Raw genomic sequence first — 72,089 nt, 5'->3', positions numbered from 1 at the left:
AAATGGAATTCCAGTATTGAAATCTCAGCTGTCTCCTGTCTGCAGTCTCAGGGGCCTGACCTCAGAGATGTTAGTGCGTCTCTCCTCTGATAGGATTATCTCCTCCATTATTGAGAGAGAACAGAGCCTCGCGACGCAGTGGGTGGCTCTCTTTCATGCATTGTTCCTATCTATAATTGCTTCCTTTTTCATGAATTTCGCGGGCAAGAGTTTGGCTAGTTGGTAAATGCTAAAGGTGTTGCTCCTTTTCCCACCGATAGGTTATCAGCTGAATACAAGTGGAAGAGATTTGAATACCGGCCATGGAAATGTACAATTTCCATCTCCAGTAGGCAATTTCCAACTCTGGTCTAGCCTGCTTTGTGTACGTTAGCGTTGGGGAGGGGTGTGACCAGCAGCAAAGGTCGTCGGGATCGGGATTCTCGAAAATCCTATTCTCCATGAAGTCACAACTATGTGGTACTATTAGGCGTACTGTATTTTAAGCTTGTATTTCTCTACTATTTGCACTGGTATGGTATAGGGCAGGCAAATGTTTTGCCTATCCGTAGACACCGTTCTTCTTTGGAGCCCCATTCTTACATCTGACAAAAGCTGACAAGTTACTTAAACGAGTAGTTTAACCCAAAACATTACTTATGTACACACACCCATGAAGCCTTGAATTCATGGAGTTTTCTTATTTTTTGTCACATCCCTGAGCCAATCATTTGATATCCATGTCATTAGTCAGTAGGAGACTTCTGTATCTTGTGCCACCGCTTAACCCTTATCCCTAAACTTATTTGCCATGTTTTGCTATTTTGAGAAACCTTTTAAAATTGTTCAATCAGCCGATCTTAGCCCAGTTTGAGTCTCCTGACCTACCAGACTCATCGAATCATTGGCTAAGGAATGCGACAAAAACACACAAATATCTTGACAGAAATATGACGAATAGCAAAAAAACACATCGCAACACAATTCATCATTGCAGCGTGTTGTGAGCTTGTAGTTCAGCAATGTTTTGCTATGGTGTAACATTTTGCGCTACCACCAAACAGACAAGGCGTCACAGTGGCCTATAGGCTTACTGTCATGCCCAAAACATGTACACCAGGTTGAAATTGGTTAAGCGGTGTACCCCAGCTGCATTTCCACTTTGTTCTTTGTTGTGACCCCGTGACAAACTTTGCACGTCACAACCCACCAGTTGGGAAACGTGCCCCACAGGAAACATGTTCAGTTAATTACTTGGTTCCAGAAGTATTCAATAATTTTGACTTGTGGGCATTGCTGATTCACGGAATGCTCCTTGAAATGCGAGCGAGATCTTTTACATAGAAATTCCTTGTTCTCAGGCGGTGCTGGCAGATGCTCTGTAAAATGGATTAGAGTGGGCGATATGTGAACCCCTCCCTGTTTTAATTAACCGATACCTTTGATAAATATTTAAAACCTTGGCAATAATGACATTGCCACAGGACAGAGGTATACCCATGGGCAGATAAAAGCTGGGGGTTTAATATTACTTTTAACCCATTCTGACCGGGCACCCATTTTGGTGTTATAGCATCATGTTATGCTTTAGCCATTGAAAAATAGCAGATCTACAAGCTCATAGCGCGCCACCGAGTGGCGCGCTACGAGCTTGTAGGTCTGCTATTTTAGAAAAATCGAAGAGCGACTGACATTTTTAGAATCTGATCTCGGGTCAGAATGGGTTAATCAGACCAGTGTGTGTCCCAGTGGAAACCTCGTATGAATCTGATCTCAGGTCAGAATGGGTTAAACTACAGCACCGCTTGCTAAGATAATGGGGAACTTAAACAGTCTGAGGCTTGCGATTTTCCGAAGACTTGAGCTAGGGCTGGAACTCTTTGATGTTTTAATGCAAAAGCAACACAGAACAGCATGCTATCCAACGTGGCTAGTGGGGGAAATTTCCCCATAGATGTTTAGCCAATAAGAAAAACACACATGGAATGTTTCAAATGTGCGTTGCATTTATTTAAATTTTTTGCAACCAAATCTTATTTTAATTATGTTTGGGAGAAACACCTTACTGAGGTTTTTGGTGTTTTTAGTATTTCAAAGTGTCCATGATGTCATGGACACTTCCTACCCATGCTTTGGTGCACTGCTCCTTGTGCATAGGCTGTCTTACAGAGACAGCATGTAGTCCAGGAAGGAAGTGAGCCCAGTGTCCATGACATCATGGAGCCCATGGACACTTTTTTCTTTTTTTATGATCAGTACTTTATTTTAAATGTGCGTTGCATTTCAAAGAAAAAGTTCTCTTACTTTGTGACAGTCAAGAAGAAATGTAACTTGAATCTTGCATGGTATCTGAGCAGCACTTTACTGCCAAGCGGTGGTTATTTGCAGAGAGCATGGCTCTGGGAAAGCAAACAACCTTCTAAAATCATCCTGTTCATGTCCCAACATCTATATTCAATACTAAATCACTGATTAGTGTTGTTTGAAGGGTTAAATGAGGCTTGCCGCGCGATGCACGCTCCACCACCTGCCAACTGTCTCATCTCTTTACTGTGCTAGCAACAGAGGAGAGCCGGGACCGCACGTATCTTGGGCACCTGGATCGCTACCGGCTGTGTGCTCACCAGATTTGTAGCTTTTTGCTGCCTGATGGAACCTGTTAAGTGCTTGCTTCGTGTGCTTTTAAAAAAAAAGGCTGCCTGCTTCAATTCAAAACCGTGTAGCCTACATGAGAGATTCAAGGTGGTAGACACAGACAGACAGACAGACAGACACTGTATGGATGGATGGATGAATGGATGCATATATTGTTCTTATTAATAGGTTGCACTGTTGTTCCTTACTTGTAGCCACCTGCCCGAGGCCACATACCATTTTCCCAAAATAATTTAAAGCAAGGGAGGTGTGCCCTTAATTTATCAGAGAAAGTAAACTGTTTATTTTGGCTTAGAGTCTGACTGAACAATTCTCCTCTGCCATTCATTCTCACTGGCAATTTCCTCTGGGCAGATGAGGAAAGTATAGCCTGATTGAATTCCTAATAAAACATTAAAAGACAAGTGCTGAGCGAAATTAATGGGCAGACTGCTTGCACTGATAGGCCGGAGGTTGCTGCAGCCGTCCCTGGTATTACACTCTGAGTGCACAGGTGTGCACTCAGAGTGTAATACCAGGGACGGCTGCAAACTGCAACCCAACATACAGCAGTGTTTCCACTAGCTTGTCAGATGTTTGGATGCAAGGTCTTATTTTGATTTGAATCCCTAGAATGCTACTGTACTAAGACTTTGAATAAAGCAAGTCATTCGATTGAAAGTTTCACTGAGCTGTATTTAACATGAAATAACTGTCCTGCAGATCTGCTATTACCCCGAAGACAAATCCAAACTCATTAACCAAATTAATTTGGGGAAACTTCCTCAAAGTATTAAGATATGAAGGACTAAATAAATCTTCTGTGTTTTCCAATGAAATCTAATGTTTGTCCTTTAATGTTGATTCACTAGTGGTGGAAGAAGTACTCACATTTGTTAATTATCGTAAGTAAAAGTAACAATATCCTACTACAATGTAGAAATACTCTGCTACAAGTAAAAGTCCTGCAATCAAAAGTCTCAAGTAAAAGAACAAATGTATTGGTATCAAATACAAAAGTAACAGTTTTCAAATCAAACTTGTAAAGTTGCTATTTAAGTGTTTTTTTATAATAATCAAATTTTATCTAAAAGTAAATTGTAACTAATGTTTTCAAATAATTGTAGTAAAATATAAAGTATTGAATTGTGGACACAATCTTTCTGATAAATAATGTGCTAGCCATCTCCGCTCTCGAAGACAAAGTGTTCACTGGAAGGAGGAATCCGTCTTTAGCCCGTGGCGAGGACCAATATAAATTCACCAGCCAATCTATTCCCTTATCACGCTGACAGATGAGAGAGGGCCCCAATCAGTTTGGGGGAAAAGTGAGACATTTATCAGTTTAAGTACAGGGGTCATCCAAGCATTCTGAATGTATTAATTTAGAGGAAGGCAAGCGCCACCACTAGATAACATCATCCGGTTTCCAATCTGAATTCTGAATGTTACAAGAGCTTTCATCTTGTACTTGAAAATATATTTACAAATTATGTTTTCCTTTTTATTCTCCCAGTTTAGCCGTTATGCCAATTCCCAATTTACCACATACACCTTCTTACCTGTGACACATTCTGAGACCAAATCTACAAGCTTACAGTGTATAGGCTTACATACGGTATACTATTTACACATTTTTTATAGTTTTTAAAGTAGGAGTAGGCAACCTTTAGCACCGGATACCAACATTGGCCCAAAGGTGGGTGATCACCGACACACTGGCATAAGTGTGAGAGAGATACTTTTTTTATTTTAAAATAAACTCCCTCACATTTGTATGTAAATTTCATCCTGCACATAATTCTGAATTCATTAAAACTCTGAACTCTTGACTGCGGAGCGAGTCTGGGGGATAGGTGGATTATTGCTCTGAGTCTAATGATCATTATATAACAATGTGAAAGAATATATTTAAAAAGCAGGGAAAAGGTTATCGAGAAGGTCAAATATGTTGGAATGTGGTTTCATTGAAATGAATGTTGTAATGGCACACTGACTTTATCTAGGGAAAAAAACAATGTGCTTCATTTCAAAAAGGTTGCCGGAAAAGTATTAAAAATATATAGCTGCAAACAGCGGTAATACTAGCCCTGGTCCAGGGCTTAGAGAGACTCGCTGTAAGCCCTGGACCAGGGCTACGATAATACCGGACCAAGCAATTAGAAATATCACACCCGTGTGAAGTGAACTGAGCAGTGCAGGCTGCTCAACGACAAAGCTGGCTGGCTGTATAGTTATAGTGCTCAGTGTGTGCTCAATAGTGCCACTTTAGGTCACCCAGCGGTATTGCCGCATACAGACAGACGAGTCATGACTTATGCCTGTTCAAAGTGCCTGTTATCAATGCATGAAGCTATATTTTTGAGCGGTGCCTACACTACCATTACGCAGCTATGTGTGTCCATGTGTCTGTCCCTGTGTCCAAGCACAGAAGGCTGCAACACGGTTAACTCGACCGTTTGGGATGCGGGATGGCTCGCATGGCCCCCCCCCCCCCCTGGGAGTGTTCCTGGTGGTAGAAAAATTATCAAAGTACAGTACAGAGCACAGTACAATACAGTTCAGTTCAGAGCACAGTACAGTATACAATACATCTATAGTTGCACTGCTCAGTTCACACATGTGTGATTTTTGTACAAATTTTCACATCTTCTCTTCTACTGTGATTTCAGATAATGGTCCATAGATTGTGTGTACAAAAATGTGTTTTGCAAAAATCCGCCTGTTGGTAGTGCTATAACCAATGTGATAAGGGTGAGATATATTCCTCAGTCTAAGTAGGAAAGTCTGTGAAAGATTTCACGTAAATTGGACGCTACGCTGCGTTCATGATTTGAGGCGTTTTGTTCAAAACGGGCCAATCCTGCAAACTTTGAAAGCCGATGTTGGAACGTTAATTCAGCATCTTGACACAGAGTATGCCCGACAGAGACACTGCATGCTGTAGTCGTGGCTGCCTGTATAGCTCAGGAGGTAGAGCAGGTCGTCCAATGATCCATGGGTCGGTGGTTCGAATCCCGGCTTCTCCTGTCCACTTGTCAAATTGTCCCTGGGCAAGACACTGAACCCCGCCTTGTGAATGTGGGAAGTGAGGACAATGGCGTTGACTGTGTGCCGCTTCACCTCCCAATGTATGAATGAGTGGACCGTTGTAAATCACTTTGAGTAAGCACGTATAGTGCACACAAATGTAATCCATTGTCATTATTAATAATGCTGTCTGCTGGCCTGGCTCTGTTTTGCCGTGGGGATCCGCATGTGATCAGGCTATAGCCAATCATAGCTCTGTTTGTCGTGTGGAATTCTGTAGGTTAGTATATATTATGTGGTGTGGCCGAAGTAGCTGTTGAGAACATGATGGCGATACATTGATCTGTGTCTCACCCAATATATGCATTTCACTGTGACACACGTGATCGACGGCTCGATGGTGATGCTATAGGAGTTGATTGTTTGTTTTCAACATGAATGAAAAGGCATCATGTTTTGTCGTATAATTAAATAAGTTGAGTCATAAGTATAGCCGAATCAATGAGGTATTTTCCTGTAGGTGTGTGAGTGAACTACAATGCAGACTAGAGGGGCGTTGCTGACGTTCTACCGGGGCGGAGGGGGGGCTCTGATCGGTGAACCAATATTCCCTAGCGGTTACTCCAAGTACGCCCGCCCGCCCCTCTAGACCAGAAAGCACAGTGGCCAGGCCAGGGTAGTCCGACCTACGTGGCCGGTTAAGACTGAGGTTAGGGTTTAGCGACCTGTACATGGCTGGTTAAGACTGAGGCATGGTCGGTTAAGACTGAGGTGAGGTTAAAGTTAGCGACCTACGTGGACGGTTAAGACTGAGGTTAGGGACGGGTTTGGGATAGAGTTAGTAATCAGTCGGATATGGACACGTTACCATATTGGCTGCTTGTTAAATGCTGAGAAATGAAGTTTATTTCGTCAGTCCGGATGAGAACATATGCTAATTGCGTAACATTTAAATGACAGTAGCTCAGAACCCAGCAGTGTGCTGCCAGGTGTGTATAAATCTCGGTTTTTATTGAAGCTCATTAATCTGCTGCTCTCAAACTCAAATTACCCTGACCCTCTCTGTGAAGTTAAGTTTTTATACTTTGGCTATTTGAAGATTTCAGATCTACAAGCTCACAATATGTGCCACGATGAAATCGTGAAAGACCATTTATTCTGCATAATGAGTACTTTTGATATAAACGTATATGTACTTTTACTCACGTAAAATGTGTAATTCACATGTGTTACTTACAGTACTTGTACTTGTGGTATTGATACCTTTACTTAAGTAGAACGACATTAGAGTACTTCTTCCACCACTGCAAAACGGATATGGATGGAGCTGGTAGTCACTTCAGGCCTATATATGCTCCAGTAAGATTGTAAAGTAATGAGCACTGCTCATTACTTCTGCTCATTGAGCAAAACGTGTAACCAGAGGCATAGCAGAACTTAATAGGCCTAGAACTACATTTCTTGTTCAGCAAGTGAGGAGGAATTCTTATGCGATGAAATGCCTTCTTTGTCTGCCATGACAGGAGTGACATCTCGGCATTCTCAAATCTGCCCTTAAATTTGAGGCAAATGGTCATCAAAACCGTAAAACGGCATTTTTGCTCATTTGGACACTTTTAATCTGTAAGATATCATACAGAGCAAAGTATAGATATACGGTTCAATTAATATCAGATAATGATAGCTATAGGTAGTATAAGATAGACATAGTTTTTTGTTTTTACTCAAGTACTACTGACACTTTTTCTTTTTTTTTTTTTTATCCCCTTTCAAATCAAGATCACCTCCAGGCACTTTGCCCGGTGTTTAATGGTAGCTTTGTGTATTGGTGTACCATAGGCGGAGCTGTGGGATGATTCATGTGAGCTGTGTTGATTTTGTCTAAAACTAAGACAATTTTTTTTTTCGTCGACTACCCTTTTTCACTGAGGTATGCATGACTAAAACTAGACTAAAATCTACTGACAATTTAGTCAACAAATAAAAAAACTAGACTAAAATGTTAGGGAGGGTAGAGACCCAGTTTCATGTTGGTTGGTTGAAAATAGCAGATCTACAAGCTCACAGCGCGTCACAGCGCATGACTCGTGAGCTTCTAGATCGCACGTGTAAAGTCAGCCATTACCACGCCATCAAGGCCCGCCAAAATACATTTCAGTCGATTAAATAAACAGTAGATTTAGACGACTAAAATCACACTACATCTAGTTGACTAAAACTAGACTGACACTAAAACATTCCAGGTGACTAAAATATGACTACAGTATATATAACTATTCAAAAGACTATCACTAAAAATGTGCTGTCAAAATCAACACTGTGTGTGTCCACGCTATGTGAGATAGTTTCCACAAAGCTAAATTGCACAAAGCTTATTTTAGTGAGTTCTGATTTGAGAGGTCACACAGCCTTCACAACACAACAACGAGCATGTCATAACGTTAAGTTTTAATTGTCTCAAAAAGACACCAGTGGGGGGGGGGGGGGGAGAGAAGACAAGCTAGCTGTTAAAGGGTCACATACTAGCTGTCATGCCTTTGATGTGCAATTAACTGAAACGCTCATTTAGCACCTCTAGGCCCATGGCTAATCAAATTATCCAGAAGCATGTTTTCTTTTCTTTTTTAACGATATATTTATTGCGTTTTTCTTTTTTTTAACAAACAGACAATACAACAAAACAATACATAATACATCAGACAATACAATTACTTCAAATGAAAAACAAACAAACAAAAAGCAAAACAAGAACATACAGTACATACCTACAGTATATTAAAATAAAATAAGGGCAACAACAGAGTCATTAACCGTAATATATTGGATAAACCGTCCCCCAGAAGCATGTTTTAGTTTATTTCTCATATCAACGAATCAACGCGAAAATATTCGGATAGATTTATAATAATTGACTAAAACAGTTCTAGTCTCTAGACTCAAAAAGCATTTATTTTAAGATCTGTAAGCCTTGAACAAAGCCAACTCGGATCATGAAAAATCATGACAACAGATAATTAGAAAGAAGAAAAAAAACACTTTTTTTTTGTTTTTCTTCTTTGTAATTTTTTGTTTCAACCTCCGGGTCTTCATCAGGAATGAGTATACAACAAAGTAGGCGTGTCTTATATACAGGTTGACAAGCTGTCTTTACAATGAAGGTAATCAAAGTAGTCACATGACACCCCGCCCCGCCCCCCCCCACACACACACACACACACACACACACACACATCTACTGACATACAGTATAAGCTAACATACAACATTTTGAATTATTTCTTGGGCCTGTCGTCATGAAAGGGGGCGGGACTGCGACGCTCTATACTCTATACTCCTTTCATGTGCTCACTTTATTTGCATGTGGTCGACTCTCTGTCTCTCTCTGTCTCTTTCCTGGCACCCTCCCTCCTCTCCTTGTTTTGTCTGTTTCTGTCTATGTTATGTCTGCGTAGAGCAGCCGTACCACCCTCTCCACTGCTGACTCTCCTTTTATCTTTACCAATCTGCTTTCTCTCGGTGACACGCCCTGCACTCTCTCTTTTCTCTACATCTCTCTGCCAACACTGTCACTCTGCCTCTCGCTCTGTTTTGTCTCCCTCGCTGCAATCCATCATTTTATTTGCTTCGTTTTCATGCTGGAGATCTTTCCACGGCTTCACACATTAATTCCCTGCCCAAGAGGAGTTGTGGCCATACTTTTTAATAAACTTGCAATCTAGTCCCTACTAAGCTGATGTCCGTTGGGAACGATGCCCGTGGGGAACACGTGCCTCCCTGTGTTGTACAAGTTGTGAAACAGTGAAAGTACCCATTGTACTCGCACCCGTCTGTCTGCCCGTGTCCCTTTCATCACCACGTTCCATGTCGGCACAAACTAGTCCAGGCCAGTCTATGACGTCAATACTGTGAGATCGCATTGACTTCCGATGTCGTGTTTGAAGCCGGTTAGTTGGCCTGTTCTCGAGATAATTGAGGGACAGACAGACGGATTGACACGCATGCGGATTCCGTGCATTTATAGATAGTTACATATATACATTGTTTTGTGAATTAAAGAAACATCGCAGTTATTGTGCAGCTATATTATCTATTCTTTTCGTCTTTAGGTAGACATTTAATTTTCAACATTCTCTGAGTTACAGAGCCATACATGATCCGCTTGGACCGTCCTTGGGTCCCTGGACCAGACGTTGAGGACCAGCGTGTTCATACTCTGCTATATAGCGTGTATAGGAGTAGGAGTCACACTGCATGGCAGGTGTGTAACCGTGGCTTGATGGATGCTGTTGTTGAATTCAAAAAGCGCCTCCCAGCACTTTCCCTTCTAAAGGTGGCTGCGGTTTAAATGGCTCCCTGCCCATGCTCCACCTACAGTATTGAGTTGCATGGGGGGGGGGGGGTGACTTTACTTCCCCGACCTCTACAGGTGCCACTGCTGCCGCGCTACAAAGGCAACGGGAAAAACCCTGAAGCCCCGTTTATATACTCAAGTGGTGGAAAGTAACTTAAGTGAATATTTACTCGAATAACTGTACTATTTTGGTACTTTTTGAGTATGTGTAGCTAGGTCGGGAGTGGCTTATTGTTGGTATCAAGTATATTTTGACGCCAATACTTATGTACCTTTACTTAAGTAAAAGGTTGCATACAGGCCTGATTACGTAACTGTTTTCAGTGCCCAGGGTCCACCGTTTGAATTATACACAGGGAAAGGAAATTAATGTGGCCAGTGCCATGGAGCTATAGAGTACACAATCTAAGCCACAAACAGTGCCCTTGTTAAAGGGTAAATCCACACTGGATCACACGGCTGTTGTTGAGAAAGAGAGAGAGAGAGAGAGAGAGAGAGATAGATGTGTAGAGCAAAATAGGAGCGGACCAAGTGTAGAGCCCCCCCAGTCAGGGGGACACGTGCTGTTAAGCGGGTAACAAGATAAGACGGCCAGTTTAACCAAACTAGTGAAAAGGCATGTAAGAAAGGGAAGGCTGAAAATTCGGATGAAAATACAAAACTAAGAAATTACGTTCCAAGCCCTGTTATATAACATTTTGGACGGTATCATATGAGTGACTGACTGTCGTGCAGAGACAGCTTGTTTATTTTTGGACCACAATGCTTATACAGTATGAAACGATTCTAAGATGACCCCATGTTACTCTCCATGGAGAAATTACGTCCGTGAACCAGGCAGAAACCTAGGGGATGAGCGAGTGACGTCAGCACTTCGACGCTCTATACCCCTATAACCAGACTCAGGGCCGATGCACGTCGGGAAAGATGCAATATGCAATCCCGTTGCACTCATGTCATCTTAAACTGCTTAAGTCGTGATGATGACACGCGTTGATGGCTAAATATAGGCCTACAGACACATACAGCAAGATGTGTACTGTGGCACTGTAGACGAATAGACCGAGTTCTAATGTGGATGGCATTGGTACCACTCATTTATTATTGGTGCACTGGCACACACACACACACACTTACTTTCTGGAATGTATAGATATAGATGATTTTGTAGCGATGAATAATGGGCATCGCTTCCTGTAGTTAGTCGTTTCTGACAGAAATCATAAAGGTGTCGTAGTGATGTCCATAATTGATAGGGATAGTGTGACGATTGTGGTTTTAAAAAAGATGTACAGGTTGTTGTGCCACGATGTCCGGGTATAATGAGAAAGCAAAGAGTCCCTTGCATCACATCGAGTCTCTGTCGGGTGGAAACCTCATATTTCAAAATCACACTCGTGTGAAGTGAGGGGCTCTCACGTTTCATACATCGTCACATTCCGTGCTCAGCCAATCAAATCATCACATTCCGTGCTACGCGGACACACAGACAAGCTGTGCATATAGCAGGGGGCTATAGCTGCCCTCAACAAGTATCAGAAATAGTAGATCTAGGTCAAAACAAACATTTAGATCTGTCAGATCCGCTATTGTCATTACTTTGTACTTAAAATGGTAGCAACGATATCTGTTCTAGTGAAGTAAAAAAACCTAATTCACCCAAGACCCAACAAATTGACATTGTTGGGTTTTGTGGTGGGTTCACCTAAAAAGGGGTTGGCCATATATCTTCCACTGCCCGGTTGGCTTTGTGGGATTTACGAGACTGGAGATATGGCAAGGGGTCGAGAGGAAATCATGAGAGAAATGTCTTTTGACTTGCAGAGAAGCTCCTATTTGTTTGTTTTTTTCGGTGAAAAAGTTGCAAATGAAGAAAAATAACGGCTTGGCCCACCAGTGGTTTAATACAGGCTTTCAAGTACTATTCTTCCTATATTAGCTAGGCCAGTGGTTCTCAAAGTGGGGTCAGCTGAACCCCACAGGTCCACTGAATTATTGATAGTTGGGTGTTATATGCTCATACCCAGGAATTAATGTAGGGTCCAAAATGCAGGAAAACAGCCACAGGGAACAAGGAATGAACTTAATTAGTCTTTACTTAGAAATAATACACATCCAAGTCCACGATCTGCAGCTCAGGTGGAACCAGTCTCTCAATCAGGCCACACATGGGGAGGGGAGGAGGAGAACAGTTAGGAACCAACATGGACCCTTATGGATATTGAATAAGAGGCTTCTAAAGGGGTTGGTGGTTCGGTGGTGTGGAAATGGAGGGCAGAGTGGAAGCCATCCCAATTCAGCCAAACGCCAAAGCCCGTATCTGAGGGCGATTTCGACAGAGGACGGAGCGGACGTCGGCCGAGAACCTCAGCGAGTCCAGCGTCGGCAGCAGGTTAAGAAGCGCCGTGTCGCCGGCCTCGCCGACCCAGGACTTGATGGGTATGGCGTTGTCCGGCTGGCTGCGATATGCCCTGGGCGAGTTGTCCAGGATGACAATGCTGGAGAGGTCGTCGTGCACTATGGACAGGTCTTTGACGTAGCTACCTCGGTCCAGCGTGCAATGCTGCCTGTAGTACCGGCGCCTCAGAATGTCCCTGTTGTTGTCGAGCCGGTCCGCCACCGCCGACCCGTAGACCTCCATGCTGGCCGTGAACACGACCAGCTCGTACCAGCGGCTCACCACCTCCAGAAAGAAGTCGACGTGCGGCCGCTTGTGCACGCAGAACCGAACCGGGTGCTTGCTGTCGGTGACGAACTGGAGGATGAAGTCCGGCAGCCGCGGCCTCGCCTTGGGCTGGGCGGCGACGACTCCCTCGGGGTAGGAGTGGATGAGCGTCTCGTCCAGGTCCAGGACGAGGATCTTCCTCCTCTTGGCCGCGTCGAGTCCGTCGTCTCCTCCGGACGCGGGCGACGGGTCGTGCCGCCGCGGCCCATAGCGGAACATGGACGTCCGCATGAGGTGCTTCTTGAGCATGTACAGGACGAAGCCCCATATCGTGGATGTTATGCCTATTATGCCGAGCAGCGTGCAAGTCTTCAGCATGACCCGAGCGGGTATTCGACCCTTGTGCGCTTTGCTAACTCGGTCCCTCTTCGGGGGACGAGGCAAAACCCTTGTGTGTTCCTCTCGTGTGAAGATTCGGATGAGGAGGCCAGTCGGACGTGTGCAAAGCTCGCCACTGCTCTGCACGCTTGTGCCCTCTCATGTCGCAACTTCTTACCACATCCAGTCAGTGATGTCATGGCTCTGACCACACCCATTCAGTGATGTCACGGCTCGGACCTGCAGCCAATCAGTGATGTGAAATTGATGTGAAGCTTGCTGACACCTGTTGTGTGTGCATGTGCGTGTGTGCGCGTGAGTAAGTGCGCACGTGTGTGGCATTATTTTTTGCTGTGGAAGTTTAAAAGAAAATCAGAGAGGGTATATACCTTTTAAAATGATGGACAACACCCACCCATTCCACTCCCCGCGCTCACACACCTTCTCTAAACGACAGCTCCCGTCACCTGTGGCAATCACACTTTTATTATTACTGCCCCGTTTCGTTTGTGTGCTCAAACCGTTTTAATTAGCTCAGAGTTAATTGGGGCGCAGAGGGATCGTCACGGAGCGGGGGACCTGTGGGCAAGTTTAGGCACTTTTCTGACAGTTTACAAATCGTGCTCACGTCAGACGGCGGGGTGGGGAGGTTATAGCCTACGGCAGACAAACCAAACGGCACGTTGCAAGTGGGTGGTTTTGGAAACACACGGTGGCGGAAGACGTATACTCACATGTTTTACTTTAGGTAAAAGTACCAATACCACAATGTAGAAAGACTGTTGCAAGTAAAAGTTTCGTATTCAAAGTTTACTTGAGCAAAAGTACAAAAGTAGTGCAGGTGTCAAAATGTAATTAAAGTACCAAAAGTAAAAGAATTATGCAGAATGTCCCACGTCAAGTTTTCAAAATGTTATAAAAATATTTTGAAAATAGCAGGTGCAAGCTAATGTGTCGCCATGTGAGCTTATACCAAAGTAAAAAAATATCAAAATCTGCAAAATAATTAACTAAAGATTTCAATTAAAATTGGGGGCGTAAAACTACAATGTCAGCCTCTGAGATGTAGTGGAGTAGAAGTAAAAATATTGACAATACATACAGTATATAGTTACTTTAAACGCTCTGTTCCAATGCAATCTGAGAATCCCATCGTCAAATATTCGGGAAAACAGCGCCTCCGGAGGCAACAGTCTGTCTTGAGAGACTAGTTCCAATGTGACGTTGCAATGGGTGCAGGTGGTATAGTCTATGCAGAGACTATTATGTTTCAGGAAATATAGCTATAAAAGGACAGTGTTCCAATGGATCCATGCAATAGTTATTATTTAGTCAAAAGCTCTTAGCTTAATATTTGGTTGGTTGGTTGGTTGGTTGGTTCAAAACCCCACAAAGACAAACCCTAGAAAATAGGACATGAACTTAAAAAGACAAACAAACACAAACAAACAAAAAAAACATTGGGAGTTTAGACACAAGATTCTGCCCGACAGTGACAACAAGCGCCTGTCTTGTCTCTTTTCCTTTTTCTTTTTATTATTCTCCTCTCTCAAAACCATGTTGCTTGCTCTCTCTCTCTCTCTCTCTCTCTCTGACAGGCAAGCCTGTCATTTCTCCTATATGTGCCATGTGTATGTCAGCCAGTTAAAGGAGTGCAGGAGGGTTCGCGCAGGGGTTCGGTTCAGAGAGGGGGATGCGGCGGGGTTGGGGGGGGGGGGGGGGGTGGATAGATTCAGATTTTCACCCCTGACAGTTTCACGAAGACAAGTTATTTGTGAGCGTTTTATCAGCGCCTGTCACATTGGACGCACGGCGCGGTTTATCTGCAAGCGGTCACATATCTAGAGAAGTGTGACAGGGACGAGTCTGTCAGATGGACACACACACACACACACACACACACACACACACACACTCTGACACAGTGCCACGCATAGATGCCAAATGCAGAGTATAAATGCAGGCATACATATAACCCTATAACCGAGAAATCTAACATGAATGTCTAACTTTTAACCCAATCGTATACGACCACGATGCCTACTTCTCGTTCTACTATTCTTGTGGGAGACATTTGGACCTCGCAAGTATAGTAACACAAGCACACGCACACACACACACACACACACACACACACACGTCCAGCCCATCACAAGCGCGCACACTCATCAATCCTATTGAACGGCCGGCCTGCATCCCTGCCAACATTATGTAGAGATGAGAGATGATGGATCTTCGGTGGCTGAATATAAACAGAGCTCAGCGTTAATATTCTCTCTGGGGTCCCTTAGGTTTTATTCACTGCACTCACTCCCTTTATAGTGCCCGCCGTCGGTCCACCCCCATCGCTCGTAAAAAAAAAGGTTCCGAGGCTGGAACATTTGAACAGAACACAGGCCATAGTAAAAAAATATATACAGTATATATATATACTGTAATAAAGTTATTACGAAGGTGTTTCAACTTCCCTGGACCATTGGTTCTCAAAGGACCCCCAGAATTATCCGTATTTGGCCACGGACCCCTAACTGAAAATGTGTTGTTCGTGGGACCCCAGAAACAATGATTTGACTTAAAAAAACATTCGCTGTGAAAGCATAATGTTATATTCAAAGATTTGCGCCACATTTTCACTTAAAATAAAATAATAGCAGACATCTCCCCAGAAAAGTTTGCGTGTCGGGAGCGATGCGGTACAAAGTCACAAATGACATCCGAACTTTGTATGGCTGAAGATCCACCAAGGATTCCGACTTATGGAGGTTTGAAAATCCTCCTTTGAACCGAGGTAAATGTGAGAAGTTGTAAAGATCCCATAGCTGGTGGTGACGGAGGCGTTGCATAGCAACCGGATCAATGTTAAAAGCTATACCGTGGGGCTCAACCCTGCATGTACAATTATAATTTAGTATAGGCTATAGTAGGGGGGGGGATTAATTTCTCCCAAAAAACGAAACCTAAGGTGTGGGAAAACCGACCTTTCCAGCTCCCAAGAACCGCCGCCCAAAATGTACTTTTCGATCTTTTCTTTATTCTCTTCAGGATTGGGTTACAAAATCTCCACGATCGAGTGGAGCAGTGTTGTTTCCGTCGACTAAAACTAAGACGAAAAATGTCGACTACCTTTTTTCACTGACTAAAACTAAATAAAAACTAATCTATGATGACTAAAACTAAGACTAAATATACTGACAATTTCGTCAACAAATAAAAACTAGACTAAAATGTTAGGAAGGGACTAGTGGACAGGAGATCCAGTTTTATGCTGGGTTGCATGCTGAAAATAGCAGATATACAATCTCACAACGCGTCGCAGCGTGAGATTGTATATCTGCTATTTTCACCATGCAACCAAAGTGTAAAATATGTCATTACAATTACATCAAGGCCTGTCAAAACACATTTTAGTCGACTAAATCAACTGTAGATTTAGTCGACTAAAATCGTATGACAAACTAGACTAAACACTAGAACATTCCAGGTGACTAAAATGTGACTAAAACTAAGTGAAAACTATTCAAAAGACTATGACTAAAACAAAAATAGAAATTTGCTGCCAAAAACAACACTGGAGTGGAGGACTGATTTGAACAACAAAACCAAACTATACAGGGAAAGGGAATTCCTGCCTACACCCAAATTAAAAACTAAATACAATTGCTATCGTCCCTTAGCAGAAAACAAAGCCCCCCTCCCTTTAGCTGAGAGCCCTATTCAATAGCGGAAACACTTGGCGTGAGTTAGAGTCGGACTGTTATCTTTACCTACATGATTGATTGCAGTGATCTACAAGCTCACAATGTGCATTATCGCACCACGTTGTTGATCTGCTTTTTTCTCTGCTTTTGTGCAATAGCCTACTCCAGTACAGTATAATTAAGTAGTAGGTATAGGTCCTTTTTAATGATATCAAACGGCTATCAAATCGCTCTTTTCTTTATGCCATTCTTTCTTCGGCGATGCGCGCTGCCGCTCACTTCCTTGTTTGCGGCCCGATTAAACTGTCTTTTTACTCTAAATCTATATGGCGTTCCATGGTTTTGATCAAAATGGCAATGTTCTGTCTTCATTTCTGACTTAACCTATATAATAGCAAATCATTTGGAATATAAAGGCTTCCAGAGAGACTTTAGATGTGACAGCGCGAGGTAGTAGCGGAAGGTTATGCCTCCCGGACCGTCCCGGTTTTGGGGGGTACCGGAAGGCGGGTCTTTTCAGAATAAAATCTGCCTCATCTGCTTTAGTCTAGGACCTGACTAAGGTATGTATGCACTTCATTTAGGAGAGAATATCTGAACTGTTCTTGACTAATATGACCCCCACGAACAACCTGGGAACTGTGAACAAATCTCTATCCGGGGCGAAATACCCGAAAATGACCACGCCCTTTTCGAAATGACCACAATCTGACCACTACTTCAAACGTAGCTATATTTTCTAAACCGTTTGTGCGACAGATTTCCTGAGGTGCTCAAAATGTTCAGAATACTTATGTCTAGAGGTACATATAAATGTGTAAAATTTCTAAATTGACTTTTTATGAGAAATCGGCCAAAATAGCAAAAAACTGTCCACTTTCTATATAAAACGACCTACATACAGCAACTGCTATATAGTTATGAACATAAACTTTACATATATATAATAAATGTATTCCTTTATGTAATGCACTGTACATTAACTGATCATTTGGATTTTTTTGATTTTTATTCACAGTTTGTATAAAAGGTTCAAAGAGTTCAAACAAAAGTACAGGTCAATTAAAAAAAAGCTGCTACGAGGATAAAACGAGAAAACTGGTTTACATCAGGGTCCTCCATTTCTTTTACACACAAAGACCTTTACCGCTCAAAAGTAAAAGTGGAAGATAAATTGCACAACAGACACATAGTAATAAAACTGTAACCACCATATAAATTGTCTTTAATGTCACAAACATCTATTTGTTCATAGTGTTTTTGCAACAATCACCTCCTTTGCATTTGCAGTACACGCAACAAGGCATCCCAGCTACCCGACACGGACACCCATTCTTGCGTGCACACTTGCCACATGTGCATGGATCTGGCAGGCCTTCAGGTTTTGAGGTCACCATCTCGGGGACTAATACGCTGTCCCTTCTCATAAATCCATAAGACTCCGCATTGAGTATGCTGGTAGCATCTCTAAATGGTGCATGTACCCACAACTGTTGCTGATAATATGCCCTTAGTATGTGTTTCCTTGCATTATTTGAGGTGCAAGGAGTTCTTTCAAAGTCCATTTTGAGTGCACTGCTCGCAAATGCGTCGAAACGCAGGTCATCAAATTTCTCCAAGTCTCCTTTCTTCAGGCACTTGACCAAAAATGTTTCTGCCATCTCTATAGATCTTTCTTCGAGTTGTGGGCAGTCAAAATCTTCGATCAAGGCTGAATAGTCTGCTTTGCGGACAGTGTTGAGGGCGGCAAGTTTGGTGGATACCTTGCTTGTAGTATCACACCCAGTCAGTGCATGGAGTGCTGGGAGACACTGTGAGCTTATCTCCCAGCGCTTTGCATATAGCATGGAGTGGCAGTACTGACCTTTTCACCCCTGTGTTGCGGATCAGCCAGAGCTCTTGTAGACCAAGTTTTCTCCAGTTCACTGTGATATGATACAGCAGACAAAAAAAGACATCTGTGTCACCTGATGACAGTGTCAGGGATGTAGGTCCTGTCCGGTGGCTAACAATGTCCTGCACATGGAACATCATTCGGTCATCAGCTTCCTCGTGTGTGCAGTTGAGCCGAGGGAATGGAGAAGCACACCCCTCCGACACAATCCATGCCTGTGGTGATATACCAAGGTACAGAGGTTTGGTGTCTTGGTAATTGATGGTCAGCCACTCAACATAGAATGCCTGGAATGCACGTTTGCTGATTGAAGACGACCAAAACCTCTCCAATACCACCGGCACATTGTGATTTGGGGCGATCACATCAATGACAATCATGTCTTTTGACTTTGCTCTTCGCTCCCTCTCTCCATTCTTGATGCTATCCTCTCTGTAATTGTCAAAAACAATGTGGATCTCATTACAGTTGGAGCCAGCTTTGGTGACCATAGACGTTAAGGCAAGAGCAAAGTCATGGAAGGTCTTGACGGGTGGATTGAGCTTCCTTAAAGCGGGGATGTCACGCCCCTCGGGAAGCTATTAAGGCTATTAGCGCTAGCATCTAGATTGTGACGTAAAGTCGGGCCAGCTCAATTTGACCAATGAAATTGATCTTGTATCTGGTCTAAATGTCAGAGCGGCTCTGGGTTCTGCGAGTTAGCGTTCCTGGTGGCTATCAACTCATGCTAGTGGTTTTGAGGCCACCTTCAGCCTCATAGCTGGGTAAAAGTTTGGTGGAAAAATTACTTTTTTGCTACAAAAAACTCGCCAGAATGACACCGAGTTGACGTCCAAGTTTTAGGGAAAACTGTTGCATAATCGCAATTCCGCGCGACGGGCTCCATCGTACCTATCTTGTCTATCTGTCTCCCCCCGCTGACACGCCCTCAGCCGGCTAAATGCTGAACAGGGCTCACGGAGCCCTGGAGCTTCACGTAACGTTACCAGTACACTGCCTGTGACTACTCTAGCGGCCGGCCTAACCTGTGTCCGCCCCTCTCTCTCTCTCTCTCTCTCTCTCTCTCTCTCTCTCACACACACACACACACACACACACACACTCTCTCTCTCTCTCTCTCTCTCTCTCTCTCTCTCTCACACACACACACACACACCGATATAGGGGCGGTCTCTCTCTCTCTCTCTCTCTCTCTCACACACACACACACCAAGTTGATTCTATCGGTATGTTTTAGCCTGTGTGTATAGCTGTTGTGAACGCGAAGAGTTGTGTTTATTATTTACCAAGAAGAGCATCGGCTCTATCCGTCATCCATTGCAACTGCAAGACGGCGAGACGCGGTGTGTGTGTGTGAGAGAGAGAGAGAGAGAGAGAGAGAGACTATAGCTGGCCTGCTGCAGGGCAGGCAGTGAAGGTTCCTTCCTTCCTTGTGTTTGCAACATGGGGCTGCATGAATGAATGAGTGACAGCTCGTTACGTCTAATGCTCTACTGAATGAAGTGGAGGCTTTCCCAGCTATAGCCCTACCAAGCAGTTTTAGAGAAAATATTTTTATTTTTAAGACTGTGACCGCGGGTGACTATACCATTAAAAAACAACCGCTGTTCTGGTACGGCAGACTAGCCTGCTAGCCCCATAATGCGCCCTCTCCCTCTGCTACAGAATGAGCGGAGGGAGAGGGCACATATGGGACATATGCATACCTGCATGAATGGGACATGGGGATCCGTAATCATCATGAATTGGGGCCGACACGGTTACTTACAGTGACTCATAATACCCAATTACGGATTACCCATACAATGTTTTTCACTCGTGAATTCTGTAGACAGTCTTGCCTACGTCAATTCCAAGGACAGGGCAGAGAGCGATCGGCTCGACTATAATGAATAAATTGGACAGAGCAGCAGTAATTGGAATAAATAAATGCATGTTGTCTTGTGTTCTTATCTTCTCGGGGCTATTGTTAATGCATGTTCAAAATCAATCAGCAATTTGACCTAAATATTCCCATTTCATATTTATATTATGGCGACGAGTAGTCACTCATGACGGACAATCTGACATAATATAGGCAATGAAACGGTCAGTAAAGTGGAATGAATCACAGCATTATATCGCCCCTTGCTGCAGAACAAAGCAGACATTTTAATACTGTATTGAATAGTTTTTGTGCTTGTTACAGTTCTACAAAGTACAAACTATTAATTTAATACAGTTTTCGGACTCGGTGAGTTGTCTCCCTCTGAGACCCTAAAGAGAGAGAGAGAGAGAGAGATATACGGAGGGAGAAAAAAAAAAAAAAACCACCCCCACCTCCTCTCGCAATCTCCCCGTTCTGAAGTGCCTTGTGTCCCGGCCAGAGTTCAAGGCTTACCGCGGCCCGCGATTCTCATGAATTCATTATGCATAAACAAACATTTCACATGTTCAAACAATGTTGTGTGTGTGTGTGTGTGTGTGTGTGTGTGTGTGTGTGTCTGCGTGTGTGTGTGTGTGTGTGTGTGTGTGTGTGTGTGAGAGAGAGAGAGAGAGAGAGAGAGGCGTCCCCCGTGTGTGCTTGTGCAGCCTGCACGAACAGAAGTCGAGGCGCTGTGCCCCCACTGCCCCGGCGGTGAGAGCCTGAGAGGGGGCTCAGACGGACTAGTCACGCGAAATTGCGATTATGTAACAGTTTACCCTAAAACGTACACGTCAACTCAATGTCATTGTAAGGAATAAATAAAAGCAATAAAATAATTTTTTAATGATATTTTCACCTAGTATGACGCAAAAGGTTACCTCAAAACCACTAGCCTTTACTGCGCTAGCCACTCAGCTCGGCTAGATGCTAGGTCACGTCAGAGCCTGAGATATAGTCACGTGTCGTTTGAAACTGTTTTCATTCAGACCACGTGATGTACCTTATCAGCAATGTTAATCTCGGGCTTTGACACTCCCCCTTTAAGGGGATCTTTCTCACTAAGGCCATGAAGTCTATGATGACTGCATGGCTTTGTGGGGAGGTTTCTGGCCCTTTAGGATCAATTAATGGGCACAACTTCAGCAACTCAGTCCCCAGTTGCGATTTGGCACTCTTTCTCAAATAACCATCTTTGTCAACCAAGAAAAATGGTGAGTTGGTGATCTCATGCTGGAGTAGCTCCTCAACAGTAAACCCCCGGTGACAGCCATACTCGATAAACCTGACAGCTTTGATTGTCTCATCTTTGATGTCTGATTTGGAAGGCACATTCAAGGTGGGCTTAGGGGACGTAAGCTTGATTTTACTTATTGTTGAGTGTATTGATGTTGATCTATTTATCAGTCGATCATGGACAAATTTAGCATGCGCAGCACTGCTGAAGAATATTAGGATCCCATAATTATACAGTGTTGCAAGGCCTATGGCTGCTGCGTGCACATTTCTCCTCTGTATGGTATATTATATACATCACTGCCCTCCTTCAAACAGCACAACAACTTGTCTGCGTTGGTCACAATTTCTCCAGTGAGAACATTCTTCAGTGCTACCTGGTCTTGTAGAGGACTGCATACCTTGAGGAGATATTCTTTGATATCTTGCACCATCATAACGACCTTCGTTGCAGTACTCGGGTTGAAGTCATGGTGAAGTGAGAGTTCTCCCTCATCATCCTTCATCTTCAGGAGGTCAACATACTGGTCTTTTTTATGCTTGATAATTCCCCACAGAGCTACTGCTTCCTTCTTCCTGGTAACCCCAATTATGCCCCCACTCACTTTGGCAGGCCGGTTGTAGCACTGCTCTAGTGCCTGGTCAAAGGGCACTCCACTCCCTTTCTTGGTGGTGTTCATCACAAAGCCACCCTTCATATAGGAGTCGTAGAGGAGTGGGAACTTCTCCTTAAGTTGATTGCAGTCCTGCAGGAATAATGGTGTCCATCGACTGTAGTTTGTTCTCCCAAAAAAGAAGAACAATGAAGTTGCCCTTTCTATAGCACTGAGGTACAGATTCCAGTCTCCAGCGCGCAGAGAATTGGTCAGATCCCTGAGTATTGGGAACAGGTCGGAAACATATGTGTTCCAATAATCAAAGGACTGGGACTGTGATGCCATATCCTTAAGGTAGACTTGAAAGGCTGATTGGATGGTGTTAGCACGCTCCTTTGTGGTGTTCCATTCTTCGCCCATGAACTCTTTAGACTGACAGTTGACCTGCAGTGCCTCTAGTTCAGTTTTTGATCAGTTTTTTCAAATTTGATCAAATGCTCGGTTTCTTTATATAAAAAACCTCTAATATGTTTCAAATTCCAAATTACCATTCATGATGTATAGAAGACATAAAGGAATACATTTATTCTATATATGTAAAGTTTATGTTCATAACTATATAGCAGTTGCTGTATGTAGGTCGTTTTATATAGAAAGTGGACAGTTTTTTGCTATTTTGGCCGATTTCTCATAAAAAGTCAATTTAGAAATTTTACACATTTATATGTACCTCTAGACATAAGTATTCTGAACATTTTGAGCACCTCAGGAAATCTGTCGCACAAACGGTTTAGAAAATATAGCTACGTTTGAAGTAGTGGTCAGATTGTGGTCATTTCGAAAAGGGCGTGGTCATTTTCAGGTATTTCGCCCCGGATAGAGATTTGTTCACAGTTCCCAGGTTGTTCGCACGGGTCATATTAGTCAAGAACAGTTGAGATATTCTCTCCTAAATGAAGTGCATACATATCTTAGTCAGGTCCTATACTACTTGGCACTATAGCGCCATCATTTGGGAAAATGAGTGAAAAATCAGAGTTATTTTTCCACCACTGCTTTCTCCCAGGCCCTACGGCAGCGTTGGCAATGTTTGCCCACAGAGGTCGCTCAACTGTCAAGAGGGTTGAGCTGCATGTGAGTTTGACCTCTCCCTTGGTGCCACCAGCTCTCTGTATGCCAATTACCGGGGCAGGCGTAGCAAATTGAACTAATCATCTTTGATTAAGTACGGACTCCGGGGGCTGGCGATGTGGCAACAACCAAAGGTCATTCTTCGTAATGCGAATTGACGTCGCGTCGAGGCAGAGGCAAATGGGGACAGTCACTGTGTGTCATTCATCCAGATATGACCGACTCAGTGGCGGTAGTTAGCCATGCGCGGTCAGCGCACGCCTCTGAACAAGCGGCATATCCTGTCTGTGAAAAGCTTATAGAAAGATGTGAAAAGCTTTTATTTTATTTTGTATTTATTTTTTGCTGACATGCACTTCTATGATAAAGCCTTTCTGCCGTGCATTTCTAAAGGTGCGCTGGAGCGTTCCTTTTTCCAGATCCTCCTGGCTCTGTCTGACATCACGGGCGGGCGCACACACACACACACACACACACACACACACACACACACACACACACACACACACACACCAGCAGTACTCTTGTCTAAAGTGACTGGTGTCTTTCTCATTTCTCTCCCAAAGCCCTTGAATATGATAGGATATTATTAAGGATTAGGACTAGTCATTATTTCACACATCAATATTCATACTGTATGTATTGAATATTCATACATTGGGAGGTTAGTTGATTCTATAAAAAAGAAGCAGTATAGCTTAACTGATTCATGCATAATAATTCTGTCCCCCACGCCACCTCTCCGCCCCTGCCAGCTGCCATCGAGGTGAGGTGTGTGTGTGTGTGTGTGTGTGTGTGTGTGTGTGTGTGTGTGTGTGTGTGTGTGAAGGGGTGAAGACCTTGCACTCGGCTCGGCAGTCCAACGTCAAACAGATGCTGGTGGAATCCTAAGCAGACGGCGGACTGCATGGAAATGCGCTGCTTATCAATATGCCATGCATTACTTTCTTTGGCTGCTTTGGCGGAAGGGGTTTCTGTTGAGATGGAAAGAGCAGTGGATTCTCTCCCCCCCCTCCCCTCCCTTTACTGTGCCTCATTAAAAACGGCTGGGTGATGCCGCCTCGTTTCATCATCCGGCGAAACGCTGGGGAATTGCCATGTCCACTTCGATTACTATACCTGACTTTAGCCATGTTGTCTTCTGTATAATGTTGCTCGTAAATATTCTTGGCATATAGTTGCAGGTTGCAGTTTTTGGCGGACTTGTTTCAAAATTGTATATTGCTTATTTGGACTTCTTCGCAATTTTTTTTTCTTCATGTCATGAATTTGGTATACCCCAAATTAACAAATGTAGGCTACTTGTTCTTAACCCCCCGATCTGAAAAATATTTTGTGCCAGGGAGCCCAGGGATACCAGATTTGTGGTGTTAGAATGTTTCAAAAATCTGTATTCAACATATTTTTTTTTGAAGATGCTTTGATGAGCTATATTCAAAGAGCCGAACGCAGTAGGCTATATGTTGTAATAATAATAATAATAATAATAATAGTCGCTGCTTTTGGCCTTGTTTTCATAGACCTGGTTGCTTATTTCCAGTGGTGAAAAGTACAGTACATTTTGAGGTATTTGAGGTACAGTATTGTTACTTATACTGTAAAAAATGTTCTTTGTTGGCTCTGAGACGCATCACGACGCATTGTGAGCTTGTAGATCTGCTTTTTTTTCTGAAATGGGATATTCTGCAATACTTTTACTTTTAGTACTCGTACATTGATACTGAAACTCTTTCTAATATTATATTATCAATCTTTAACTCAATTTGAGAGGTTTTTTTTTCTTCAGATAAGGTGATAATTTATTTAAATCAAACCATATTTTCAATTTGTCCAGTTCAGTTGTGACCACCTCTAAAAGCAGCTGGGTGTTCTTTCCAGAGCAGAAGATATTAGTGTTGTCAGCAAATATGACAAATTTCCTTACATATATCATTAATGTATAATATGAATAATTTTGGCCCTAATAAGACCCCTGTTAACAAGTTAGTTAACAACCACTCTAGCGAATCATAGGGCTATTTATGAAACTATTTAATACTTGCAGAAACTTTACTAAGCATTATGTAATTCTTTAGCTATTGAAAAATAGCAGATCTACAAGCTCATAGCGCGCCACCGAGTGGCGCACTACGAGCTTGTAGGTCTGCTATTTTTGAAAAATCGTGAAAATGTGGCACAAATCTTTGAATATATATTCTTTCAGAATACTTTTTTATTTATTTCGACGTCAGGCATAATATTCTACTCAAATACACACTTAACACAATAACATTACTAACATACCATACCATACCATACCATACCATACCATACCATACCATACCACATTTATTTATATAGCACATTTAAATAACAACAAAAGTCCTTTACAATAAAACCTAAAAAAACAACATCACACTATTTTATTTAAAAACATACAACATACACAGTGCCACTTTAGATATAAAAAACAACTCATGCTGTGCTTGGAAATGTCAAAGATAAAACTTGAGGCGTGATTTAAACACCTGAAGGGTGGGGGCTTGTCTTATGTGCAGCAGAGGCAGCTCATTCCAGAGCTTGAGAGCTGCCACTGCAAAAGCCTGGTTCCCTCTGAGCTTCAGCCTGGTTTATTATATTTATACACGAAATGAACAGGAGATTTTGAGTGAATGTTTACTGTGGATTTTCGGCCTGTGTAGTGTGTAGTGTGTAGTGTGTAGTGCTGTTGCTCAGGCTCGGAGAGGGATCGTTTGGAGATCTTACGTCTAACGACTGAAAATACCAATTTGCTGCACCACAGTCAAAGTGAAGTTCAGTATTTACTGCTAAATTGCCCTGGCTGGACCCAAGAGAAATATTTGGATTCATAGGTTTTCCTTTCTAAATCTGATGGGAGAAAGTTGGTGGAAGACATATTCATATTTGTTATGTAAAAGTACCTATACATTTAAGTCTTTTCATTAAGGCAAAGAAACAGTATTATCATCAAATTAAGCAAAAGTAAAACTACTCATTATGCCGAATTGCCCCATTTCAGAATCGTATCATTTTATTTGATTATATATTGATTGATCAACCACTTGAGCACTGTTTTTTTTACTTCTACTATCTGAACATAGCAGACTACAAACTCACAATATACAGTATGTAGGGATTGTAATCAAGTAAATTTGAACTACTCAAGTAAAGTAGAAGCACTTTGTAATTGTAATTAAATACAGTACTTGAGTAAATGCTCTTGGTAGCTTTCCGCATTTGTCGCACGGTACCGCATGTCACTTTCACTTACCACGACAAGACCGTTCAATTAAGTCAATAATATCAGACTGTCGGAACAATTACCCGGTTTGTTCTTCACATTATTGTCGAACGCACCCTTAATCCATTTATATCTTTGGCCATTAATTTCTCGCAAACAACAATAAGCTCATTCAGGCATCAATGTGTGTGCTTCCGTTCCGGGACCCAAATGTTTGCAAAGCTACTTACCAAACACTTCAGGGAACGCCGATCCCTCCGTGTTTGTATAGTAAAAGACGAGGGTGTAGGGCAGAAATAAGATTTGAATAAGCATTGAATCTGTGGAAAGATGATCCAGGGAACTGTGCTGATTCTACATGCAATTTCAGGACACTGTCTCCTTGCTATGATGGGACACTGTGATTATCACTTTTACAAATGTGTCATCAAACAAGGATGGAGCGCTCGGGTGACGCAAGTACTGTACCTGCCCACCACCACCACCGGAGCCTAGGGCTCTATTTCCCTCCATGCTAAACCCCTTATCCCTTTCTATTTTGATTTTTTTTTTTTAATAGTTAAAATAGCCAATATACAAGCTCACAACGTGTCAATGTAGATTGGCTATTTTAACTATTCAAAATGATTTTCAAAATAGTAAAAAAGGCAAAGTAGTTACGGATAAGGGGTTTAGCATGGGGCGGAAATAGAGCCGTGTGAATCTGGGAATTGAAGGTCACACAGAAGAACTAAATGAACTGCAGATGGCGCTATTTCCCCTCCTGCTGCCTGCAAAAGCATTTACATTCCATTCAAATGAATGAGGTTTTGGCCAGACTTTCCACTTCATTTCCACTTGATTTTGACTTAAATCTTTATCCCGCGATTTTGTAACCTAATTTTTCACCCGGTGCCAATGCCTAAGCTAAGCTGTCATCCGGTGCTACTACTCTCCCTCTGCCAACCTGGGGAGAGCCCTGAACTGAGCTCATGAGTGAGTAGGTGCTTCTTATCACCTGACCAGGGGAGGCAGTATCTAGACCAGGATTACCTACCCTGGGGGACACGGGGAGAACATGCAAAGTCCACAGATGTAGAAAGCCCCCCCCCCCCCGGGGGGAAGAATCAATTAAATGTCATAGCGACAAGACGGGGTCCCCAGACTTTACTCATCGGATGCACTGTGTGCTACTGTATTGACAGGACTTACCACAACTTGTTGTCACTGTAATTCTTCAAACTTGGCACGGGACATAAACACTGTCTCTCCCAAAGACGGTGCGCACAGCCGCGAGATGCCTGTTTTGTTCATTAGCTCGCAATGTTTTGACAGCCTGCGGTGACAAATTGCTGGAAAAGGCTGACTCATGCAGATGTGGTGCTGTATACCTGCCTAATTACTTGAGACAAGAGACTGTTCAAATGCACCCACAATTGTGTCATTGAGCTATCAAGTTCACTCGTGCTGCAATGGATAAACAAAAAATAATTATGTATTTGCACACGCACACAAAATGGCACTGCTGTGCTAAAACCTCTGGTGAAGCAGAGATGAAAGTCAATGCAGGGCGCATGTATGTTGTTGTTGTTTTTTTCACTGAATGATATCTACTAAATATACCGACCTATATGGATAAGCTGTTGGATGGATAGATGGTTCATGTATGAATAAATGTGAATGTATTTTCACCTATAAATGCCCAGAATAGGCACACTATCGTGTTCCCTTAAAGGGACACTTCACCCTTTTTGCAAAAAAAATATATGTTAATGACGTTTAGGAGCTTTAGAACACTTTCCTGGGGGTCTTTATGTGTTTAATATAATATGTGGTTTTAGATATTTTAGATTGTAGCAGTGAGCCTGTTGTCTCTGATGTCATGGACACTGGGCTCACTTCCTTCCCGGACTACATGTTGTCTCAGTAAGACAGCTCTCCCCCCTATCCACAAGGAGGAGCAGTGCACCAAAGAATTATGGGAATTGTAGTCCAGGAAGGTAGTGAGACCAGTGTCCATGACATCAGAGACAACAGGCTCACTGCTACAATCTAAAATATCTAAAACCACATATTACACACATAGGAAAGTGATCTAAAGCTTCTAAACGTCATTAACATATATTTTTTTTGCAAAAAGGGTGAAGTGTCCCTTTAAAGAAAAACTCGGTCAAAAGTTATTCACTGTCGCTAACATAGGCCAACGTGGCACCATGGACACAGTATATTGTTCTGCTCATAGCCAATAATATGCCAAATAGCTGGAGGCCAATTATGTCTGTTTGCAATGACTAATACGCGTTGCAACATCACCCATCTGCAGAATGCACCACAGTATGGGCTATTTTTACTCTAATGGCACCTAAAGGATGTATCGTACTGTATATTACCGGTATGTCCATAAGTGTTACTCTTCAGGAAATGAATAATAGATCAAAACGTTGCTTTCAATTGATCCACATCTAGTAATGCTCTTTATTTTGTCAAAAGGTTTATTAAACCCACAATACAAAACACAATACGAGCTCAGAACGTTTCGCATCGCTCGTATAGCCATTTTTGTTATTATTTTTTCTTTGACACTTGTACAACAAAGTAAGGCATCAATTTCCTAAAATGAAATAAACCAAAAGAAACAACTATGATATTATTACTTCCACCCGGCAGGTTTCTGTAGATCCGACTCCATCACCCCCCGCCCACATCCACCCACATCCCGAATCTTCTATCATCTATACACGCTCCTTCGATGCTGCATGAGGAAATACACTAAGGAAAGAGTGGCTAGTGGTTAAAGCGTGCGTGCATCCATGCGTGCGTGCGTGCGTGCAGGGGCTATTAAGCACGGCAAGTAGGCCCTATATACTTCTAAGCTGCAGCTTTCAAAGTGGCTGTGTAGTGTGGAGCACAGATTCTCTACAAGGTTGAACATAATAAATGTTGAGAGAGAACAGACCGGGTCCGTGATAGTCTTCCCAGACTTTATTCTCTGCCATAACAGCCGGGGGGGGGTGTGAGGGGATAAAGGACTTGTTTAATAGGCTGTTCTGTCAGAAATGAGCCATTGAAGCAGGACATGCAAAAGGTTCCTTGACACTGGATAAAAAAAAAAGTCTTCAGATAGCTCTGGATCTGGAGCTTCACAAACTTTTCAGCACGAGATCCAAAAGATACACATTTGAAAATTGATGTCAAACGTAGAAAAAACTTAAAAAAAAAAAAAAAAAACATGAATTTATCACTTGAGCGGTGGGCCAGTCTTTTAAAGATTTTGTAAATAGATCAGTTCAAAATGCTGGATTCTGGGATTTGAACACTTTCAACATGGTGTCCCTATTTGTCCATATCATTTTCATTCTATATTAAGATTGGCTATAGAGTTATTATAGGGGCATTGTGGCACAGTCGGTAGTGCTGTCGCTTCACAGCTAGAAGGTACTGGGTTCGATTCCCGCTGGGGGCGCTGTGGGTGCTGGGGTGGCGTGTTCCTTCCTCTGCGTCATCAGGGGTATAGGTACCCTCACAAAAAAACATGCCGTCATAGGCGGCGGGTGCGTTTTACCTTTGGGTAGGCTATAGAATTGCGTTGGGGGGGGGGACTCTCGCGGCCGAGCGAAGCGAGTCCGCCGCCGCGGATTTATTTATTTATTTATTTCCCAGATGGTCTAAAAATGAGTTATTTAGCATACTTTTACCAATGAATTAGCCTATACACAGACAACGACTTTTGGACGTCTTTTTCTCAAGTCTCGAGTCAGTCAGTGTAGATTATCCGGCGGTGTTGCTGCCCCTCCGGGAGTCGCGGCTCATGGCTCTTCACAGACGGCACAGAGACAGCAGTCACTCCGCTGAACGTGTCAGTGTTGCTGCAGTGGTGTGAACTGTGAACCGTGCGGGCACTGAGTTCTGACAGCCGACTCACAGCTTCTTCTTCTGAATTAGGCTACTTTATCTTTGCCTTGAAAAATACATTTTGCGTTTTGCTGTTTCCCAAAACAGACCAGCGCGCGCTACTCTTTGCTACAAAGCGACTGGAAGGACGAGGTTTACAGACACCAATAGTAGTCATTCAATCATATGCTGATTAGGCCAGTTGCCGATCAGCGATCACCAGGGGGCAGCGACAACACACACACACACACACACACACACACACACACACACACAATAGCCTTCTATAATGCTGCGCACATATATTATATATATTTAAAAAAATACCCAGCATAATTTTTGGGAAGGCTATGCCTTCCCTAGCCTTATGCACCCGCCGCCTATGCATGCCGTAATCCTGGTCTCTAAACTACGGTACCTCCACTTGGTCAGCCGGGTCTGAAAGAATGGGTTGCAAAATCGTGGGATATCTTTTTTTTTTATTTTTTATTTTTAGATTGGCTATAGAGTTATAGGACCGGCATGGTAGACCTCTGAAATCACACTCATAATTATAAGCAGTTGTTGTCAGTGGCGGAACAACTCGGTACCGGGCCAGGGAGATGATGACCACATGATCAGCCCCCCCCCCCTGACCCAACCGCCGTAGAGTTTCCACCATAATGCTTAACATAATTCCAAAGTGTGTACATTGTCGTGTCTTGTGTGTTGGTGTGTTGTACTTTACTCATTTATTTGAGAGGAACAGCATATTAATGAACAATGCAGAGGTTTCAGAGGAGTCGCCCCAAAAAGACAAAAGTGAAATAATTATATAACTGCAGGTAGTTCTTCTGCCCAAACAATTGGTTGAAAATGGCTATCCAGCCGTCCTGAAATGAGCATGACGGGCGGCACACCTAGCCGTTAATTGATAGATTTGAGAACGGATTAATCGCATTAGAAATAATATCATCAGTTGTGCTGATTAGTGATTAGACAGAGTTTTGTCAGAGCAAACAGCATTTATTGGCTTAGGAACGGAAGAAAAAAGGGCAGGTATATATACTCTCCTGTATTTTAACACCAGTTATTATGGTGGTACTTGGAAGGAGAGCCACATATTGTGGTGGCACTTCAGTATAAAAAGGTTGGGACACAATGCAATAGAGCACCGAAGTCTAGATGTCAATATCGGTAGAGGGCGCAAATCCACAGGTTCATGTGCTTTTTATTTGCATTGTAATCCCCATAGGGGGATTTTAGACCGCCTCATATAAGAACTGTGTCATCACGGCCGTTACACTCATATGGATAGTAAGAATCAACTGACTGAGAGAAAACGCCATTGTTACTGCTGCTGAATTAGTTACATTTTCACTAGAAACGGACTGTGTCATATTTGAGTGTCTGACTGTCGCAAACGATACAGAGACGCCTCTCCCTGACAATAACAGCAGAGACGGCTTGTTTATTTTTGGACCACAATGCTTAAATGAAACGATTTTAAGACGACCCCATGTTTTTCCCCCATAGAGAAATTACACTTCCGTGAACCATGCAGAACCAGGGGACGAGCGAGTGACGTCACTTCCGTGAACCAGGCAGAACCAGTAAGTACAACAAAAAAAACAAGTACAAGAAAGTTTAATTAACATAAATTAAACTTTAATTAGACTCCTCTGTTTTAAGAACAGATTAAAATATTGCAGCATTTAAATAATGCTAATGCAATGCTAATTGCGAGTGGTTGCAGGATTGATGTGTATGTGTGTGTGTGTGCGTAAGTCCATCCGTGCACGCGCAAAACCAGCTAATTATGTCAAAGTCCCCCCCTGGCTCGACGCTGGACTGTGTGCTCTCAGATTGATAAGCCTCGCCGCCGCTGGTGGCTGTTCCTCGCTGTGTGGTGCCTCTTCACAATGACTGTTTCTCTTTTCATTTCCTTTCTTTGTTTAATTTTCTTTTTTTTTCTCCCCAAGGTTATGTGTTAATTAGCTTGGACCTTCCAGTGGTGGAAAAAGTATATACTCAAGTAAAATTCTAGCCTATGTATACATATAAAGTACAACGTACATTTTCTGTGCATGAATGCATTGCTGCGTTGACACGTAGAACATGTACGTGCACAGTCACCAAAACTACAATTATAATCTGAAATCCACCCCCCCACAAAAGGGTATAGATTCCAAGTTCAAAATCCCAAGAGACCCTTCGTAGTAATATAGTGAAATATGCCTAATGCATATTATTTTTGCTGAAGAGAAATCAGCAACCGGTTACAGTATAGCCTAGGGAATGAAGTTGGTAGTATACAGTAGGCAACATGACCACTTTAAACCTATACCTGATATTTAAAAAAAAAAGTGAGATATTTGGAATATTTTTCTAAACATTCTATGGGATTGGGGCTCAACAACATGGTTTCAGATTGCAATCAATCAATGAACTTTATATGCATATAGACTGCAGGCGTCCAACAACCTAAGAAGTTCTCCAGCATGTGTATACTTAAAATAGCAGGGTGTTTTTTTCCAAACATTCAACGGTATACGATATAGTTGCATGCACAATTGTACATCCTCTCTTGCTCTCTCCCTTCCTCATTCACACATCAGGGTTCGTCTGGATGTATATTATAGCCAGGGATGTTCGCTCGCATGTATCTTGACAGGCCGGGGGTGCAGTCAGTGGGGGTGGCGGGTGGGGGGGGGGGGGGGGGTTCAGCGTGGGTCAAGGGGTCGTGACAGGCCTGCTACATCGCTGTCAGCGATCTGACTGCGTCAATCCCCTTGACGATGTTATCAGGGCTACCAGGGGCCAGTGGAAGACCCACCATGAGTCCACTCGTGTGTGGGCGTGCAGCCCGCGCATCCACCCTTCCTTCCGTGCTTGCGTGAGTGCAACTGATTGTTGGCACACTAACGGTTGGAGTGCTCCAATAATCATTCAATATTAAAATGCTGGGTGCGTGTGTGCTGATATTTTGGATGGATGACATGGTGATAATAAGGTCATGACATTCAATATAGTGCACGGTTCCACCACCACCACCGCACAAGCCTGTTTTTAGGCAGGCCCCGGTGCATTTCGGTGAACAGGACTGGTAGCGGGTAGAAGGAATGCACTTTGGAGCAGACTCGGACACGTATAGCCTTTGCTTTTGCAGGGCGCAAGTCAAAACGAAGCGTTTTGATGTATCTGTAATATCTTCATCAGGGCAGGCGTGACATGACACACACACACACACACACACACACACACACACACACACACACACACACACACACACACACACACCATTCTTAAGAATGCCCTGGTGGTACATTAGGTACGTACAAGGGAGAGGTTTCCACTGAACACCTTCTGCCAGGAAAGTAAACGTGCGGCCACGTTCTTCCTTGTGTCCGACTATCTTTCACTTTTTCACTTTTGCAACTTTGCCAAACGAACAGTCCGAAGTACAGTATATCGAAATGAAAACGGCAACATTGACTTTGTATCGTGTATCGTATCGTTTTGCAATGCAAATAATCGGTATTGAATCGTTTTGCCATGCAAATTATCGATTGTATCAATACTACATTTTTGTGCGTGCTATTTGTGTGCGTGGTAGCAATTTTTAGAAGAAAAAAGAAAAAGAGGGCTTTAAGTACTTAGTTTAAAATGATGTCAATGTATTTTAAATAGTTACTGTATCGATTTCAAATCATTGGATCGTATTGGATCGCCATAATTAACCAATATCGTCCATGTATCGTGTCGTCAACCATGTATCGTGATACGTATCGTATCTCTGTTAAAATGTATCGTTACACCCCTACTAAGAACCCTAACCGCGAACACGACGCGATGCATGTTGGACCAACGCATGCAGGAGCAACGGGTGCTTTGCACATGTCGGTCCTTTGATGTGTGGGATAAGCGTGCGCACCCCACAACGGCAATGCCTAACCCTAACCTGAACCCTAACCTTAACCTCACAAAAATGAACCCCTAAACGTAACCTTATACCCCTCACAAACTAAATGATATGCCTAACCTTAACCTCACGGTTAAAGGTGGAACAAGGATGCTGTTCCAACATTGTTTTGGATATTACTTGGATGAGAGACTAGCAAAAAAACGCCCTCAGGAGAATCTTCTCCCTCCTGCAGGTATGCTTCCCAACAACAAACTGAAAACCCCCCTGACAGGCTTGAGTGACAGATACGTGTGCGGAAGCAAGTGACTTGGCAGACACTCTGCCGAGTGACAGCGATGGGGAGTTCTACAACAATGCAATTAAAGTCTACATGATTGGGTGGGTGGTGTGTGGGGGGGTGAGGGGGCTGATTGTCTGTTAACCCATTCTGACCTGAGATCAGATTCATACGAGGTTTTTTCACTGGACATACACTGGTCTGATCAACCCATTCTGACCTGAGATCAGATTCTAAAAATGTCGATTTTTCAAAAATAGCAGACCTACAAGCTCGTAGCGCGCCACTCGGTGGCACGCTATGAGCTTGTAGATCTGCTATTTTCCAATAGCTAAAGCATAACATGATGCGAACACCAAAATGGGTTCCCGTTCAGAATGGGTTAAGCTGTCAAAGGACTGAAGGATTTATAACAGTGGTTCTCAAAGTAGGGTCTGGGGAATGCGCCATGGGTCCTTGAGGGGCTTCCAGGTGGACGCTGCTGCATGCAGCAAATATACTTTATTATATCCGTAAGCATTGTAAGTTGTAGTTTGTTCTTTATCATCAGGACGAGAATGAGTGAATGAATGTTTCGTCCCTGAGCTATTGAGCCCGGAAGAGCGGAATCTGTTGCGAATCTGTGAATCTCTTTCCATCTTTACTCAAGTTGAAAACGTTGGAAGACGGAAGCATTAAGCAAAAAGCAATAACGCCCGGCCACCGTTTATGAGAGTTACCTCTGCTTAGTTCACAACCCGGGCCCACCACCTTTATGCATATTGGGAAATGCATTAACCCATTCTGAACGGGAACCCATTTTGGTGTTAGCATCATGTTGTGCTTTAGCTATCGATAAACAGCAGATCTACAAGCTCATAGCGCGCCACCGAGTGGCGCGCTACGAGCTTGTAGGTCTGCTATTTTTGAAAAATCGAAGAGCGACTGACATTTTTAGAATCTGATCTCAGGTCAGAATGGGTTAATCAGACCAGTGTGTGTCCAGTGGAAACCTGGTATGAATCTGATCTCAGGTCAGAATGGGTTAATTCGGGCTGTGCACTCCGGCAACCCCCGGCTTTCATGACCATCTTTAACAACTGTCCGTGACATGTTTACAAGGGCTCTCATTTGGGAACAAGGCTGATGGCTCTTCCATCCTCTTAACCCAGTGATGCTCCACTGATGCTGCTGGGTGCAGGGCACCGAGCAAGAGGAACTCCTGCCCCCTTGTGGACGATGGCGGTACCGCACCCCAGGGCTGGTTCAACAGCACCGGTATTGATGTTCATATATATTATAATATATATATATACCAGTAAGACGCTTTAAGAGCGAGAAGCGACCGCAGGTTGCGGGGAAACAACATACTTTAAAAAAAATAGTCAATGTAAATCTGGCAATGTACACACACAGACAACAAGTTTCAGCTGTGCTGGACATCAATTGAGCTGATGTACCATAACTGAACTGGCTTAACACTAAGTGTGTGTGTGTGTGTGTGTGTGTGTGTGTGTGTGTGTGTGTGTGTGTGTGTGTGTGTGTGTGTGTGTGTGTGTGTGTGTGTGTGTGTGTGTGTGTGTGTGTGTGTGTGTGTGTGTGTGTGTGTGTGTGTGTGTGTGTGTGTGTGTGTGTGTGTGTGTGTGTGTGTGTGTGTGTGTGTGTGTGTGTGTGTGTGTGTGTGTGTGTGTGTGTGTGTGTGTGTGTGTGTGTGTGTGCGCGCGCGCGCGCGCGCGCGTGTGCGTGCGTGTGAGACCTGCAGTCGCAATGAACAACAACAACAACACGGGTGCTGTTGAACCGTGCAACCAAACATGGTGGCGAAACCCCCAGAGATTTCCCTATACATAACGTGTATGTAAATATCTCTATATTATGGAGATATTATTTCCCTGTTACTGTTTTCATGGTGATCACCATATAGGAAACCAAGTCTTATAATTATGCACATCTGATCAGCTCAGAGATCACCACGTAATCAGAGACGGGGGCATTTGTATACCTACTGTATAATGTGTTCATTTGAAATATCGATATTTCAAATGAACACACAGAGGAGACTGCAGTATATCCCCCCCAATGGTGCACTCTTGGAATCTTTTTTTTTTTTTTTTTTTTAATAAATTAAAACTACATATATTTGGTCTCACATATGAAGACATTTGTGTATGTAGTGTATCTACATGACCTTTGACACAGACCCGTTTCTGGGTTTGACACAAATCTTGACCTTCAGGTCTGCTCCCCAGAGCAAGCACTAGTGCAGGCATGGGCTCTATTAGCTCAGTAGTTAAAATGTCAGCACTTGTGCATGGAATGGGGCATGGGGCTGAGACTTCTAAAAAAGGACGAAAATACCAGAAGTATAGTTTCACAACGCGTTGTGATGCTTGTTGATATCGGCCAGGGACGTGCACACATAGACATCAAAGGGGGCTTCAGCCACTCCCCTTTTACCCGTCTGTAAAACAACTGCCCTTTCCAGACCACGAGCATTTATTTACTACGGTGAAAGAAATGCAAAATGCCAAACTCCTTTCCGTGCCATGCCGGAATAAGGCAGCATTCAGGAGAATTCCTTTTTTTCCCCGAAGTCTCCTGGACTTGAACACAGTATTTTTTGCGTTATGAACTAATTTGTTTAGAAATCCATGCCGTACACTAGCATCTCCACTATAACTAAAGAGTGCTGGGCTGCGCCCCGAACATAGCTGATCTTATACAAGCTCTCAACACGTCGCAGACTCGCAGCGCGCCGCGTTGTGAGCACGTAGATCTGCTATGTTCACTATCCCATTCTGACCTGAGATCAGATTCATATGAGGTTTCCACTGGACACACACTGGGTCTGATTAACTCATTCTGACCTGAGATCAGATTCTTAAAATGTCAGTCGTTCTTCGATTTTTCAAAAATAGCAGACCTACAAGCTCGTAGCGCGCCACTCGGTGGCGCGCTATGAGCTTGTAGATCTGCTATTTTTCAATAGCTAAAGCATAACATGATGCTAACACCAAAATGGGTTCCCGTTCAGAATGGGTTAAGGTATTTCAGCCCCTCTAACACTCTCCGCACATCTCTGAGATCGGCTATTTTCTGTGCGTGCACACTGTACTCAACTGATATAATCAAAACCTTACTGGAGATGCGGTGTTTATATACGGCATGGATTTATAGAGGGCAGCTGCTCTTTCAACATATAAATGCTGCATTCGAGTTCCTGCAGAGTTCAGAAGAAGAGGCAATTCTCGCCGATTGCATTCATTTCAACCATGTAAATGCACTTTTTACAGGTAAAAAGGGCACCTTTAAGAGGTATAAAGAGACCGGTGCTGAAGCCCCCTCTGACGTCAATGTGTGCCGGCCTGCATGTGTGCAGCTAGGAGACCCGAGTTGAGATCAGGGGTAACAGGAAATTGACATTAACCCCAGCTTTAACCCCTCGGCCACCGGTGTTTGCCTGACAAGCGCCTTAATTGTGTGGAATTGAGCTGCAGGGCTTAAAGGACTATTAATTACACTCTCACTCTCCTTGAATTCACAGATTCTTTCGCATTTTCAAGACAATAATTGAATGACCTTCAAAGCGTCATTGGGCCTGGGTTTTTCATGGACCCACTGCAAAAATCACACCCATGTGAAGTGAGCGGCGCTCTTATACTTCACCATGAGTCTCCTATTGACCGACAACCCGATATGAAATTACTGGCTCAGGAATGCGACAAAAACGGAAGAATCTCCATGAATTCAAGGCTCCATGGGGCGTGTAATGGATATAAAAGTCATTTTGCGGGTGAAATCCTTCTAATACTTCTAATATTGATTGTGTATTCTGATCATACATTATGCACAGTGTTTTCACATGATCCAGAGAGCATCCGTCATGTTTCTATATAGGACGTATACCACATAGACCAGTGTTTCCCAACCCGCGGTCCGGGCACCTGTTTGGGGTCACCATAGATCAATTCACAGGGCATGAGGACCATAGACTGTAAAAAATATGGACAAAGCGTTCCCCGGGTCTAACATGAACGTAAAATGAAGCCTGTCAGTCCTTGCAATGGAAGTCGCCATCTTTCTAGATCATGCTGGCCCAGACAACGAGGCGGGACTTCCCCCCTTCTTCTCCGTTGGTTTTTATTTTGACTCGAGTGGGTGGGGAATCGCCATCATAGACTGTAACGGTAGCCACGCCCCTCAGAACATACGTGACTTTATGGTTATTTTTTAAATTAATGGGACCATAATTTTCCAAAAAGAATATTATGACATTAGAAATGAGACTTTAAACTAGTGACTGGAAGAAGAAAGTATTCATGACCATGTTTATTAAGGTAATACAGTCTAGGTGAAGTTGGGCCCAAATACATGGACTTCTATGGGGCTATGGGTTTTTCTGGGTCCAATGACAGCGCCACAACAGGCCATTATATGAACTTTCATTTCCTTAGTGGCTTCACAAAATATCTGTCTGACTGCCCCCCTGATGAGGACTTGTCTGTTGATGTTATCCCATTCAGGACGGGAACCCCTTTTGGTGTTTTAAGGAGCATTATGTTATACTTTAGCTATTGAAAAATAGCAGATCTACAAGCTTGTAGCAATTTTTGGGAATTCTTTTGAAAATGTGGCGCAAATTTTGGAATATATAGTCTTTCAGAGCTAACGTTTTTTTTTAAACTCAAATCTTTGCCTATTTTCAGATGGGGGTCGGCGGCCAATTACATATATTTTTGGGAGTCCTTGACATGAAATTGTTTGAGAACGACTGACATGGAAACATAGGTTTTTCAGGATTCTTTTCTATTTAGAAGACATTTTGTTTAGAATCGGCCTCAGGTCTAAATGGGTTTGTAAAGGGTGTTTCCAGCAGTACTCTGATTATTGAGTGAAAGCAGCAACGCCACATGTTACTTGAGAAAAAAAATACTGGCAGTGGGCATTCAAATATAGTCAAAGTACCAAACGTAGAAGTAACAAATTTGTCTTTGTTTTTTTAATTAAAAAGAATAAGCTACTACCCACCACTGCATGAGAGAGGCAGCCATAGGGCTTGTTGAGGCCTACTGTTGAACAGATGCGTTCGAAAACCTTCTCAAAGACCTTTCAAACGCTCCACCCCACCATACCCCCCCCCCCCCCCCCCCCCCCATGCGCACGCTGATCAGGGAGTACAGCTTTTTGGTAAATATTTGATAGGGTGGCCTGCTGTCTTGTCGACGCAGAGGAGATCCTCAATGAGTTGTTTATAGGTCAAACCCATGTTGCTCATCTCTCTCTCTCTCTCTCTCTCTCTCTCTCTCTCTCTCTCTCTGGTGTAAGAATGTCTGGTATGGAGCAGTGTTGATTTCGTCGACTAATACTATGACGGATACTTTTTTTCACAGACGAAAACCAACTGGAAACTAAATAAAAAACTAAGCTATGATGACTAAAACTATAAGACTAATATATTGGCAATTTCATCAACAAATAAAAAACTATAGACTAAAATGTTAGGAAGGGACTATAGTGGACAAGAGATCCAGTATGAATTAAAAGACAATCATTTTACACTTGGATGCATGCTGAAAATAGCAGATCTACAAGCTCACAACCATAGACTGTAAAAAATATGGACAAAGCGTTCCCCGGGTCTAACATGAATGTAAAATGAAGCCTGAAATCCCTTGCACTGTAAGTCGCCATCTTTCAAGATCCGTTTGAGCCCAGTTTGGCCATTGGCTGGCCCAGACAACGAGGCGGGACTTTCCCCCTTCTTCTTCGTTGGTTTTTATTTTGACTCGAGTGGGTGGGGGATCCCTATCATAGACTGTAACGGTAGCCACGCCCCTCAGAACATGCGCGACTTTATGGTATTTTTTTTTATAAATGGGGCCATCATTTTCCAAAAAGAATATTATGACATTAGAAATGAGACTTTAAACTAGTGACTGGAAGCGAAAAGTATTCATGACCATGTTTATTAAGGTAATACAGTCTAGGTGAAGTTGGGCCCAAATACATGGACTTCTATGGGGCTATGGGTTTTTTTGAGCCCAATGATAGCGCCACAACAGGCCATTATATGAACTTTCATTTCCTTAGTGGCTTCACAAAAAATCTGTCTGACTGCCCCCCTGCTCACAACGCATCCTAAGAAGGGGAGAGCTCAACCCGACACAGGGCATACTGCAGTTATTTGACACCTAAATGTGGCTGAAACAGCACAGTGCAGCCAATGCAAAGCCACAGCCAAACAGTCATTGAACCACCCACAGAACGTCGGAAACGAACGCAAACAACGGCCGCGAGGCGCGAGGTTGTGCCACACAAACATACTGTACACGTTACTAAAATAATAATCATAATATGGGGAGACAGCGCCTCTTTCACCTGAAAAATATCACTATGTGATCATTTCTTGTTTCAAAAACAGATAAAACGCTAAAACGGAAGCAGCAAAACAATTTCAACTATTTAGAGGTGTACAAAATAAGCTATGTAACCCCCTTATAGCACGCACACACGCGCACTTACTAACCTGAGAAGATAGGAATATCTTAAGAGCCTTTTAGAAGATGAGGAATATTGTCATATTGTATAAAACTATAGAATACGGCAGTATTGCATTGCATATCTACTGTAGGCTATATGAATCCTTATGAGTTGGTTATTAAAATACATGCACTCAGTCTTAAAACCTTTTTATCTGCCACAGTATCACGCTTGTACTGTCTGTTAACCATGAAGTATTATCACCTTGCACGCAAAGTCAACATGTGTGTGTGTGCCGTGTTCGCCCGCGAGCGCGTGTGTGTGTGTCCTGGAATCTGTGACGTAGAGCGCTTTATTAGCGGCATGGTGCTTCGGGCGCCAGTTGGCGCCATCAGGAAAGGGGTCGCCGGGGAGCCGGTTAATGGGAAATCGTTATGTAAATCCAATCTAATTAAAATTAGAGCCAAGCTAGTCAAGTCTAAGGTATGCACGGGCAGGGGGGGGGGGGGGGGGGGGAGGAGGCTGGCGGGTGGTTGTTAAATCATATTATTACCAAAGACTCATCTGCATAACCCGGTCTGCCTTCGCCAGGCATCTCTCTCTCTCTCTTGGCACTCATATCGGCCTGCATCTAACAAAATAATGTCAGTCGGCCAGAATCCTTGCATCTCCATATTTCAACATTAAGCTTTTTTTCCCCTTTTTTTTTTTTGGCAAATTACTTCATCGTACAACAGTGTGAAGATCTAGCCAACGTGCTCAGAGTCACAACCCATGTGTGATGCATCGCATTTTGAGCTTGTAGGCCTATTTGTGGGCTCGCCACATTCAATTCCCATTCAATCCAATGCAATTCATTGAGGGCTTATGGTAGGGTAAATAACCAATAAGCACAAAAAATGCACACAAAAAACCCTGGACCACTTTGGTGGGGATGTAACGACTACAAAGAAAGTTAAGAAAGGTAAAAAAAAGTATTCTAGCATGGAATTTTCCTTTAAAGAAAAACTTTTAAAAACTTCCACATACTTTATTCCGCTTTATGCAGTTATTTATGCTTAAACTATAGTTTATAGTTTATACAAATTTTCATACTTACTTTTACTTCAGCTTTAATACATTTTCTACTTTTGTTTACAATATGCTACAGTCCCGAAATTCTGATTATGGATTTAGACCACCAATGGGAACACTATTACTCCGGTCCCCGAGTTTCAAACTTGACACGGCAATAACTTTATACATTGCATTTTATGCGAGCCCACGCGGTTTCTACAGGAACTGCTTTCTAGTTGTTTTCTAATATTGAAAGCTAAATGTCATAAGATTTTAGTTGACTAAGATGTGTTTTGGCGGGCCTTGATGCTGTCGTAATGGCTGATCATGCACTTGCTGAAAATAGCCAATCTACAATCTGTGACGTGAGCTTGTAGATCGGCTATTTCCAGCATGCAGCAAAGTGTATAATGACTTGTCTTTTCCTTATACTGGATCTCTTGTCCACTAGTCCCTTCCCAACATTTTAGTCTTTAATTTTTGACGAAATTGTCAATATATTTAGTCTCCGTTTTAGTCATCATAGCTTAGATTTCATATAGTTTCCATTTCGTTTTCGTCACGGGATCAGTCGACGAAATCAACACTGATCAGTTGAAACAGCAGTATAATTCCTTTTTTCTCCAACACTTTTGGTTTTGGACATACAAGGTTTCCGCCCGGCAGCATGAACGGCGAAGAAGGTTTTGATCTCACGTATGCTTCATTTGGAGGCGCGCCACGAAGCGCCGGGCAATTCCGTTCGTTTCGGATCCACCTGATTTGACAGTTTAAGCTTCAATGAAGGCGGAAATGACAGTGCGTACGTATATACGCAGCCTTCCTGCATTCCGTTGATCCTGTTCCCAATCCCGTCCTAAAGCCAAGGTAAATTCAAGCTTTAGAGCCTCATCTCTCCGCAAATTCATTATTTTCCCCCTTTAAATCCCCCGTTTTATTTTTTTATTTTTTTTTCCCGGTGCAACAAAATCCTATTAAAAGTGGGATTTTGCCCCGGCGCTATAATTCCCTTCTCTTTCATGTCCGGTGGAGCGTTCTCCTCTCAACACGTTTTCTTGGAGAAGCTTTCCCCGCCGGACGTCGCCGATCTACAAGCTCACACCGTGTTGTTTTGCGACACGTTGTGAGCTTGTATATAGATCTGCTATTTTCAAGCGTATAAGCATATGAACCAGGGGAGAGTATAAATCAGGCTTTAAGTAGCCGGCGTGTGCTGGTGTCGTGTCATTCTATCCATCGACAAAAAAAACGCGTGCAGATTATCGCAGAGCGTTTGCACCTGTGGACGTGGGATTGGGGATCCCGTTCCGGTCCGCCAGGCACGAATTAATGTGCGTGATCCCGGCCCTTCTATAGCGCATACATGCAGCTGGCGCGGCACGTCACATCTCATCGTTTTCCTAAAAAATGGGATTAGCTTTATGGTTGGCATGAATCAAGGCCTATAGCAGTTAAAATATCTGCCTGTCTTTTGTGACGAGGGCAGATTAACGGCCTCTTCATCCGCGTGCGTGCGTGCGTGCGTGTGTGTGCTGTACATGCATTAGGTGGCGTCTCTCGTGGCTGTGGGGTTGCGGTCAGCTCAGAGAGAGAATAGTGCTGTAATAAGCCGCGGTATATTGGGTTTGCCGCGCATCGCTGAATGCACATCATGTGAGATGGATATTCCTGTTCACGGAACAGGGCATTGTGTGGATTTGTGCCGCGGGTAAATCCGCCGTGTGTCAGAGAGGTAGAGATGTGCAATTTTGTTGCATGTATGCATTAACGACCTGACCATACCTGGTCATACTCTCTGTGTGTGTGTGTGTGTGTGTGTGTGTGTGTGTGTGTGTGTGTGTGTGTGTGTGTGTGCCACCATTAAGGCCTTTCAAGACTGACACGCCCTGCATAATACATTTTCAACGAGAGTCATGGCGTTTATTTTGGACGTGAGGAGAAGTTGAGGGGTGATTTCGCACGCGTATTTTGACAGGCACGGTCAGAGCGTCGTGTTCATGTTCAGGGTTAGGGGTTTTGATAGGGATTCTCAGTGAAACAGAGCTGAGTGGAGCGTCGGCCATTGGGCTGCGACGTATCCACCTTTCTCCTGTAAGTCTCTGCGTTTGTGTATGCATATAAGTAACCTCTTTCTCTTGCTTTGTTGCCAGTTTTGCCAGAGAAACAAGTGGCCATGCGGTCTATGAAAAAGGCACAAATGAAAATAGCTGATCTATACAAGCATCACTGCAGCGACACATTGTGAGGTTGTATACATCTGTTATTTAAAAACACATTGAGAATAAATCGAAATATTTTAATAAAAAAAACGCACAATTGTCCACAATCTGTGGACAATCACATATTAATCTGGGGTTCCTTGACGTTGAAGAAATGTGGGAACCACTGGTTTAATCCATTCTGACCGGGAACCCGTTTTGGTGTTAGCATCATGTCATGCTTTAGCTATTGAAAAATAGCAGATCTACAAGCTCATAGCGCGCCACCGAGTGGCGCGCTACGAGCTTGTAGGTCTGATATTTTTTTTAAATCGAAGAACGACTGACATTTCTAGAATCTGATCTCAGGTCAGAATGGGTTCATCAGACCAGTATGTGTCCAGTGGAAAACCTCGTATGAATCTGATCTCAGGTCAGAATGGGTTAAACAACATTATAAGCAAGCCCAAATAAGCAACTATACTGTACACTTTAGAATTAAGCCCCAAAAAAACATCAACCAGCTATTACCAATAATTTATTTGCAAGTGACTTTACAGAAAAAAAAACAAGTCAAAGGTTGCTTTTAATAAAGCAGACATGGCAACACTGCCTGAAGGAAGCAAAGCACACACACACACACACAAGGAGCCCCAGTACCTTGGCGGGGGAAAAAGGTGGATATAGCCTGAACGAATGTATTATCTATACAGTATTTACGAGCCCGCGGCCCGTCCCAAGGCAGGGGACTCTGGGGGGGGAGGGAGGGGACAGTTGTGTCCAAATATTCTCCGTGACGCCTGTGTGTACTACTGTCTCACCCCCATGCAGACAGAGAGCTCGGCCTGACTGCGGCGGCATGATGATGGACAGCAACAGCCATATTATATACCCTGTGGTGAAAGAAGTACTCGGTGCTCTTTAAGTAAAATGTAAAAACGAACGAGTCCTGTGTTAAAGATGTAGGCCTGCTTGAGTAAAAGTTTAGTTTAGTTTAGTTTAGTTTGTGCGTGCGTGCGTGCGTGTGTGAGTGACTGAGTGACTGAGTGCGCATGCACGCACGTGCAAGCGCCTAAGTGAACATGCATGCATGTCTGTCTGTGTCTGAGTACAGGGTATGACCACTGGCCATACCCTGGATGCTCTCCATCTTTCCGTCGTTTGTCCTCACAAACACACACACACACACACACACACACACACACACACACACACACACACACACACACACCGCCTCCCCAGCAGCTGTTCTTGGCTGCGTATACCTCCCACCTGTGATGGTCGTCACCACGGTCCACATTATAATCCCCAATCCCCAATTTGACTTGTCCGGAATTTGCGGCGCCCGTCAGCAGCTCGTAAAGCGCGCTGTTAAGCGATTATGAGCCCGCGTTACGGCGTGCGCCACCCGATGCAATTAAACTACGTGATGTGGAAAGGCTGGCAGCCCATGGCACGAGACTCCACAACGCTTCACAAATACAGTCTTCCGGTATGTGTTTACCTCCCAGCAGATTCACTGTGCCATGCAGTGTTGATTTTGACAGCAAATTGATGCTTGATGCTGTCGTAACTTATTTTATATTTCTAAACTGTTGGTATTGCTTCAATCTACTTCCACCCACTGACCCCAACCAGAGTTATGGGACAGAGCCTCTATACGGCTCCCAGCAAGGCCACAGTTTTCATGGGGTACTGACAGTACCCCATGAAAACTGTACCGTACTGTACTGTATGTGGGAGGCTGGCACACTCTATCCGTGTCTGGGATGTCCAAATAGGAACAGCTTGATAAGTGTTATGGCCGTGACGGCTCATCATTTTTTCTTTTTTAAAGAAAGGACATTGCGGTTGATTTGGAGATGCTGTCTGCGTTTTATGAAGAGACGCGCGTGCAGGCCATCAAAGCGCAGCATTAGACCGTGACCTTCAGCCTGTGTGGGCTATAGTGTTTTATGTCCTGCAGCCGCCCCCAAATAACCCCCCGCGGGTAACTTTATCCGTGTGTGGGCACCCTCGCCAACAAACCCTCGCAATGATACAATGTGCAATCATTGGCCCATTATACGCATTGTCATGTGCAGCGACTCTCCATCTAAATCGGGTTACTGTGACACACAGGTCTGTGATGGAAATAAGTACTCAGATTTTACTCATACTAAAGCTATATCAAATGATTGTAGTGGGACAAAAAACTATTGACTCTTGAGTTGTAGTGGAGTAGAGGTACTGTATAAAGTTTATAAAAAAAGAGAGAAAAGGGGAAAAACTAAAGACACAAGTATACAAAGTACAACAACATTGTGCACAAGTGCAGTACTTGAGTAAATATACTTAGTTAGAATCCACCACTGCCAGAGGTATAGAGGAGAGCAGGGCTCACAGGTGTGAGCCCTGTGCACACAATGCGACCAATGTGGGCACGAGAGAGGGTGTCTTAGTGGGCCCTATTTAGCCAGCCACTCATGTGGCGGGGGGGGGGGGGGGGGGGTCCGTATACATACAGTACCTACTGTACCACCCCATGAATCAATCACCCCGAAATTCATCAGACACTTTACTGTATCGCTGATTTCACGACCAAAAACGCTCGACCTCCAAACTGAATTGCCTCTCAATAAAAAAAGGTAAGTTCTTGGACCTACGATGGCTTGCATGCATGCGGGGGTTCAGAATTCAGATGCAGAGTATAATTAGATTAATAGTGGTCTTCTTAAGGGTCTGTCAGACTCGGTATTAACACCTGTGAGTGATGGTTTTGCTCTGTCATTCTCTGCTTGTGTTTGTTTGAAGTTTCTGCAGGCGCTGGCGTCCGCCGTCGTCCTCTCCTTGAGTCTTGTGGAGGTCACAGCTCATATCTTCTCCTCTTGTATTTACAACGAGAAACTCGTCCAATAAAAGCGCCTTTTATAGGTGTCACATAGCTTGATCATAAAACGAAGCATTTCCTCCGTTCCCCGATCCCTCCCAACCATATAATTCGTACTCATTTGCAACCTGAGATGCTCATATAGTGCGTGCGTGTGCGTGTGTGTGTGTGTGTGTGTGTGTGTGTGTGTGTGTGTGTGTGTGTGTGTGTGTGTGTGTGTGTGTGTGTGTGTGAGCGTGCGAGTGCGCAGAAATGATTGACCTGGGCGACCTCGGGGACCCCCTGCAAGGGGTCATCTTTAGGAAAATGTTCATGTTTAGGGTTAGGGGTTTTGTTAGGGATTCTCTGTGAAACAGAGCAGAGTTACAACTCTACGTGGACAGCTTTCTCCTGTCTACACCAGGCGGCCAGCCATGTGTCATATAGAGATATACTGTACAGTTGAGGTGGGTGGAGGCGTGTGTGCAGAAGCACACTCACCGTATAGTTCCCTCAGCCCCGGTCGGCGCGCTTTAGTGGCATGTGCCAGATACACCATGAGCACGGTGTCACACAGAAGGTTCTCTGCGTGTCATTTCACCCATGGTGATTTCAAGGTCCATTAAGGTGGACATATAGCCTCTTTACTCAGACAATATGACGGAGACACGTGGCCAGACGAGATCCCGATTATTAACGTTTTGTGTCGCATCTCCTATACAAGCTGCGTTCGACCCCCCTTCCAGTCCATCTGAAGGACCTCAAAGGAGCAGAAAAGGGAGTTCCAACCGCACCTCAAGCCTATATGGCAGGCCTGTCTGGTGCATCTCAAGAGGCAGGACAGGTTGAAGGAGGAAGGGAGGCACTGGAGCAACTCAAGACAGTCGAAGCCCTTATTTTATTATCAGGGTGCAAGTAAAACGTTTTTCGATGTATCAGTCACATCTTCCTCACAAGGAGCTAAGCGGAATTCCGAGGGGAGGGGACATTTGCAAGGTCATTTTGGCGGAGACTAAATGCATTATTCTTTTTCGTCTTCTTTAACCCATTCTGACCTGAGATCAGATTCATACGAGGTTTCCACTGGACACACACTGGTCTGATTAACCCATTCTGACCTGAGATCAGATTTTTAAAAATGTCAGTCGTTCTTCGATTTTTCAAAAATAGCAGACCTACAAGCTTGTAGCGCGCCACTCGGTGGCGCGCTATGAGCTTGTAGATCTGCTATTTTTAAATAGCTAAAGCATAACATGATGCTAGCACCAAAATGGGTTCCCGGTCAGAATGGGTTAACCTCACACACTCTCTCTTCTTCACTGTCATTCGATTTCCTCCAAGGACCCAATTAACCCCGCCGAGTGAACCTCCGTCCCTCTCTCTCTCTCGAGTAGCCTCATTTGTGTGCGTTGCGATGAGAGAGATACGAGGTCAGGCCGAGGCCTTGTCCGTACAACTCCCAGTGGTAATAATGTTTCCTCGTCGATATCGTATAGGATACCGCACGGCCTGCACGGTGGGGCCCGGCGTGCATGCGTGAAAGACAGCGGGGTGGCTCCACGAGGGAGAAATAATGACCTCTTCATTATTTACCTTCTGATCGTCTCCGCTGCGTCATTGCGTTCACGTTCATTGTCAAACCACGGCCCTCCATATAGCGGTCGAAGGGGCCGAAATCGATGGTGCCGAAATAATTACAAGCAACTATAGATTTTTTTATTTATTTTTGCCACTTATTCTATCTATTTCTTTTGATTCATCGATTACTCGAGAAGCACCTTTTATGAAACCTTATTTCAGTTTTTCGGTCAACAAATCGACAACAAATAATTACACTATTATAAATTGCCGATTTACAGGCTCACATGTCATCATAGAGTTTATAGATCATAGATTTACGAGCTTGTACATTAGCTTGTATATAGCTTTTTTTTAAAAATGTGGTACAAATCTGTGCAAATCTGGCGCAAATTAAAATGTTTACAAATTACAATCTTTGCTTCTGGGGGGGGGGGTGTCCCTGGAACAACATATTTTCAGATGGCGGGTCCTCTGCCAAATACAGACAATTCTGGGGGTCCTTGACGTGAAAAAGGTTGAGCACCAAAAACGTAGGTTTTTCAGAAAACTTTTAGGATTTAGAAGATTCTTTTTTTAATCGGCCTCAGTCTTAAATGGGTTTGCGCGTGTGAATATTCCTGGTGAAAGTGACACATGATCCAACGAGGGAAATGAAATATAACAACATTGTGGATGTGTATAGCCCATCATAATCCATATTATCACCGCGGCGTGTGTTATTAACACAGCACATCATGCTTACATTACTACATTACCATAATATCATTACACAACACTATATAATCATATTCATTAGAGTACAGTAATGGATAAGTTAATAAAAACCAATGAAAGGATAAATCACGCACCGCAACATGGTCTTCCATTAAGAGCCCTTAACCCATTCTGACCGGGAACCCGTTTTGGTGTTAGCATCATGTTATGCTTTAGCTATTGAAAAATAGCAGATCTACAAGCTCATAGCGCGCCACCGAGTGGCGCGATACGAGCTTGTAGGTCTGCTATTTTTGAAAAATTCGAAGAACGACTGACATTTTTAGAATCTGATCTCAGGTCAGAATGGGTTAATCAGACCAGTGTGTGTCCCGTGGAAACCTCGTATGAATCTGATCTCAGGTCAGAATGGGTTAAGAACGATGTAATGGAACCTAATCAAATCTCATGATCTTGCACTGCATGCGTGCCATATGGTGTCCCAATCCTCAGCGTCAATTTAGCTCAAAAGAGTCTCCAAATGGGAACCAAATGGACTCCGAGCTGAATTACGGACTGAGGATTTTAGTGTGTGTATATACTGTGTATTAAGCTAAGGCACCACAGCTGTGAATGTATAGGGCGGCCAATTTCAGTGGTGGAGCGTATAAGTACATATAATGCTCTTAACCCATTCTGACCTGAGATCAGATTCATACGAGGTTTCCACTGGACACACACTGGTCCGATTAACCCATTCTGACCTGAGATCAGATTTAAAAAAATGTCAGTCGTTCTTCGATTTGTCAAAAATAGCAGACCTACAAGCTCGTAGCGCGCCACTCGGTGGCGCGCTATGAGCTTGTAGATCTGCTATTTTTCAATAGCTAAAGCATAACATGATGCCGACACCAAAACGGGTTCCCGTTCAGAATGGGTTAAGTACACCTTTGTGGTACTTTTACTTCACTTGAGCTATTTCCATTTGATATACTTTATACTTCTACTCCCCTATATACATCTCGGAGGCAAATATTGTCATTTGTACTTAATATTTTAACACTAACTATTTAACACCTTTAATTAGTCTTTCGGCGCCACCTGGTGGTCACCAGTTTAGGCTTTGAGTGCCAATTCTCCCATTATAAAAAAAGAAAGACATTGTAATTCTATTATATGCATGTAATGTGCATGTCATCACATGTACACCAGATTAGAGGAATTTTCAAAATATGGAAAAAAAGAGAATAAAAAAATTCCCAAGGGATCACGTCTTGTCATCCGTGGCATCCGGTCCATAGTTGGCAATTAGACGTCTTGACGTTTTTGGCTCTTAAACTGTTTTAATGTATACTTTCTTTATTATTATTACAAAATATACGTTAACCAATTATACCGTATTTGTTATGTAGGCTATTCGGAGAAAAAAATAGCATATCTACAAGCTCACATCGCGTGACACAATGCCACACATTGTGAGCTTTTAGATCTGCTATTATTTCAATATTTTGGCACATTTGAATAAGATCTGTGACATTTTTTGAGTCATATTTCAAGTTTATATATTATATATTGTTTGCTTTGGTATACAGTACATTTTGATTCCAGCACGTCAATTTACGTTTTGAATATTGGTTTTACATCCATATTGTGTAATTTAACCCATTCTGAACGGGAACCCATTTTGGTGTTATCATCATGTTATGCTTTAGCTATTGAAAAATAGCAGATCTACAAGCTCATAGCGCACCACCGAGTGGCGCGCTACGAGCTTGTAGGTCTGCTATTTTTTTTAAATCGAAGAGCGACTGACATTTTTAGAATCTGATCTCAGGCCAGAATGGGTTCATCAGACCAGTGTGTGTCCAGTGGAAAACCTCGTATGAATCTGATCTCAGGTCAGAATGGGTTAAGTAGGCCTATACTTCTCCCACCATATAGGGCAGCCAATTTCTCGATCAAAACCCTTCGCTCCTAACCACGGTTATGTTGGCTCTCCTCTCCCTACCAGGAACATCTGAACAAGGTCAGCCATGTCTGAGGGGTGAGTGTCACGTCTCTACATGCCTGAGCATCTCAAAGCCGTCTATCAACTTAACTATGTCCTTGTCAGTTTGGAATCGAGGGCACAAAGTGACATGACTCTCTCTCTCTCTCTCTCTCTCTCTCTCTCTCTCTCTCTCCCTCCCTCTTCCCCCACCCTCCCCCCATGCATTTCGGTGTCATCGCCCATCTTTTTTAAACGCAGACCCGTAAGAAGAATTTCTGTCTCTTTGGCTTGCCGTCCCTAAACATTGCACCTGCTGCATGCAGTCTTAAATGACTGTTTGGGTGCCAAAACATACTGATTAAAATCCCTACAGTATACTGGTGTTGTAACTATATATTTAGGCCTACTGTATGTGATGGATGGCTGTCTGGCACAGTAGTTCTCAATAGTGTTGATTTTGTCGACTGTATACTATGACAAAAAAATGATGGTCCACTACCTCTTTTTCCACTGACGAAAACTAAAAAGAAAATAGACTAAAATAAAATGTTAGGAAGGGACTAGTGGGCAAGAGATCCAGTATAAATCATTTTACACTTGGTTGCATGCTGAAAATAGCTGGATTGGCTATTTCCAGCAAGTGTAAAATCAGCCATTACGATACCATCAACTGTAGATTTTGTCGACTAAAACTAGACTAACACTAAAACATTTCAGATGACTAAAATATGACTAAAACGAAATGGAGTTTTATTCCAAAGACTGCCAAAACAACACTGGTTCTCAAACCGTTTAGTGTTAAGGAACCCCCCATTGAAATGTGTTTCGTTTGGCCACGGACACCCGTCTGAAAATATTTAGTGCCAGGGGACCTTAGAGTTTTATATCAACTCTAAGGTCAAAGGTGCGATGCTGATTTTGAATGATTAACTACGACAATTTCTGTAAAATACGATAATTCCCCCCCCCCCCCCCCCCCCCAGGGGTAACCGAACCCCACTTTGAGAACCACTGCTCTAGCAAAACTCTAGCTTGTCATTTAAGAATAATTGCATGTTGCTTAGTGGCATTTTGAGTTCAACTCACACTAAGTAAACTTTTTTTTTTTTTTTTTTAATAAATAAGTGGTAATGAAATTGGCAAACCACCTGAACATGTTTTTTTTTTTAATTATTATTACTAGTAGTAGTAGTAGTAGTAGTAGTAGTAGTAGTAGTGATGGTGGTGGTGGTGGTGGTGGTGGTGGTAGTAGTAGTAGTATTCGGAATACTACTATCATAAACAAGGGGGAATACTGTATCCCCCCTGTTTACTGATTGCAATGATCACCCTACTATCAGAAAGTTGAGCTAAAGACAAACCTTTTATCAAAGAGTGCGTGTAGCTCTCGACAGCTCAATTCATGAAACCAAAACCAAGAGCTTTCTCCTTTTTGTTTCAGAGAAAGCAAAGGAAAGAAAAACTAAAAGAGAAATTGTACACAGCAACCCGCAGACTACTGCTGAAGGTAAACACACTCCGTCAAGGACCCTCAAATATGTACATGCATTTAGCCATAGACCCCTATTTCAAAAGAAAATGTGTGCCAGGGACCCCCCCCATCATGTTTGTGTTGTTATAGAGGTGACGCCAAAAGAGACGGCAAAAAAGAATGTTGTGTACTATGACTTGAATAAATGATCACTTTCTTCATTGACAGGGTAAGCTTCTGAAGAGAGCTGCAGTCTTGTTGGCCGAGGAGCAAAAAGCAAAGGCTATCGAGAGGGAAGCGGCTATAAATGAAGCAGCGCCACACCCCAAAGTCTCCGGACTGTCTGTCAAGGAGCTCCAGGTATATAGGCCTACTACTCACGTGTGCACATGGTTGAAATCGTTCAGCAGAGCTCCCTATAGTGCAGGTCAGGGTCTTCACATGTTTATCAGGCCAAGGACCACTTAGCTTAGAGAGCGAGACGAAGCAGGGATCACCACTACCTACATTGTGTAAAATTATATCATATCGTCACTGTCCGAGTGGAAAGTAAACTATTTTTTTTTTTATATTATTATTTTAAACATTTTAAAATGCCTACAGGTACAGTTTAAAGGTCAAGGGGGGCTGGCTCTGCTGCTGACCCAGTGTCTCATCTGTCCGTCTCGCCTGCTGTTATTTTATGTCGTTTTAAGTGATCTCATTCTCTTTGTGGTAAAGTTCAACGTCGGTATGATACTTTGCCTGGCTGTGTGCCTTCTCAGTTGTTTAATCGCTGAAGTATGGTGTTTAAAGCATGGGAAGGTCTAAATGTGACGATGGGCAGGGAAACTAAGCAAAAGCGTACCCCCCCCGTCACACCCCCATCTCCATCTTTTGCTAATGATCTAAATATAATTTTCAGCCATTTGATAAGAATGACTTCAGTGCTGAGTGTGATAGTGTAGACTAGAGTATGTCCCTATTTCACTCAGTGAACATGAAATTGTAGCTAGCCTGTCCTGTATTAAGCCCAACGTGGCCCCTGGGGGCCAGATGGCCTTAGAGGTATAGAGTGTTGAAAGAAAATGTTCATGAACTTAAAGTATTGTGTTGAAGCTATTCCAGTAATTGCTTGACTCTCTAACAATGCCCAATTTATGGAAAATGTCCCCAAGAAGCCCAGAGCCATTGAATTAAAAGACTTAGATCACATCCAATTTGCTTATAAAAGCCAGAGAGGAACTGATCAGCCTGTTTAATACCCTGTCAAAGCCTCTCCATTCCCCTCCCACTTTGCCAGGGTCCTTTATATTGATTTTACCTCTGCTTTCAACAGCATGCAGACACACACACACACACACACACACACACACACACACACACACACACACACACACACACACACACACACACACACCCTTCTGCAGAGACTCATAGGGGTAAATGGAGGTATTATCCATCTTGTCAGAGACTTCCTCTCTGACCGTCCTCAACAGGTCTGTGTGAATGATACTCGTTCCGAGTGCTTAACACTGGTGATCCGCAGGGGACTATCTTTTCCCCCTTACTTTTCTATATGTATGTGTAGTATGTGGTTGATATGGCCCTGGTTGGGGGACACAGCGGGGATAACTGGTGCGATAAAAGCTCCTTAGGGATCAATGTGACAAAAACAAAATAACTTGTCATTCATGAAAAGGAACCTGTGCAGTCTATTACCATTAGTGGACAAATAGTGGAGGTAGAACAATTTTAAGGCACATACAGTATATTGACGGCAAACTCAATTTCAGTGAAAATACTGACCAGATTTTTAAAACTTGTAACCAACACCTCCACCTACTACGCAAGCTCAACTCCTTTAGAGTGAGCAAGAATATCATGGACAGAATCTACAAGAACCTAGCTGATAAGAGGGAATCTTGACTGTTAACATGGCAATGTGGTATTGCAATCTTAATGTAATTGTAAAAGGAAGAAGCAAGCAGCAGGGAATAGCCTCAAAAATCATTGGGAAGACAGAAAAGTTGTATTATCTACAAGGAAGTACAAATGCAGGGAGTTCATTCCCTCTGGTAGATGGTACAATATACCAAAAGCTAACATCTTTAAAAATACCTTCAACTCCTAATGCCATTAAGGCACTAAATGATGCCAAAATAACTAAAAGATTTGTAATGTATTTGCCACTGTTGTCCTGCTTTTTTTCTATGAAGATAATTGTGTGTAAGTGTTGTTGCGGTTTGTTGTTACTGTTTATGAGACCAAAGACAAATTTCCACATTGTGGACAATAAATGAAACTAACTAACTAACTAACTAACTACTAGTGAAAATAGCACTCTTATGGTGCACTTGTATCTACGTGCTGTGATGTTAGCAGTATGATACCCACTCCCGAATATTGCATTTCTGTGTCAGCATGGTCCCCTAACAGTACAATAACACTAGCTAAACTTCACAATGCCAATAGCCATAAAGAAACACCTGCCGTGTTCTCAACCCGTTAAAGCTTGTGTAAGTGGTATTCTTTCCAATTGTGTCTGCTCATGTATACGTGTCATCATCACTTCACATTTTACCCGTTTATCCTGTAGGGCGGCCTATGATTTCTCTTCCCTGATTGGATGAAATTGATATTCCAACCTCTGTTTGAGAGAAAATATGCATTACAGGTGGATTTCGTCAGGGAGACCCCTGTTACTGAACAGACCACTTTCTGCCACTTGAAGCCTTATTCTTTGTCTTCGATGGTAATGCACGCCAGAAATAGCCAATCTACAACTTGTACAATAGGCTACATCAGCTCTCTTTAGCGCAAAATATACATTAGCTGTTCCCTACCTCCTGCAATGTGACATGGGTGTATTTGTAATATTATATATATATATATATACATACATACATATATTCATCTTGCCACCTGCCTCACTGATGGTTCAAAGCCAATACTTTTACATAACGATGTTATGTAGAATCACGCACACGCGTGCACTCATATGTACACACACACACACACACACACACACACACACACACACACACACACACACACACACACACGCACGCCTATACCTTATTGCCTTCAACATTTCTTGAAGGAAAGGCTTAAAGGAGATTGCGTCTGTTCTCTCGGCACAGGAGCTCTGCGAGGATTTGCACCAGAAGATCGACAGTGTGGATGAGGCGCGCTACGATATGGAGCTCAAGGTGGCCAAGAATGACAAGGAGGTATATGGGTCTTTGTAATGGAAATGAGACACAAAAAGGCCCATTTATAGACTCCGCGTGCCCCAAAACGGATGGTCTACAACGGTGGTTCGAGGGGGTCAGTCAACCACTTGAACTCTATTTTGTACATTTTGGACTATCGGGTGGCACGTTGCGAGCTCGTAGATATGCTATTTTCCAAAAATCTTGAAATACATAAACACAAGTCTTGTACTGTCACAAAATCTTTTCAGATGGGGGGCATGTTCATTTGGGGGGTCTACATGAAAACGATGTATACAAGCTTAGAATGTGTCCGTGGCACGTTCTGAGCCCTCGTGTATTTTCGGAGTGCGAAAGCCGTCATACGACGAATTGTAAATCACATTTTAACTGTGTTATTGATTGCCGCTATAACTGCACTTGTGGCTCACCTCAGGTAACCCCAGCTGTGTGCGTTTTGAAGATGAAATGGCCCGCGCTCTCATTTCAAAGATTATATATATTTATGTCTCTCTCTCTCTCCGAGTCCGACCCAAGCGGAATTATGACTTTCCATTATCTGAACTCATTGGGAAACGCATGAGGATCACATCAATCCTATACGTATAAAAGCCCACGTGTCATGTCGGGTATTCTTTATTGCATAGGCTCAGTGATGTGAAATAACACGGCAAAGACCAGGTTCTTTTTTTTTTAAATTATTACTCAGGCTTGCATAGTGATGTGTTCCAAGGACACAATCACTTGTATTTGACATGGCAAAAGGCCAATGAGAACTTAGAAATATAACATTGTGGTTGTATCCTAGGCGTGGCTGGGTTAGAAAAGATTAGAAAACCGACAGTTATAACTGCTAACCGTTCTTGCTCATGTAGAGTAATCAACTAAACCGAGAAGCATAGGCATGTTCTTATTTCTTATATACTGTATCAATGAATCGACAATTATGTTACCCCTTTTTCTCCTCAGTTTAGTTAAGTTAAGAGTAAGACAAAAAAAATCCTCCGCATGCACACACAAATGCACGCTACCCCACTGGCTCACCTGCCAGTGAGGGTGGTCATGGGCATACCAATAACAATATAATTAGTTATTTTTCAAGATTGTAGGTATTGTATTGTTTGTTCCAAGAGAAAGTGATATGGCCCCATAAGTACTTACTGTATTTATTTATTCACCTGTGATAATCTGTTCATTAGGCCTAGATACTACGTGTTTCCTTGATTTCGTCGTGTAGTCTGTTAGAAAATAAATCTGTAAACGTTTCAAAATAATACAGACATTTTTTTGCTTGCAGCCCTTGGACTTTTGGAATTTTGCTGAGTGGCCCCTGAGCCGTCTTAAGTTGAGTAGCCCTGCCCTAGATGGACGGAGTCCGGTTCTAGTGTCTTTTCTGTTTTCTCTCTACATTAAATAGCCTATAGCTTCTCTGAAAATCGCCGACCGTCAAGCTTGGTGACCTGCTATTTTCTGCAAAGGTCTTCCCTACGATAAGGATGCTGGGGTTTAAGTAGTTAATTGTAATGGAGGCAAAAGGTTGAAATAATTGTGATACTGACTTGCACTCATTATTGCCCAGGCAGACTTTATCTCCTATACCATTAGTATATTATTATGTAGTGAATGATGTCTTTAAAGGATTTTGATGGGCTGTTTTGTGAGGTCACGGTGACCAGAGCTACTCCTAATCAGTGTATCCTTGTGTCCAAGTGGATGCGCTTGTGCCAAATGCCAAGCTGGGTGCATACACTACACATGCATGGGTGCACGGATGTAGGCTACTGTTTGGACAGAAGTATTATGGACGGATGGACAGCCCAAAAAACAATGCCGTCCACAGGCATAACAACATTGTATTCTAATACCATGTCACCTTTGGTGACAGAGCGTAAAAAAATACCTTTAACACAAATATCTTAATAGGATCACTGGAACACAATATTTTCAGATGGGGGTGATCTGGGCCTCATGAACCGAAATTCTCTCCCCAGATCGAGCAGTTGACTGCCAAGGTGCTGGCCATGAAAGGCCATATTTTTAAACGTCCCAACCTGAAGCGTGTGAAGAAGGGTGTGGACCTGAGTTTGGAGGCCAAGCCCACTTCCAAGGCTGACTTCAAAGCCAACCTGAAGGCCGTCAAGAAGGAGGAAGAGAAGGTGAGTGTATAGGGCAATGGTCATTACAGTAAAATGCTGGCTAATCAATCAATTACTGTGAAAATACCTGCACTGTACTGTACTGTACTGTACTGTACTGTACTGTACTGTACTGTACTGTACTGTACTGTACTGTACTGTACTGTACTGTACTGTACTGTACTGTACTGTACTGTACTGTACTGTACAAGCCCTCCTCCCTGGCCTGTGTGTTTGGCTGTGCAACAGTGAGACTTGGTGGTGAACGCTATAACGCTATTTTCGTGCTCGGACACAGCCAGGGACACAGCCTTTAGTAGTGGTTGTACCACTACTACTGTACTGTACTGTACTGTACTGTCATCATAACCTTTATTTAAACTCCGAGTACAATTGAGGGGCAGGCCCTCATTTTCAATGTAGCCGAAAAACACAAAATCAACAACATACAGTACACTAAATACAATATATCAAATATATGAATTGTAAAAAAGAAAGTGTCCAAAGCTATGAATGAGTTTTAATGAAGTGGTTGCACCACTTAAAAACAGAACTACATTAATATTGTATATTAATTGGGCTTTCTCAATGTTTTAAATGTTGGAAAAGGTGTTTGAACAGTAAAGTCTGCCCACTGTTAATATCATTTATATATGATTCATCATTATCTCAATATTCTAAGCATCATCATATACTGCATATAATAAAATAAGTAGGCCTACGCATATCTGTACTTTCATTATCCTTGGATTTGAATTAGCTATTATGGTCAGGAATGTGCATTAATTTTGGATAAAGTGCTGTAAAAATAGGTACATAAATGATTGTAATCATTGTGACATGATGATTGCAATCTGAAAGTAATATCTTAAACGGACATCAGCTTTGTCCAAGCGTCCCTCAGCAGAGACATCAGAGTAGCACACACAAACTATAATATCTAATATAGTGTATGTGAAGTGTGTGGATTAGACAGTTCCTCAAATACAGACATCAAATGGCAGCAGAGAGCAAAATATGCAGATGTGACATTTGAAATGGTAGCAGTGCTTTGCTAGCGCAATGAAAATAGCTACAAGCTGTGAGCTTGCAATTAAGCTATTCCCTGGAACTACATATTTTCAGATAGGGGTCTGGAGCCACATTCAGATGGTTCTGGTGGGCCTTGACGTGAAAAAAGGTTGAGCACCACTAACATAGAAAATAGGTTTATCAGAAAACTGTTTAGAAGCCATTTTTTTTCATCTGCCTCATGGTCTAAATGAGTTAAGCTGTTTTGGGTGGTCACAGTGGTGTGTGTGACTTAAGTGTACATTTGCATTTAAATTACTTAAATAGTACAGTACTTGAGTAAATGTACTCATGTATGTAACCACCACTGCCAAAGTATATCTGCATGCGGCATGAAATATATATATATTTTTTGCTCCAGGAATGACTCACTTCCGTGTTCTTTCTTTCGAGGCAGCACGTTTGATAAGATGCAGCCACGGTTAGCATTTTGAAATCAAAGCCGCACACAGTATTTTCTACTGACCGCCCCCCCCCCCCAAACACCTCCTACTCGCCCTAAAAAGGAAATGACATTTGAAAAATATGAGGATTAAAGGGGACCTTGCCCCCAATTCTGAGAATGTCACGGTGTAATGGAATTGCCATACATGCAGGTTTAAATGTAATGTAGTGCCATTCTCCTTTGGTCGCCGATCCTTTCTCGCATAGAAGGTTATTACTGAGGTGCTTGTGTGTGCAAATGTACTAATCAAACATGTTGGCGGCGCTGAACGCCCTTCTGAGAGAAACTTTCATTTAGCACGCCATCGTCACCGTCCGGAGGAATCCTTGTATGTCCAAAAAAGCGTTATGTTTCGGGGAAATGGGGAAGAAAATAACCTGTGTTCAAAAGGCTTCAGTGTCGTTATCGTTGAGTCACAACTCGCAAGCTCCTGTTTCATTAGTTTGATATTTATAAAACCTAATTTCAATTTTAACAAAAATTCAGAGATAGCCCCCTGTACCACATAGTAGGGCAGTTATCTGATGGGGGGGGGGGGGGGGGGGACACAAAACATACAAAGGTTGAAAAATGGAGATACAAGGTTTCTGCATGGCAACGATATAATTGATTCAAATGTGGTGTAGCTGTCCCTGTTTCCATGACTCCTACTACTACTCAAAGTCACCCTAAATGTCACACATACACACACACACACACACACACACACACACACACACACACACACACGCTCGCTCGCTCGCTCACTCACTCACTCACTCACTCACTCACTCACTGTCTCTCTCTGCCACTGTTCCTTCACTTTCTCTCCCTCTTCGGCCTCTCCCTCCCTCCCTATCTCTTCTGCTCCTTTTCTCTCTCTTCTATTCTCTGTCTCTGCCTCACCCTGGCTGTGGCCTTGAATTGTTTCATGCAGCTAGAAAGAAAGGTATAAAAGCTTTGTGTGCGTGTGTGTGTGTGTGTGTGTGTATATTATATATTAATTGACTTATATTGATCGTATAAATAATTTAATTTACAGTAGGGATAGTTTTGCCCACTCAATTCATAATTAACGTTCCAATTGTTTTGCTCTGGCTCATGGACTAATTCCCATTGGGAACCAGCCAGTGGAAAAGGGGTCTGAGAGTGTACCAAATGAACATTCCTGTGTTCTTGACTTTGTGTGCACCTGTATGTTCCCACAGGGACAGAACACACGGACAGAAACACTGGTCTATAGACTGGGCCAGGTCCTGGGCCTGTCATGTCAGGAGGCCCTGGATCATGTTCATTGCCTATCTGTCCAAGAGCTACTCAAGCGAAACCCAGGCCCACACATGTCTGTAGTTTGTTCCAGACACTTATTGATCAGAAAAAGCAGACTTGTGTACACCTGTGGCCTGGCTAACCTGCTCTGCTCTGCGTGCGTGCGTGTGTGTGCGTGTGTGCGTGCGTGCGTGCGTGCGTGTGTGCGTGTGCGTGTGCGTGTGCGTGTGCGTGTGCGTGTGTGTGTGTGTGTGTGTGTGTGTGTGTGTGTGCGCGTGCGCGTGCGCGTGCGCGTGTGCGCGTGTCCTCTCTCTCACCACCACAGAAGGAGGAGGTGACAGATTGGCGTAAGAACGTAGAAGCCCTGTCTGGTATGCAGGGCAGGAAGAAGCTGTTTGCCCAGACATAAAGACATCAATAGTGCCCACGCACTATCAAAACCCTGCGTGTTAATTTCACTCTACTTTTCTTTTTTACACTTAGTTAAATGTACACTCTGCATTTTGCTGTGTCTCCTTTCTATGCTGTGTGCAGTATAAGTATACGCAGACTAAGTAGGCAAATAATAATAATGAATTGCATTTTTATAGCGCTTTTCCAAGTGCTCAAAGCGCTTTACAATGGTTCATTCATTCATACGTTGGGAGGTGAAGCGGCGAACAGTCGACACCAGCGTCCTCACTTCCCACATTCACACCACCAATGGTGGCGAGCTCACACCGACCAACTCATTGGAGGCAATGCAGGATTCAGTGTCTTGCCCAAGGACACTTCGACATGAGGACAGGAGGAGCCGGGATTCGAACCGCCGACCCAGGGATCATTGGACGACCTGCTCTACCTCCTGAGCCACAGCCGCCCTACAAATAAACATCCTTTCTATTTTATTTTGTAAGATTGCGTGCAGTTTGTTTTTGACATTGCAATTTGTTTACACGTACACGTTGTATAGGTTGCAAAACTAACAATGTGTGAATGTAAATCAGTGGAGGTGGCTTTTCCATGTTTGTGTGTCGGGCTGCCGCCTGCAGCAGAAACCGATTTTACACGATTATGATAAAATATTAAATTAATAATCAATCAATATATTGTGGGCAAGTCATTAAAGGCAAAAAGTGTGAAGAAATGTCAGAAATAGTGAAAATAGCATGTTATTTTTGCATGATACTTTTGAGCTTAAAGTAGGCTATACAATAAGCTTAAGTGGTTAATATTCCTCTCTGTTATTTGATTAATCAAAAAAGGATTTAATAAAATAATCATTAAGAAAGTAACTGATCCATTCCAATTCCATTTTCATTCAGAAACATGAATGAAATTGAATTCCACAATTGGGTGGTTTAACCCTGGTAGGCCTATTTCCCTGCCATACAAGACCCTCTCTGATGGGACAAAATGCATTTCACCTATGTGTAGTGTATTATACACACTAAAAGAGCTGGTGAAATATTGTAGCTTCAGTGTTAATCATTGGCAAATTAATTGTTAATTATTCATAATACCAAAGGTATCTGTTCACAATGCTTTCTCCCATGCACTACTAACTTTCGCCTGTGAGTGGCAGTATAGGTTAGGATGCTGAAGCAACTCAGCACAATCAGCGTCACCTGCTGCTCCAAGACCACTAGCCGCTCAGGTCTAAATGGAACACACAAGGTAAACAAAATGACTTAGTAACGTAGTCAACTTTATCATGCATTGTATACTAAATACCGTTCAGTTTAATTGAGGGCTGAGGCGTGGGGACTTTAGGCTTTAATATGCAGCAGCAGCACGAAGGCACAGGGTGCCGATATTAATATAAAGCATACAGTATAGTTAGCTTGTACTGCTACAAATTGACACTGGTGGAAGAACTGGAATCTAGTCTGCACTCTAGAAGTTATTGAACTGTCACTCTGAAAACTCTGCCCTACAATGTTCAAAGTGCGTAAAGAAGCACAGAATCAAACTAATATAAAAAGGCTTTAAGTGTCTGTCAACAGAAAAGAACATGTTCAGGTTGGGATACCAATTATTATCCAATCAGGAACGAGAACTCATACAGGATCAAGAAGTGAAATTGGATGACACAAAATAAATACAAAGCAGACAACACTATGAATTGAAGATGATAAATAATCGTTATGATAAAATAAATGTTTGCATGAAATTGGCAACCCACCTGGAAATGTATTTTCGGTGACGTTGCAACTGAACTGTATAGCACAAAAAAAATGACAATTAAGTAAAAAGAAAAAACAGCTTTCTCAAAGTCACTTTAGTTGAATTCATTTTGGCCTAATGCATAGGCTATACCCTACGGGGGTCCTTGAATTTAAAAGGTTTACAGTACTGGTTCTCAGAGAGTTAGGGTCCAGGGGCTCCCAGATGGTCATGCAGGGGGTTCCACGGGTCCTAAGCTAAATTATCTTTGTGTGTTGTTGTTTTTTTCTTACTTTAATTGTTGTATTTATCATAGCAGGGCCTTGGGTTGGACTCAAACCTGCATGGACCAGCCTTCATATAGTACGCTCTCTACCAGGTGAGACCCCCCTCCCTATATGTTTATATTTACAGTACTATATTGGAGTCCAAGATATTTTTTCTGTATTTATTCAGATATGGCTCTACGGCCAAAAGCATACATTTTGGGGTCCTTGACATAAAAACGTTTGAGAACTACTGCAATCAATCATACAATATAGAGTTGGTACTTTAAGCAGTTTAGCAGCCAGAAAAGATTGTAAGACGGACAGACATATAGAGAGACAGATTCTTCCAGCATCCCATAGCTCACACAACAAAAGCAATTCATCACAATGCTTTACAACACACGTATGAATTGCAGGAATGCTCTCTGGTTGTCGACAAAAATGCAAGCAATGCCGATTGCACTTATCTATTATATTCATAATTACAATTTCATTAACATCGCCCCCGAGTTCAAGTTCACGTCGGCGTGTCTTTTTTTCCCTTTCTTTCTTTCTTTCTTTCTTTCTTTTTCTTTTTTGACTTGCTGTTCATGAGTTGAACACATGGCCCCCGGCTCTGATTGGACACAGATGGGGTCTCCACTATCCACGGTAATATCAAACATCCCCGCGCAATGTTATATTCCGCTGCTGTTGGTTTGGAAACCTTGTATGTCGAACACTGTATACTTTTCAGGAAACGGGAGGGAAGACAAAACCTTTTTTGCCAAAAGGGTACAATGTAGTTATTAGTCACACGCTCTACTTCAATAGTAACAATAAAACCCACACTTGACCACCTTCACAATATTTCAGAAATAGCTGAAATAGCACAACAACTGTGAGCTTGTAGATGGGCTATTTTCACTACTTTTGCGCAACCCTCTTGTACGATAAATGAGGCCATTAATTAACAAGCAAAGCACAAAAAGATTGGAGATGTGAGGTTTCTGCCCACAGCAGCAGCAGCAGCAGCAACTCTGTTGGCACTGGCAGTACGCTTTTCAGAGCGTTATTGTGTGTCAGTGTAGCTTACACTGAAACAAGCAAGAAACTATCAGTGGTTACTTGAGTACTGTGCATTTTTTCAGAGTATCTGTACTTTACTTGGGACTTAGTATTTTCAAGTACTTAATGACTTTCGCTACACTGCATTTCAAATGCAAGACAAATGGTGTGCTTTGATTCCACTACATTTCTTTTTTTTATTGATTACATTTCAACACAGTAACACAGTGATATTAAAAGAGAAAATAGTACTTTGTAATGTGTACTTTTTAATACAGTAATTTAACAAAAAAATTGACTGAGCAACCTTTGAGTAGTAGCAGGCGTATTAATGCTCAAGGACTGGGGTTGAGTACTTTGTCCATCCCTGGAAAACGTGCTTCTAGAAAGCCCTATAGTTTCGGTCTAGATGGTTGGTAATACAGGCTCATCGTGAAGTGTGTATCGTGTATCAAAGTCTCCACTGTGTGATCCACACATCAAGGGGCCAACCGTCATCTTCATTATGGTGGAGGGGGACGTGACGATGTCAGACTTTGGGGGCCTTCTTTGTACGTCAGCGGCTCAACACATAGGGTCCGGGTAGCTCTGGTCCATAGCCCTAATGCCACGTTGCTATGCCGTTGCATTAGAGCTATATACAGTATGGGACTTTCAATGCCCTCGCGTTAAATTGCAGTCCAGCTTCTCGACTTTCTGCTCAAATAAAAATAACGTTTTCGCTACTCGCCAATACAAAGACGGTTTTGGTTTTGCATTTTATGAACAGGGAAACGTCCCTTTTCAGGGGCTAACATTGAGGGGAAAATAGCATATTTACCGAAGAATATTACTCAAAAGTGGGGTCTGGGAGTGACGGCCGGGGGTCCTTAGGTAAATGATTGATTGTTGGGAACCAAATACCTGCAAGTGTGACGTACAGACCTGTATGGGTCCATTTGCAGTTAAATTAACACTATGAGGTTTATGGGCCCTTGGATTGGAAAAGGTTAAGAATCACAGACTTTATTGATCTTCCCTAACACCCCTTCCTCCCTTATTGAATCTGTCTTTATTATGAGCAAGTGAAACCGGAATGGGAATAGATGAAACAATCTTCTGTTGTGTCGCTGCTATTTTTGTTTGTTACCAATAGGCTACAGATTTGCGTCAATGGCGAATAACCTGCAACTGCGCTACAGTATGTACAGTATAGCTGCTGTTGGGTGCCCTAAGGGTGACATCAGGACAGCACTGAGGGAAAAATCATATGCCATCATTACAAATGACCATAATAACTGTTCTCTAGTAGTACTTTGAGAGCCATGCAAACTGCTAAATCTGTTGACGGGCTTTCTAGTGCTTACACAGCCTATTGTAACTGCAAACTGCAATTAGTGTGAGTTAATATACAATGTAAGAGTTGGAGATATTGCCATGTGAACCCATGTGGATTACTGCAAACGCCTCTTTTTTTTTGCCTTTTTTTTGCGCTTTTTTTTCCTACCAAAGCCTCATTTATGGAAAGTGTTGGTTTAACAGCACATGATCAATATGGCCTTGAACCTTTCCCCTGCCCTATAGCCCCGATGACATCCTTCCATGCCTTATTTCCATTTCACATTATGTAAAGTGATTTATTACAATCTGTTGCATGTAGCATGCATAAGCCTGTCAGACTCAAATAGGGATTAAGACCCGGCCTGATGCGCGGCATACTTGATAGCATGACAGTGTCGCACGTTGCAAATAGCCAACCTATAAGCTCACAACACCAGCAACGCGTTGTGAGCCTGTATGTCTGCTTGTATTTTCAGCACGCAAAAGAGCATATAAATTAGACTTGACTCGACTGTCACCCACCCGCATGGCTCAAGTTTCTCCAGCTCTTTGACATGTCCAGTGGTCCCAGTACAGAACCCTGGGCGACTCCAGGTCGCTCCAACATTAAGTCCAACCCAAGCACTTGTTTGTTGATTTTAACTAACTGCTTAATCTATACTGGAGAATGAATGATGACCAGTGAAGATTGTTGTTCAGGTATTTGATATTATTCTTCATATAGTAGCCTACTCAAATAGCTCTGGGCTGAATTCCTGTTAGGTGCTGTCTGCGGACATCAGCCATGATTGAACACTGAGTCAAGATTTGACTGTATAGGTACTAGGTAGGCTGCATGCTCACAACCTGTATATCTAAGGTAAAACATGGCAGCATTGCACTGTAAGCCTGTGTGGATTTCAAAAGGAATGTATTGGCAAGTGCCACACACACACACACACACACACACACACACACACACACACACACACTCACGCATGCACACAAGGTTATTAGATATTTTGTACAGAGGAAGTCATTGCCATACATACATGTATAGCATCCATCCAATATGGACCATATTTAATTTTAAAGTCTGAATGACAAGCCCCCGACTCTAGAGTGGTGCATATTATCGTCCCTTGGCAGGACCCAGCAACTAAAGACATCTATCTGACAAGGTGGAAGGTGTAGCAGGTATAGGCTATCATGGTCTCGGGGGAGCCAGCTCAGCATGTCTGAGCCGTCCTCTTAAGCTCTCCTGGCCTAAAGGCGCTGTCAAGTGCGATATAGCCCTCTGGCACGCGGCCATATGACTTCTGCAACATCCTGTGGTGGTGGTACTCGGATTATTAATTAAGTACAAGTAGCAATGCCACAATTTAGAAATGCTATCTATACACAATTTTACTTAAATCAAAGTAGAAAAGTATTAGTATAATATTTGAATAACACACCATTTGGTTTTAGTCATCTGAAATTTTCTAGTATTTTAGTCTTGGTCTTAGTCAACAAAATGAACACTGCGTGTGCTTGTAGATCTGCTATTTCACTACTTTTGTGCAACAAATGGCACTATAAGCACACTATAAGCCAGCAGTTCAAAAAGGGGTCTGGGCACCCCCAGGGGTCAAACAGCCAAACAGTGGCATGCACAGACATTTAGAGGGGCAGGTGCTCAAGTGAAAAGGGCACCTTGTGCGGCGTGTGGTGGAACCAGCCGGTTGCCTTAATACTGTGAGATTTATAGAATTTGGGGCATAAATAAAATATTAGAAGCTTTTAAAACAGAAATGATCAATGTCACCATGGGCCATGTTCCGGGCGTAGTGTACACTGTACAAAACCATGCGAGTTTGTAGGCCTTGTTGTCAAAATCTTTGAAAATACAACGTATTCAAAAATAGAAGATCTACACTACACAAGCTGGTGTGCGTGTGTATGTAGATCTGCTATGTTTCTGACCCTGTTGGTTCTCGCCCCCAAATATTGAACTGAAATTGAAAACAACGTCAAAACAAAATACCAATGAGTAAAAGATGCTAAACTAAGCAATGACCAAAAGCTCTGCATCCCCCTCCGGGTTATAGCCCACACAGAGATGTAACCCCTGGGCCGCCAGTTGCCCATGTGTACGAGTTAACGCCATATCTCTTTGACGTGCGACACTGATGGCAGTACTTGGACCCGGATCAGGGGCTTGTGCTTGTGATAAAGTGTACCCTGGCCTCATTGTCTCCATCGCTGCCATCTGGCAGCACACTTAAGGTCCCCGCTTACGCTAGTAAAATCCTCAGTCAGTGGATGGTGGTAAAGTACATTTACTCAAGTGCTGCACTATATATCGTGGCTGTCGGAACAGAAACCTACTTGTCTACATATTTATTTATTCATTTGTTTATTTATTTTGTAAACGACTGCCCTACTTGATCACACTATACACAGCGTCACACAAAGGCATCAAAAGTGAGCAAATATACATGGTCGAAACACGACGCAAAGTGCAACGCTTTGAGCTTGTAGATCTGCTGCTTTTGCTATTTAATTTTAATCTGGAAAAGTAACAGTTTTGGACATATGCGGTTTCCACCCAAGAGATGATATGCAAGTAATTTTACTACCCTTCAGTATTAAAATCGTTCTATATATCAGACGCAATTATTTGACTGCTTTACTTGCTAGTGTAATTGTATAATCACACACACACACACACACACACACACACACACACGCGTGATGTGCGCACAGTATGTAAAATAATCTGTACACTGAAGCTATACTTGTAAATTATATAGGATGCCTCTAAATTATATTCTTAACCTTGCCCTAGCCTTAAGGTCGTCAAGGCTAGGGCAAGTGCTATGGCCTATTTTATACTAGATCTACATCTAAGCTCAGCTCAGAGTCACACTATTTTGCATCCATAGGTTGCATCGTGGTGTGTTTTGAGATTGTATTAAGCTATCACTACACTATCGGCTATTATTTGAAAGTTTGACTTTAGTACTTAAAGTATATTTTGATGCCCATACTTCGTGGTGCCTCCGCTCCATTATTACGGAGCTATGTGTGTCCGTATGTCTGTCCCTGTGTCTGTAATCTCTGTATGTACTTTATGTCCAAGCACGGAAAGCTGCACCACCTAAGGTGGCCAGTAGAGTACAGCACAGAGTAAAGTAGAGAGCAGAGTGCACTACACAGTATACAGACCACGGTACAACAATAAATGTATATAGTTGCACCGCTCACTTCACACAGGGGTGATTTTTACTTTTACACAAGTAAACATTTTGAATACAGGACTTTTACTGGTTTTGGAATATTGAGTAATTTCTACATGATGGCATTGACACTTTTAGTTCCGCCAACTGTCCTCCGTGTATTGCTATGCATTGAGAGAGGGAACATGCAATCAAATCATTTGTGGCCATTCTAAATCGTTTTATAATTGTACACTTTTATGAATGCCATTTCTTAAACCAGCTGCTTTTATGCACACAATGCACACGGAAGGAAGACAGTTGACTGGCATAGAATAGTAGGCTGCTGCTGCTATATTATTATCACAACATGAACTCACAGAGTTATAGCATTATGTCGACCTACAGTACATGGCATTATATATGAACAAGGATAGGGTAATAAACAAGCGCTATCCGTCCGTTGTGCACCCCCCTTTTAACTGTCCGAGTATGTTTCTCTAGCTGTCACAACCTCGCAGCTGTGGTTAGATGTTCTATTGTAAATAGCGGAGCTAACAAGCTCACAAAGTTGCCTGCGTTTAATTCCCACATGCATGCGTGCCTGTCGTGTGCCTAGTGTCGGAGCGTGTCTGTTTGGACTTTGGACTGTTCATGACGTGTGCAGACGATGGGTTGTGCTGTCGTCAATGTCCACATACCTGCTATAGTACATACTAGTGTCGGAGCGTTGTGTAGTGTAGTGTTGTGACTGTGGTGTTCATGGCGTTGCTTGCTGTCCCATTGGCCAGAGGAGGCAGACGAGGCAGCCAATCGGGATAGGCCGTCAGTATGACTAGGTCCTCACTATGACTAGGTCGTCAACATGTCATGAGCTGTGTTTAACCAGCACCTAAAGCAGTTGGTACAAAAATGCAATTTTAAACCCTGACCCTAAAGCCAAAATCAGAAGACATAAGCTCTCAAAGTGTTGCAACGTGATATGCTGATTCATGAATGTGTTTGTCTGTGTGATTTTCTTTTTTTTTTATGTTATGTACATTGTTTTTCTTGCTCTAATGCTAAAGTGAACTTTGTAATTCGTGTTGTAAACTTGGTTGAAATGGGTCAGTTTTAACTAAGGCACAAGGATGCGAGGAAATTGTTGATTGAAGTTGATTGACAGCGAGTGTAGAGACATGAAAGAGAGCAAGGGTATGACATGTAACAAAAGGGCCTGGGTCGGATTTGAACGCGAGCTGGCTGCAGTAAGGACTTGTATTTCAATTAATAAGCGTGGGGGGAAAGGCTTGGAAATGAACAATTCGTGGCATGATACTACGCAGTAGTACGCAGTACGCACAACACATTTTATCAAGCCCTTATCGGTCATTAATTACCTGAAATATGCTACTGGCCCAGTGCTCAGAAAAGGTAGAGAACCACTGATTTACCATAATTCAGTTCTTACTTTATCCCACCTTCCATATTGAACTCATTTTATATTAACTGATATACTGATTGTATATGAGCGTTGAGCACACACATGTCATATATTTGCTAATTATGATGACTGAACCAGGCTAGGTGCACTTCCCCTTATTGAGATTCAAACTCCCTTTTTCTGTGGAATTTCTTCACCTGCAACTTCCAAGTAAATTACAACATTGAGGCCTCAAATCAGAGGCAAATCAGACCCGTCTGAAGTGAGCTGTACTGTACTGTACTGTACTGTACTGTACTGTACTGTACTGTACTGTACTGCCCTCCTCCCTGGTCTGTGTCTGTGTGTTAGGCTGTGCAACAACACCTGGTGGTGAACAAACGCTATATATTTTCATGCTCGGACACAGGGACACACTAACATAGCTGTCTATAGGAGTGGTTACACCAGTCAAAAATGATACATATATTTAAAGTGTGTGCGCGTTCGTGCATGTGTAAGCATGCGTACATGAACTGTTAGTGAATCTAAAGATGCACATTTACATAGGCCAGGCTGCGGTCTCATTGCCAGCCCTGACAGCTGTTGTAAATGCAAATGCACCATGTTAACAAACAGCCAAAACCCATAAAGTTCCCTCAGTTTGTGGCCAGATAAACATGGAAAAAACATCTCTGTACACAGTCCCCAATCCCTGCTACAGTAAATGCAGCCGTCACCATCCGTGGTGGACAGTATTTCAGTTACGTTTCACAAGTACAAATTTGATACGAGCAAATTTCACAATATTGAGTAATATTTGGCCAAGACTCCCAGGAGTATCTATACTTGGAGTTGGACTCGCTGTGTTTGAGTTCTTTATGTGCCACTGCACCATAGCTCACTCACACAGCACACTCAGATGTAACAACGCTCTGTTTACATATCGCTCTCTTTTTTTGTTTTCCCAGTGGTGGCAGCGGAACCCCAAACATGAAGTAAAGCTAATACAATATGTCTCGCTCACGACTACAACCCTGACAAGACGAGGCATAAACTCAACCTTATTTTATAGCTGAAGTATAAACACCTGAGAATGCAGAATACAGAAAGTGAACGACGTTCTGGAACAGCGCGGTTCTCAATGTGTGTTCTGGTGGCGAGGACATTGCAAGTGGGTCCCTAAATAACTGGCAGAACACTAAGATTGTAATGATGATAATAATATAGCTGCGAAAAGATGTGACCCAGTAATGAGACAAATCACACCTGTGTGAACCGAGTGGTGCAGGCTGCTCAACAACACCGCTGGCTTGGCTGCGGTTATAGTGCTCGGTGTGAATGGCCCTTTTAGGCTGCTCAACAGTGCCACTTTAGGTCACCCAGCGGTATTGCAGCTGTTCGTACCCCAAACAGTATACATGCATAGACAGACAGACATTGGAGCAGTTATAGGCACCGCTCGAAAAACTACAATATTCACAATAATCCATAGAAACATAGAACACTGGAGTTGAGAGAAAGAAGACCATACAATTTACAAATGAGCAT

At 42.9% G+C, this 72,089-nt stretch overlaps 2 protein-coding genes across 2 annotated transcripts; one reads left to right on the top strand and one right to left on the bottom strand.

The window, feature by feature from the left end:
* Positions 1–12,290: 12,290 nt before the first annotated feature.
* LOC308310605 (CTD nuclear envelope phosphatase 1A-like) lies at positions 12,291–22,466 on the bottom strand (the record flags this gene model as incomplete). Its single annotated transcript, XM_080756989.1, has 2 exons — positions 12,291–13,085; positions 22,170–22,466. 2 exons carry the CDS (start codon positions 22,464–22,466, stop codon positions 12,291–12,293), a joined length of 1,092 nt encoding a protein of 363 aa, XP_080613115.1.
* Positions 22,467–27,173: 4,707 nt separating this feature from the next.
* On the top strand, positions 27,174–62,297 carry LOC308310604 (troponin I, slow skeletal muscle-like; the record flags this gene model as incomplete). The annotated part of the gene is made up of 7 exons (XM_080756988.1): positions 27,174–27,195; positions 47,007–47,127; positions 53,056–53,119; positions 53,312–53,443; positions 56,206–56,295; positions 58,269–58,433; positions 61,502–62,297. The coding sequence occupies 7 exons, from the start codon at positions 27,174–27,176 to the stop codon at positions 61,583–61,585; spliced, it is 678 nt and encodes a 225-aa protein (XP_080613114.1). The 3' UTR covers positions 61,586–62,297.
* Positions 62,298–72,089: the final 9,792 nt, after the last annotated feature.

This window comes from Protomyctophum bolini (assembly GCF_963924005.1).
Source record: "Protomyctophum bolini genome assembly, chromosome: 23".
Lineage (NCBI taxonomy): Eukaryota > Metazoa > Chordata > Actinopteri > Myctophiformes > Myctophidae > Protomyctophum > Protomyctophum bolini.
Note: the sequence above shows the minus strand (reverse complement) of the source record. Positions and strands in the feature narration are given on the sequence as shown.